Source organism: Physcomitrium patens, chromosome 19 (assembly GCF_059467195.1).
Source record: "Physcomitrium patens ecotype Gransden chromosome 19, ASM5946719v1, whole genome shotgun sequence".
Lineage (NCBI taxonomy): Eukaryota > Viridiplantae > Streptophyta > Bryopsida > Funariales > Funariaceae > Physcomitrium > Physcomitrium patens.
Window position 1 is genome coordinate 7,755,427 of NC_143428.1, and position 72,089 is coordinate 7,827,515.

Sequence of the window (72,089 nt, forward strand, 5' to 3'; positions counted from 1 at the left end):
TGACCCAAAGTCCATCCAATGGCAATTGGACTAGCGTCCACAGTAAGAATCACTGGTCTATTACACTTATAATCAACCTTCCTCATTATTGGAGATGACATCAATAATTGCTTCAATCTTTGTATTGCCTGAATATGCCTTTCTTCCCATTTAAATCGGTAGCCCTTGCGTAACAGTTCATATAATGGATCCGCTATGTGAGCATAATCAGGGATCCAGATTCGATAAAATATACATGCACCTAAAAACCTGCGAACCTTTGTTAAAGAATCACAATCCTCTTTCATCCTTCCAATTGCATCAATTTTAGTCGAATCTCGTTTTCTTCCGTAAGATCCACATAAATGTCCAACAATCACAACCTCTCGTACTCCAAATACGGACTTCATACCCGATAATGTAAGATGAACTTTTCCAAGCCGAGTTAAAATCTTTTCACAATCTTGTATATGATCAACAATATATTTGCGACACCCCCTCGTATCTAAAGTTTCATCCTTGTCTCCTTCTCTGCACCCTTTTATAGGAACATCATCCAGAAAAGGCATAGTCTTTTCTAAAATAAAATCTCTCAATACCTTATTCATCCCATTCATCATATGCACAACTGAGTTGGTCGCGCCTTGAGGAAGAGTGCACATTCTAACCAATCCAAGTAGTGTCCTCATTGTTGTCATATCTCTACTTCCTTCGGCAAGTTGAAATTGATCATAACCTGAATACAAGTCACCCATTGAATAGATCGCCCTTCCAGCAAACGCCTCAGCAAATTCATCCACAATAGGTCCAATTCCTGCATTCCTGACAGTTACTGCATTCACCGGTTACATATCTTGAATAAACTATAGTGACCCATTGTTCTTAAGTACCGTAAACCATCGACTAGAATACGGCGCAAACAAGGATTCTAATATTTTCATCTTTATTTTTCCTTTTAATAGCTCAACCAATTTAGGTAAATGTGCCCTCGATACTGGAATCGATCTTAGATTTCAAGGTACATGCGGTACAGTGAAGATAACCATAGGTGTTATAATATTTGGATCCACACACCCAATTTCATGAGATTCGAAAGCAAACGATTTACCTTGTTTAGCCAACATCTTTTAGAAGCAAGTAATTTCCTCCGGCAATAAAGAACCATCAGAACCAATCTTCAATTCTTCAAAAGTCTCTTAAGTAAACTGATGTCCAATACTCATTGGATCTCTTAAACTTGCTTCTTTTGAAGCTTCTCCCATTTGTTCTTTAGAATCTTTTGGTAATGGTCTAGCAACAAGCTTTACCTTCTTATCTGCCGTTTTATATCTCGTCTCTACAGTGACTTCTGATGCTTGAAAAGATTCAAGTATGGTATAAACCTCTCTCGAATGAATCTCAACAATCTTATCATTATCCCCTAACCCAATAGATGTAATCAATTCCAATGAATCTTCCAGTCGATTTTCTTCATAAATACCTGAAATCCTCTCATCATCTTGCAATGTACCTAACTTGCATAATTTTCCTTCAATATCATATAATCTTTTTCTTTCTTTTCTTTTAAAATCATCAACTTTCTTATACATAATATTTCCATTCTCCAATATATCAATAAAACTCCCATCAAAGGTACCTTCATCTCGCGAGAGTACCTCCTCTTTTGTACCTCCATAATCTCGCTTTACACTGGTATCTCCCCAAAATCCTTAAATCCTTCAACAATCTTTGGCAATGGTTTCTCTTTCAACCTATCTCGATTCCGTTCATGGTTAAGAGGTACTGTTAGAAATTGTACAGCTTTCCTCTCATCCTCGCTACGTACCCTTGCATAAGCAGAACCATTGTTAAATACTATTGTTTCTATCCATGTTGCCATAATATAAGGTTGTCCTAAAATCAACAGATAAGACGTTGTATCTTGAACAAAGAAATGTTGCTCCGTCGCAACATCCCCAATCCGAATTTTGACATCTGGACAAGCTCCATATAATTCGCCCCATGTGTTATTAGCTTCTTGTATTGCCCATTCATGTTCCATATCATTTGGCCATTTTTGCTTCTTATAAAGATTTTTAGATATGAGATTTATTTCAGAACCATGGTCAACTAAAGCAACAATTGGTTCATCTATATCTCCTACTTTCACCAATACCTCAGTAGTTGCCCTTGCCCAATGCTTTCGAGTATAATGGCTCAAAGTTTCTATTTCCTTGTCACTATAATCTTCGAAATGTACTCGTTGATTATACCCATTCTTTTCATTTGTTGGTTGCTTGTAACCAATATCAACCTCTTCTTCATCTCTATATATTCTTGCATCAATAGCATGACTCATTCTAGTTTCGCCCATTAATTGCCTCTTTCACTTAATGCTGTCAATGATAACATCATGAAACTCCTTCTTTGCAATTCCCAAAACTTCTTTCAATGTGAATTCCACCTTAGCATTTAATATACGTTCTTCCAACACCCCTTTCAAATTTGTTGCCGCTTCAATGTCAAAAAGTAGCTTATAAGCAATTGATTTGCCTTTATCTTTTGTCTCCCTTGTTTTTTCTTCCAATGATGCTGAGGTATCTTTTATAGGCAATTCTTGTGGAGCTGCCTCCCGAGCCTTGTCTCCTCGAGTTTGTCTCTTAGAAGAATTTCCATCTCTAGTATCATCAAAATTTCCTCGTCTCTTTTCTTCCATCAAAGCTTCGTGTTGGCTCTTAGCAATATATGCATGAACTAAAAGAGACTCAACAGGATTCTCCCAACCAGTTGCACCTTGTATTGTAGCTGCAGTCCTCAATAACGCTTCTTGAGGTAATTTCCCTTCTTGTATTGTAGAAATGGCAGAAGTCCAAAACTAATTAATTTACGTACTTCTACCAAGGTCCTCATCTACTTTAGCACCATAACTTACACTTTCTCGTGCTACTGTTTCATGCTCTTTTAAGTAATCTTGAACCAATGCTCTCATTCTTCCCTTGCCAAAATTGGTTTGAAGAAGATCCTCCCTATCTTTTAATACTATCTTCCCATCTTTTTAGCAAATAATTGCTTGCTGTATCATATTATTAAATTCAATGCAATAATTTCTAGTGTATGAAGCGTCATCACACCAAATGCATCTTTGTATATATCCTTGTTTTGAAACATTCTTCGAATTATTTGTAGAAGTATTCTCTTCAAGTCTTACCAATTTGATTTGAAGATCTCACATTCCTTGTATAATTTCTTCCAATCCCCATATTTTCTTTCTTTGATAAGGATGTCAAAGGTTGAACTGTAGGCATTGTTGGTGGTATTGTACGTACTAGAGCTTTGGGTGCTTGTACTGTTTTCAGAATATTGCTCCTATCCTTCCTCCTTTCTCTTTTTGTAAGCAATCCCGCTGCATCTTCAACGTTCTTCCACTTTGTTGTCAATCCTTCATCTTCTTCTTTGTCTTCAAGAAGGAGTTCTAATTTCCCTTACAATTCTCCATCAGTAGCTTGAACAAATAGATCAACTTTACTTGGCTCTAATGTCAATTTTTCTACCTTCGATAATTGAGAGTACTGCCTTTTAAATTCCATTAGTAGCTCTGTTGCTTGCAAATTCTTATTATGCCATTCAATATATTCTAGAAACAGCTTCTTAGTAACACGATCAGCATCTTCCAAGAAATATTTGTCTTTCAATGCATGTGAAAAAAACCTCCCATGAATTCCCATAACGATCCATAATCGATATAAGATGGTCTCTTATCTTCGGTATCGTGGCAAGTCCAAATAATTCAACCATTTTCTTCTCAGAAACCCGATTTAATTCCATTTCATGAACATAACATCTTAAATACCTTGAAATATTCCTTCCATCAAATTGATCAATTTTATTGACCACTGCTTGCAATGCTTTGGTTGCCAAAGCTTCCTTTCGATCATTGCTTTGCTGTTGCTGCATTGATAATGAGAAGGCTTGAAACATACTAGCAATAGACGGATCCATGTGCATACCTTGTCCTTTAGAAGAACCCCCACCAGAAACTCCTTCCAAAGATCCTTCAAAATTTTAATTTTCGTTTTTCATAAAATAAAAATAAAAATAAAATCAAAAGAAATCCAATACCTTCCACCTCAAGCTTTTACGTCGAATTCACCACTTGTATCGTATTACATGTTTTCTTACTCGAGAACGCGCTGGGCGTCTGGCTGTAGAAGGTAGTATGGAGATTCGTTAATATTCAAGCAGTCTATCGGTTTTTGACTGTTGGAATATAAACGACTACAAGAATATACCATAAATCTATACGGATGTCCTTCAATTACTCGCCAAAATCCTTTTTGTCCCAACCAATAAGTCTCTAGACGTTATAGAGAACCCCGAACAATCTAATCTGTTAATCTCCGATACTGCTTTATACTCATGACCTTGTATCCACTTGTCTTATTAGATTAACCCAAAAAATTTCATTCACTTTGCATACTCAATCCTATAGACACTCTTTTAATTTTTCAATCACAGACGTAACTTCAATTTCACAAAACAGTCAAGAATAATCACATCCACTTCATTAAAACCTCCGATTCATTAGTATAACATTGACTTCAGCAACGATTGCCTCAGTCTTCCCAAAACCCTATGAAGAAAAAAAACCCCAATTCTCTGTCTTTTTTCTCCCCCCCCCCCCTTCTTCGAAGCATGAAGTTAGCTCTCTCTCCTTAAAATCTTTATTCTCCCCTCTTTCAAACCCTAGCCTTTGAATTTCCTCAATCTTCTGTCTTGGATCCGGAATTAGCTCTCGTCGTCATAGCTTTCTCCTCCATTTTTTGCCTTTTAAAAGGTTTTTTTTTCAGAAACAAGACTCCCTGAAATGGCACAGAGAACAGGACAGCATGAAATGGAATCAAAACCCCCGTAATCGGGACCACATTGAGTCGCCCGACCAATTCAGGTCTCATATTGGATAAGAGGCCAGTAGTAAGACCTGGATGTTCTTGTAACTAGGTCAAATTGGTTCTTCGCATCAGGCCCACTCAGTCATCGATTTAGTCCTTTCAATTCTATTGACTCCCACTATTGGACTCGAACGGAGCATTTCGTTATTGGTAAGTATGCCCTGACCGACTGTGAAGGGGTCTCTGAACTGGCCCGTGAATATTGGCACTGAAATTGATCGTTGCTCCCAATATTTGAGATAACTGAACATTAATAAAAGTCCCCTTTCTTTATATTTTCATGGTATACTCATGTTGAAACACGACACCGGGTGGCTGATATATTCAATAAGTGGCCGAATCACCAAATGTTGGAGGCATTTATCTTATCCATATTAATCAATGGTTTGCAACCACCAGAATTAAAAATATTTATAAAGGAAGCTCAACCCGTTATGATGTCTGCATTCCTTAATAGAACCAAGGTTTGAGAGGAATGCCATTATGCTCAGTTTTTAACTACGAGAGCTACAATGATTCCAATTCAAGGGAGTTATCAAAATCCGACTTAAAACGGATCAATGGATGCTTATCCATGGATGGAAGATACAAGACCCAATTCCAGTGCCAATATTCAGGGGCCAATTAATGTCATCCCATTGTAAGCTATACCATCGAACGTGACAACAGCGTATGCTCCATATTTTCTATATCAACAATAAGCGACAGAGTTATCAATAATACCAGCCCCAAAAGATTCCACTAAAGCCTTATTGTTGAATCTGACAAAGAAAATGGAGGAAATGGCCATTAATATGGCCATGGATAACGAGAAGAGGCAAAAGCCTATCAATACTAGGACTAATGTATGGTACAGTAATTATAAAGGCCACACTCATTTGGTAATAGAATACCCTTCACCTTCACAAATGATGGATCAATGTACATTTTATGGAGGAAAATACTTAACAGCTAATTGTTGGAATTTGCAAAAGCAACAACAATTCAGTAATCAGACCATGATCCCACCAACTCACTAGGATGTCAATCAAGTTCAATCGAAAAATACATTTGGATGGAATGGAAAGTGATTTAATTGACAAAATTAAGCATTCAATAACTTTCAAAGTTTCAATTTTAATCAAGGATCTGCATCAAACCCCGAGCACTACAGGAAGGAGTAGCAGAGATATCAGCAATATCCTCCTTCGGTGTCATCCTATAGATTCTTTGGTAAATCGGGCGGAATGTATCCAAGCTATTTTTATCAGGAGTCAGCAAAAGAAAAAAAGACAAATTCAATATTTGAGTGAGCTTGATGCAAAGGACAAATTTGACCCAATTATATGGATATCCAATCTAGGTCCTATTATGGGCCTCTTATCCAGTATGAGACTTGAATCGGTTGGGCTACCCAATGAGGTCTTGATTGCAAAGGCTTGGATTTCATTTCAAGCTGTTTCGTTCTCTATGCCATTCCAGGAAATATCCTTTCTATTGAAAGATCCTCTTGAAGGCATGAATTTCAAGGAAAATCTGTCTGCTATTCCAATTTCAAGTCCAAGGCAGAAGAATATCTTACCTCAAGGTGTTAAACTCCAACCAATGAAAAGAAAGATGGCATTGGACATTATCTTAAATATGGAATCCTAAGACATATTAAAGGATCTGGATGTTATTCGACCTTCTATTTCTATGAAACAACTTCTAGCGGTTGTACCAAAGTACCGTTCTACATTGAATTCATTGTTAACACGGCATAGGCAATGTAATAAGGAAGTTTGTGAAGTCAGTTTGAATCCTGACCTAGGTGCACTAACCATCGATGTTTCGATTGATAGTGTCATGATCTCTGGTGTTCAGGTGGATGGTGGTTCTAGTGTCAATTTAATGAACGTTGATACAATAGATGCTTTAGATTTGGAACACTAAGTACCCACGACATTCGTATTAAGGATTGCAGATCATAGCCGGATTAAATCAATGGATATTTTACGGAGTGTTTAAACTAGAATTATTGGTATAGCATATGAAATCAACTATATCATCTTTCGGCTATAATGTTTAACTTTATTGTATCCAATTTTATTGAGACAATCCTAGTTTTATCATGCGAATGCCAAGAACGATTGGAATCAGGGTACTTTGACAATTGGCAAGGGAGGCGAGAAACTGGTATTACAAATGTGTCAAGTACGCTATCACAGGGAATCTCAATTACTAGCATCTGAATTGATGTCGGACGATGAGCTTAGTCCCAATGATGATGCAATCACACTAATTATGGAGGCGCCCATGGAGGCAACGCAACACCCTAGAGTTGTATATCAATGTGGAGGTCCGAGAGAGTACTTGATATTTCCAACAAATTCGAAAAGCTGTGATTATGTCAGTATTGATTGGATGACTTGATATGATGTGCACCATGTTAGTGCCCTGGACACAGGATTCAATACTTTACACATGTTGGACTTATCGACTGATTTTCAACCAGCGTAAGAATTGAAACAGAATATCACCGGTGTACCTTTATGTCAAACTATTAACTTGGCAACCACAGCAAAGCCTTGGACAATTAAGGTCTACAAAGATATTAAGGACCACAAGTTGACCTATTGGACAGAATTTTTCTTATATCATAAGTCCACTTTTGCTTGGTCTTATGATGATCTAAAAGGTATTCCCACTGAAGTTTGTGAATATCATATCTTTTTAGAGGAGAACGCTAAATCGATATGGCAAAGGCAACATTGCCTTAATCCTAAATAATCCCTCATGGTGAAGGAAGAATTGGACAAGCTTCGTGCAATTGGTTTTATTTAACCGGTATCGAATAGTGAGTAGGTTTCTCTAATCGTCATGGTGCCGATAAAGAATGGAAAAATTTGTATTTGTCAGGATTTCCAGAAACTTAATGCGGCCACTAAAAAAGATTACCTCCCATTACCTTTCACGGATAGTATGGATAACATGTTGTCATTATCACCTGGTAATAAAAGAATAGGAGTGGAGCATCAGTTAAAGTCATTCTGTGGTGTTATTTTGGGTTGGTTGGAGTATAATTTCTTGTGTTTCTTATATTTTTGAGCATAGCAGTTCTAGTTAAGAGTTTGAGAGAGAGAGCATCATGGCAATTGAAAGTACAAAGCGAGCTGCAAATGGGATTTAGAGGACAGTAAGAAGGTGATATCAGAGCAAAATCAAAGAATTGAAGAGCAAGAATCAACGATAAAAGAAATTGGAGAATCCAAGCTGGTATTGGAGCAAAAATGGGTTCATCAATATGAGTCTTGAACGAAAGAAAAAGAACACATCTTATGAATTGTGAAAGGATAATGGGATAAATTGATCCAGAATCACAAGACATAGGATTTAGAAAGAAAAAAACTCAAATGCCAATTGCAGGCGGAAGGAGACAAGGTAAAGTTATTGATGAAAGAGAAAGATACATTAAGTGATCAATCCAGATACAAAATAGAGAAGTTGAGGTTTAAAATCAAAGTTTTACAAGCTGAGGTGGTAAAATTGATAGATGAGTTAACAATGAGAAGTCAGTTCTTAAATATCAATTGAAGATGTTCTAGAATGGATGAGTTAGCAGCAGCATCAATTGGAACTTCGGGATGCCCAGATCTTGAAACTGGAGGCTCAAGTCCATGTATTGAATGAGTATAATAAAGATCTCTTAAACCTGTTGAGGAAGGAGCTGATGGACGGATAGGTGGAGGAGGAAAATTTGAATTTAGAACCAAAATCGGTGGAACCTACATTCGATAATGCAGCAAATGATTAATTAGGTGGGCCAGAAGAACTAGTAACTTTGTAGAGTTTTGTTAAGTAGTTTTTAGATAGGAATTAATTGTGTGTTTATGAGGACATTGTACATATAGGAGTGAGGCTATGTAGAATAGATATTAGTTTGTTTTTGTAAGATATTGATAAAATAGATTAATAGTCCATAGAATAGTCAGTTCAGGATGACAGATGGTTGATTTAGTTATTAAAAGCAATTTATTCTAAGATTACGATTAGGATCTGGAAATTAGTAGCAATTATATAAGAGTTGTAGAAGTTTGTTGGGGTACCAGACTGTGATAGTCATGAGCCGGAGTTAAGCTTAGTACTACCTCTTTGTTTTCTTTATTTATTTTGTTGTTGAAGAGTAATGAATAGTTTTTGAATACTAAGAAGTGAGTTTGTGGAATAAATCAGAGATTGATTTATGAGTTATTGATTATGTAATTGAAGTATTATGTGATTGAATTATATGAAAAGTTATTAGAAGATTGATTATAGATGGAAGATTATGATTGTTGTTTATTAAGAGTTGTGTGTATTTTGAACAAAGGAAGTCTATCATTAGAAAAATTGTGTGAATCCAGATTCGTTGGAATGAAGTCTATTATTCTTGGTGTTGGATGGAATTTATGAGTTTTGAGTAGTCTTTTAAGAGTGCATGGTTGCATATTGTTGTTATCAGTTGATGAAGGAGTATTGTTATTGGAAGGAAGCATTGTAGTGTTTCTTGGTATTTTAGTGGTTCGGAATACAGTTAATTATGTGACCCTAACAAGTAAAGCTCATGTGCTTAGTCTTTCCCTGTATTTGAATTCTCCTATATAGGTTTATTCTGAAAGGAACTTGTAGAATAAGTAAAACGACAATTACATTTTGGCGCCGCTGTTGAGAAATGACAATAGCATTGAGTGTTAGGAATTAACTGCTAGATGAGTAGCTGAAAAATAGATAGCAAATTCAACAGTATATAATGAAAGACTATGGTTATTAAGAATGAAAATATCATAATAAAGAAAACACACTAAGCGAAAGAAAGATAAGAGAGAGCGCAAGCAAGAGAATCGTTGCAGAATGAGCAAGAATATAAGTTAAAAAAGAAGTGTCAATAAAGTTGGATTAAGCCATGGTTGCATGCTTGTCGGCATATTTGAGCATACCCAGAAGTTGACCGATCTCTAATATTTCAGACATATATATCATTAAAAAAATTACCAAGAGCACTTGCAGAAAATTTTGTCAATAGTCCAGCGTATCTCTTGAGCTCGTTAACTACAAGTGGAGGAAACACAAAAGAATTGGATACTTCATTGGATACCTTCTCAATAGCAGAAATTATCGATTCCATAAAAATTGGTTTCGTAGAATGGCATAAATTGCTTGCCAATAAGGGCCAATTCAGCATATATCAAAATCCATCATTTTTACCTCTAATTCAATCAATAAACTTATTCATAGATAATCATAGTAAATTGAGGAGGTTTGAAAGTCTAAAAAAGACAATTGGAAAAGATAGTGGTATTTTTAATAAGAGATTAAGCAGTATATTTTTCTCTTCAATGACGACGAGTGGTCCAATAGTTCCAATAGCAGTACAAATGGATGACGTGGACAATCGCATAACCAGCATGGCTCATTTACCTACTTTTAGGGGCTTTTTGGGTATGGATCTTAATCAACGTTTCTCTCAATATCTGATAGCATGTGTAGCCAATAATAAAAGAATCGAAGATATTTGGTTATAATGATTGCCAACAACCTTAAAGGATACGGCATTTGAATGGTACAACCATCAACCAGTGGATCAATTTTTCAATTGGAAAGCATTAAAGAATACATTTTTAATCCATTTTTGCCCAATTGGTTTTGACGATCGACTTCGAGAAAGATTAATGACTAACAAAATGGATCCAAGAGAGGCAGTGGAATCATATTATGCTTGTGTGGTAGATATACTTCGTAATTGGCCAAATCACCAAACGCTAGAGGCTTTTGTATTCTCCATATTAATCAACGGATTGCACCCACCCAAACAAAAATGTTTATAAAAGAGGTTCAATCAAATATGGTAACTGCATCTCTTAATAGAGCCAAGATTTGAAAGGAATGCCATTATGCTCAGTTTTTAACTACGGGAGCTACAATGATTCTAATTCAAGGCAGTTATCAAAATTCGACTTAGAACGGATGAGTGGGTGCTTATCCATGGATGTTAGATACAAGGGCCAATTCCAGTTCCAATATTCAGGGGCCAGTTAACGTCACCCCATTGCAAGCTATGCCACCAAATGTGACAATAGCATATGTTCCATATTTCCCATATCAACAACAAGCGACAGAGTTATCAATAATATCAACCTCAAAAGATTCCAATGAAGTCTTGTTGTTGAATCTGACGAAGAAAATGGAAGAAATGGGCATCAATATGGCCAAGGATAAGGAGAAGAGGCAAAAGCCTATCAATACTAGGCCTAATGTATGATACAGTAATTGTAAGGGCCACGGTCATTTGATAATAGAATGCCCTTCACCCTCACAAATGATAGATCAATGTACAGTTTGCAAAAGAAAGTATTTAACAACTAATTGTTGGAATTTGTAAAGGCAACAATAATTCAGTAATCAGACCATGATCCCACCAACTCACTAGGATGTCAATCAAGTTTAATCAAGAAATACGTTTGGATGGAATGAAAAGCAATTTATTCGATAAAATCAAGCATTCAATAACTTTCAAAGTTCCAATTTTAATCAAGGGTCTGTATCAAACCCTTAGTACTAAGGAAAGGAGTAGCAGAGATATCAGCAATATGCTCCTCTAGCATCATCGAACCAAATTCCTTCCATTCCAACAGGAAAACCAGGATTATTTTTTAACCCTACATGGAACAAACCTAGTAGGTATATATCGGTGGAGACACCCAATATGCTTAAAGACCACTTCGTTGTTTTCGTTGCAAACAGATTGGTCATTATCTGAGTAAATGTCCCAATCCCTAAGCTAGTGACGATTATGCGCCAGTTTGTGGAAATTACAAGCAGTCCAGGCATACTTATCAATAATATAATGCTCCATTTAATTTCAATAATTGAGATCAGCAGATTCAAAACTAAGGAAAAATGAAAGAGATAAATCAAGGTCCTAAAGATTCTTCGATAAATCGAGTGGAATGTGTCGAAGCCGTTCTTATAAGGAGTCAGCAAAAAAAGAAAGGACAAATTCAGCATTTGGGTGAACTTGATGCAAAGGGCCAATTTGACCCAATTATAGGGCCATCTAATCCAAGTCCTGAAATGGGCTTCTTATCTAGTATGAGACTTGATTCAGTTGGACAACCTAATGAGGTCTCGATTATGAAGGCTTCGGTTTCGTTTCAAGTTGTTCCGTTCTCTATGCAGTTTCGAGAAATATCCTTTTCGTTGAAAGATTCTCTCAAAGGCATGAATTCCAAGTAAGCTCCATCTGTTGTTCTAATTTTGAGTCCAGGGCGGAAGAATATCTTACCTCAAGGAGTTAAATTCAAACCAATGAAAACAAAGAGGGCATTGGACATTATCCTAAATATGAAATCCTATGACATATTGAAGGATCTTGATACTATTTGACCTTCTATTTCTATAAAACAACTTCTAGCAGTCACACCAGAGTGTTGTTTTATATTGAATTCATCGTTAACACGATATAGGCAACGTAATAAGGAAGTTTGTGAAGTGAGTTTGAATCTTGATCTAGGTGCACTAACTATTGATGTTTTGATTGACGATGTTATGATCTCGGGAGTATTCAAACTAAAATTACTAGTATAGTATATGAAATCGACTATATCATCTTTCGGCTACAACGTTCAACTTTATTGTATTCAATTTAATTCGAACGACCCTTTCTTTATCAAACATAGGCCAAGAACGATTGGAGTTGAGGTACTTTGACAATTGGCAAGGGCAGAGACAAAATGTTATTACAAATGTACCCAGTACTCTATTACGGGGAATCTCAATTGTCAGCATCTAAATTGACGTTAGACGATGAGCTTAGCTCCGATGATGATGTAGTCGTATCAATTATGGAGGTGCTTATAGAGACAGTGCAATATCCTAAAGTGGTGTACCAATGTGGAGGTCTAGGAGAGTACTTGATATACCCGACAGATTCAAAAAGCTCTGATTATGTTAGTATTGATTGGTTGACGAAGTATGATGTGCATTATGTTAGTGCCCTACACACAAGATTTAGTACTTCATATATGTTGGACTTACTGATTGATTTTCAACTAGCACGGGAGTTGAAACAGAACATTGCCATTGCACCTTTATGTCAAACTATTAACTTGCCGACCATAGCAAAGCCTCATACAATTGAGATCTATGAAGGTATTAAGGACCAGGAGTTGACATATTGGACAGAATTTTTCTTGCATCATAAGTTCACTTTTGCTTGGACTTATGCTGATTTAAAGGATATTCCTATTGACATCTATGAGCATCGTATCATTTTAGAAGAAAATGCTAAACCGATATGACAAAGGCAACATTGCCTTAATCCTAAATATTTCATCATAGTGAAGGAGGATTTGGACAAGCTTCTTGCAGTTGGTTTTATTTATCCAATATTCAATAGTGAGTGAATTTCTCCGATCATGATGGTGCCAAAAAAGAACGGAAAAATTTGAATTTTTCAAGATTTCTGGAAACGTAATATGGCCACCAAGAAAGATCACTTCATAATACCTTTCATGGATAGTATGGATAAACTGTTGTCATTATCACCAGGTAGTAAAAAAATAGGAGTGGGGCACCAGTTAAAGTCATTCTATGGTATTGTTTTGAATTGATTGGAGTGCCATTTCTTGTGTTCCTTGTGTATTCAAGAGTAATAATTCCAGTTTAGAGTTAACAGTGAAGAGCCGGACACAAGTATCGATTGAAGATGTTCCAGAATAGATAAGTCAGCAATAGCACCAATTGGAACTTCGAGATGTCCAGATCTTGAAACTGGAAGCTCAAGTCTATGAATTGGGAGAGTATAATGAAGATCTCTTAAACCAGTTGAGGAAGGAGTCTATTGATGGACTGGAGGAGGAAGAAGAAGATTTGAATTTAGAACCAAATTTGGTGGAACCTACATTTGATAATGCAGCAAATGATTAATTGGGTGGGCTAGAGAAACTAGTAACTTTGTAGAGTTTTGTTAAGTAGTTTATAGATAGGTAACAATTGTGTGTTTGCGAGGATGCTGCACAGATAGGAATGGGGCTATGTAGAATAGATATTAGTTCGTTTTTGTAAGATAATAGTAAAATAGACTAATAGTCCATAGAATAGTCAGTTCATGAGGACAGATGGTAAAATCAGTTATTAAAAGATGTTATTATAGGATTACAGTTAGAATCTGAAAATCAATAAAAATTATATAGGAGTTGTAGAAGTTACTTTGAGAGGCTAGACTGTGATAGTCATGAGCCGGGATTAAGCTTAGTGCTACTTCTTTGTTTTCTTTGTTGTTGAAGAGTAATGGACAGTTTTTGAATACTAAGAAGTGAGTCTATGGAATAAATCAGAGGTTGATTTATGAGTTATTGATTATATAATTGGAATATTATGTGATTGAATTATATGAAAAGTTATTGGAAGATTGATTATGATTGGAAGGTTATGATTATTGTTTATTGAGAGTTGTATGTATTTTGGACAAAGGAAGTCTGTCATTATAGAAATTATGTGGATCCAGATTGGTTGGAGTGAAGTCTATTTTTCTTGTGTTGGATGGAAATTATTGTGTTTTGAGCAATCTTTTGACAATGCAGGGTTACACATTGTGGTTATGAGTTGATGAAGGAGTATTGTTCCTAGAAGGAAGCGTTGTAGTGTTTCTTGGTATTTTAGTGGTTCGGATTACAATTAATTGAGTGACCCTAACTTGTAAGCTCATGCACTTAGTCTTTTTTTGAGTTCGTATTCCCCTATATAGGTTTATTTTGAAAGGAATTTATAGAATAAGTAAAACAATAATTACAATATAGCTCAAAATACAACCACTAGTATTTTGAGTCACTTACTATTCTTTGGATTATAAGAATTGACTTCAACTTCCAATATCTCATTTGTTTCGACTTAGAATTCATCAAAAAATATACATAAAGTGTAGCCAAGAAAGTGTTCTCTTGAATCCAAATTACCGATTTTCTATTGCTTTCTGTGCACGTGTGTTATATCCAAAAGAGTGACAGCAGGTACCTAATTGACACCTCTACTTTGAATGCCTATATCTCCTTCATAAAAACTCCAAATGATTCAAAAATTTTACCAAAATCCTAATCAAAAACCTGAACTTGCCAATTTTAGCCTTTGATATTCAAATGTCTTCTAAATTTTGCCCTAAGCACTCATTTTAGTGGCCAAAGATCTGATTTTGATCTTGTCTCACAAACGGTGGACCTTTGGATACCAACCTAACATATCTTAAGGATTTTTTTTTTAGTCCAATTCTATCCTCAACTTAATCCTAATATCAACTATACTAATTATTTACCTCTTATAACTTGATTTTATCAATTTATGGCCTTTCTAAGGTAATAAAAAAAGTTTTTATATCTTAGAAGGTAAAAATTCTAATTAGATTTTATCTACTTACTATTAAGACAAGAAAATAGGCTTAGAGGCTTTCATAAAAGTCTTATTAAAATATGTTGAATTCTTTTTAAATTAATATAATAGAATATTAATTAAAAATTATTTTTAGTCATATTTTTACCATATCATTATATCCCAATATGACATTGGAATCTCTCAAAAATCTAAGATCCTTCAAATTTACAACAACATAAATTCCATCACAATGTAAAATAAAATAGACAATAATTTTTTAAAAAAATAGAATAGAATTAAATAAGAAGATGCAAAACCAAATTTTATTAAGAAAAAGGATCCAAAGCCATATCTAACCAGATATCAAAAGCCATATCTAACCAGGTATCCAAAAAACTTTGGCCGGTCTTATTTATACTTTGTTTAATCAACTTATAACTCTCTAAAATATTCTTAATGGTGGATCTCACTTAAGTAATTATCCTAAAATCTTTTTAGAATGTTCTATAGAAGGTCCTATATAGCCCATTAACTTAGCTTCAATTTTAAAAACTTTTATAAACTTATTAAACATGATTCCAACTATTTATTTTCATGCATCAACAATACAAATATCTTATCTATATCTTGTAATAGCTAATTTTCCTCTACTAATGTGAAATACCTTTGTTTACTTCCAAATGGTATCTTCAAATTGAAGATCTTTTAGTTCTTCTTCTTGTTAGATCCTAGATTTCAACCCTTGTAGAAATTGATCCATTATCTTTTCCTTTGAAATATTGTCAATTTGGATATGTAAGGACTTGAATTGAAAGATATAATCTATTACCAACTTGGATTGTGTAAGATTTACTAACTAATTGTGTGCTATCTTCTTTATTGTCGTGGAAAAAGATTACTTTTAAGAAAACATCGAGCTTTTGACTACTACTGATTGCTCTACTATTTTTTAGCAATATAATATTTCATAAACACAATCCTCTTTGTAAAATTGCTAGCCTTCATAACATCAATTACTCTTTCAATAAACATTCATAAAACAAAAATACAAAAGAGCAAAACCTCCTTGATTTTTTCATATTTCATATTTTTCTTCCAATAGGATTGTCACATCTTTCTAAAACCCTAAATCCTCCTTCAAAACTTAAATCCTAAATTGTACTTCTAAATCCTAAATTCTAAATCCTATTCTTTAATTCTAAATGCTACTCCCTAATCTTAAATTCTGAATCCTAAATCCTATTCCTAAATCCTAAATTCTAATTTTTATTTTTATATTTTTATATTTATTTAAATTTATATATCATTTTAAAAGAAAAAATTATAATAAATTAGATCGAAGATTCTAAAGAATTGATGCCATCTCACTTTTAGCTACTACCAACTTCTAGATTCTTCTTTTTTAGAAGAAGCTACATATTAATCTATCAAGAAGATGAATATACAAAAGGCATAGATGTTCCACATCATGCTACTATTAAAAAAGATTCCTTGCTTCCTTCCATAGGTGGTAAGTGCCCTTGTCACCCAACATAATCCCTTAATGCAAGTATTATAAGGCCAATCCTCTTGTTATCTTCAATTAATTAATTGAAGATTTTTGAAGAGTATTTTTTTTATTCTCTCTCCGTTGTACCACCATGAGATTTTGAGCCTGAAATCTCTAAGGTGCTACCTAGTCACCTTATCATCCATCCACCACCATAGGCTCCGATCCACCACTTGATGTCCAAAGCCTCAATTTGTTTTCTTATAAGCTTGTTGCTCAATCTCTTCTCTTTTTTTAAATTATTATTTTTCACAAATCACAATTTTTTTATGAAAATTTCTATACCTATTTATAGATCTATTAAAAATATATCTATTAAATTTTATATAAAATAGATATTTTAATAATTAATTATTTTAGAAATTTTTTTTTGTATGAACTTAGTTTTTATAACTATGGCACTTCTTGTTAATAGAATAATCTTCTAAATATTTCTTTATAAATATTTAAAATAATTATTTAATTAAAAACTAAAAATTAATATATTTTATAGTTCTTATCTACTTTTATATATTATGCCAAATACAACACGACATCCACTTTCTCCAATCGTACATATCTTTTAATATGTGCCATTAATCTTCTTCACTTTCTTCAAAATTTTTCAATATTGTCTTAAATTCTTCATCTTTTTTATTCTATTCTTTTTGTACTTATAAAGAGCTAGTATTATCTTTTTTGTTGAATCTTTTCTTTTGCTTAAAAACCTTCACTCTTTTGCTTGCCACTAGATTTTTGATGATTGTTCCATCTAATTCGCATAAAAAATAAATAGAATTATCATGGACTATGGTTACCACATAAGGTCCAAACCACTTCTTTGCAAACTTCTTTATTTTGCTATGTTGATGGATCAAACTACTATCATAAATTAAAACCTAATCTCCAACTTCTATGGGTTTAGATCTTAATTCATATGTCTTATCAAAAATTTCTTTGTTCTTCAATTGAATTGCCTTTAACCTCTCTATTGCTACTCCTAAAATTTTTGGTAGCCTCCTTAATTACTGAATTTGAAGTTTCAATAGGTTTTTCCTATCAATTCCTTCTTTTTAAGATAAAAAAGTCCATGTAGGATAAGAATCGTCCACTGGCATCATTGGTTTCTATCCTAGCATCAATTCAATCAACATGTAACTAGTCACCACACTATAAGTAGTCCTATTAGCTCATAATGCAAATAGAAGTAATTTCATCCATTACATTGATTTATCTTTATAAGTTTTTATCAATGTATTAATAATTAAAGAATGACCTCTTTTACTTTTATTTTTTGATTTTGGATTATAAAAAATAATCAATTTTAATTGAATTTCATATCTTTTAAAGAATTTCATTGCCTCTATTATATCTAATTCTCTTCTATCTCCTCTCATTTTTGTAATATTCTTCTATCAATTAAAGATATCTTCTAATATAAATCGACATATTCTTTTTATAGACTTGGTTCTTAAAGCTCTTCCTTCAACAAAATTTGATAGTTCTTTTTTTACTAAAATCAAATATTTCATGCTTCAAAGCCTAGATGGCATAGCTACCTAATCAATTACTCATTGAAAATGTTTAGAAGATGGATAGATAGATTAGAGTCCATCCGTATACTTAATTTTGAATTATAATTGGTAATCTATACATGAGCTTTAAAGTCTTCTATATCTTTGAATAGTCTTTTCTACTAATATTTTTCTTTGATTTTGGTATAAGTAGCCTAAATTCATCTATACACAGTCCAAAGTCATGACATTCTTCTAAAATCTTATTTTTAGTTATTAGATCTCCTACTACTTGCAATAAAAACTTATCACCTTTCTTTGGTCTCTTCCATAAAAATCCATCTTTAAGAAGATAGTCATAAGATTGATGCCAAATATCCTTAAAAGTCTTATTCATCCAACCTTCTTGCTTTTTTATTGTACTTAAATAAATTCTAATATCTTTAAGCCTCTCTCCATATAGATCCTCTCAAAAGATTTTAATTCTATCTTTGCAATTCATTTCTTCGATAATAAATGAATATCCATAGGTCTTTTTATCTCCATCTTTTTTATCTTCACGACCCATCATTTTTTTTTATCAATATATCAAGTTTTAGATAATATATATGCTACTATATTATCTTTGCTAGTTATATATTCCAAAATCGGATTTAACATCCAAATGTAAGCTATCCATTTCAACATAGCAATATTTGGAGTAGAACAATTACTTACTATGCCAAGTAAAGGCAAACAATGTATTTCTAAAATATATTGCCTTCAATCAAATAATTCCTCTCAATCTTTAAAGCTGTAAGTGCTCCCAAAAGTTCATGCTCAACTTGTTGATATGTCCTTTATCTATCCATAAGAATTAGTATTTATCAATTATTATTTGTCAATACTGGATTAGTATTTATTATCACTACTATTGGCCTTCCATATTGATAATCTACTTAACTAAGGATAGGAGTTGAATTTAAAATCTTTTTTATGTTTTCTATAGCTTCATCATGTTCCTCCTTCCAAAAAATATTTTATATTTTTTTAATAGCATGTATAGTGGCTTTAAAATGTGGAAAAAAAATAATGCACCCAAATATGATAAAATACACATTGTGAGCTAAAATAAACCTCTACTAATTGGAAGTTTATTCTAACTCATAATAAATGAATTAACTATGTGAATTTAAAAATAAAGCTATTATTTAAATTCTGATCTACTTATTACTTGTACTTCTTAAAACACCAAGTTATTAATCAAATCTTCTAACATTACTCACATTCACAATAATAATTCACTCTTTAACCTCATGCAAAATAATTCTTTCTTCTACTTCTAATTAAATAATTTGGTTTAATTTTTATTTTATTTTATTTTATTTTATTTTTATTATTATTAATATTATTATTATTAGGTTATTTTTATTACTTTTATTATTTTATTATTTTATAATTTTTTAAAATATATAAATTTTTACTTCTTAAATAATTGATAGTAAAAGTAATTAATTAAGTTATTATCCTTAATCTATAGTAACTATAAATTTTTTTAACTTTGGATTAAAAATTAAAATTTAAAAGTAAAATTAAAGTAAAAAAGTGAAAATAAAGTAAAAAGTAAAAAAAAATGTAAAGGTTAAAAAATTTTAAAAAAATAAAAGTAAAAGGAAGAAGATTAAAAGTTAAAAATTAAAGCCAAAAGTTAAATGTAAAAGTTACAAGTTATTATAAAATAAATAAATAAATAAATAAAAGAAAAAATAAAATAAAGAGAGGTATAAGCGGAAGCACCTTGACAATGCCCAAGGATTGAGGGAAGCACCCTCCTTTTACTCCAAACTTTTCCAAAAATCCAAATTAGCTCCAAATCTAGTGATTTTTATTATGTTGGAAATTTGACTTCAAAACGCTCTTGCTCCGAAATTTTTGTGGCCATCTAATGCGTGAGCTGCGAGAAATGCTTCTTCAAAATTGGATCATTGGACTTGCTGCTGCAGCCGACCCTCCTTCACTCAAAAATTCGTTAAAAATTAAAATAAGCTTTAAATTTCATAAAATATGTTCCAATAGAAGAATAATTTGAATATTCTTCTACTCCCAAAATTTCAAAATTATCCCATTAAGTGGCACTGATATATGCCTTTTCAAAGTTGGATTATTAAAACTACCAAGGCAACCACCCTTTGCACTCAAAAATTCACCAAAAATTCGGTTCAAATCCAAATTGAGCAAGTTTTAGCTCGTTGAAAAGCTAATAACAAGGGCTATTTGATGATATTTAAGATACCAAAATATTGGTAATAGATTCACGGTTCATTTTTTTATAGTAAAGCTTAAAAAAATCTATATTATATAGAAATTTGAAAAAAAATTGAACAATTGGATTAAGAGATATAAATTTCTAAAGTTTAAGATAAAAACATCCTTTACGAGAAGAAAATATTTTGAAGGGTTTTGTTATAATTTGAGCTTTTGTGCAAAATAAAGGAATTTTGGAAGATAAGATATCATATAAAAGCCAAAACTAAACTCTCTACAGCTAAGTACCCAGTGTATTTCTAGATTTTAAATCACACCATACAAGGATGGTGAATAGATTGGAAGTGCCTTCCAAATAATGATGTCATTCATAAAAAAAATCCACAATTGTGAGAAGTTTTTTGTCATATATTTCATAATTAATCCTGACTACTGAAAATTTCTAAGAATGAAAAGCTACAAGATGAAATTTAATACCTATTTCTATTTGAGATAATATGGCACCCAAAGCAAAGTCTGAATACCATAAAAAAGTCAATGCAATACTAGATTGATGTGAAAACAAAGGTTGTCTTTAAAGCTTCAAATATTGCTTCTACTTCTTAATTCCACTGAAATTTGTTTTTATAAGTCAAACATGTAAGTAGAACTATAATTCGAGAAAATTCCTTAAATGAAGATCTGATAGTAGTTGGTAAATTCTAAAAAATATTGGATTTTTTGTAGCATTTTTGAGATCTTTCAATCTATAATAGTTTGAAATTTCTTAAGATCCATCATAAGTCCATTATTTGAAATGATGTAACCTAAGAAGTCAACTTGAGTATTGTAGAATATACACTTTTTTATCTTCGCATGAAATCCTCCATCTCTTAATTTTTGTAACATATGATAAATATAAAGTTTATATTTTTTTATATTCTTATAATAGATTAAGATGTCATCTAGATAACGTACAACAAAATTATCCAAAAACTCTTGAAAAATATCACTCATAAGATGTTGAAAAGCTGTTGGTATATTTATAAGTTTAAAAAGTATGACATTATATTCAAAATATCCATATCTTGTTCAAAATGCAGTCTTTGATTCATCTCCTTCTTTGATATATATGAGATTGTATGCTCCTCATAGATCTATTTTTGTATAGATCTTAGCTTAATTCAACTCATCTAGAAGTTTAGATATTAAAATTAGTCAATATCTATTCTTGATGGTGATCTTGTTGAATCTTTGATAATCAACACATATCCATAATGATCTATCTTTTTCTTTATAAATTGAATTAGGGCTCCTATTAAAAATTTGGAATGGCGTATGAAATTCTTAGTTAGATTTTCTTCAATATACTCCTTGAGTTCAGTCAACTCATTTTGTGATAAATTGTAGATTGGTCCAAATAACAGTTGTGCTCCTTCTTAAAGATCAATTGAGAAGTCATAGGAACAATGTTCTACAAGAGTATCTGCATTCTTTTTTCAAATACACTTTAAAATTCTTGATATTGGCTTGGAATACCACTTGAAGTCTTTGTACCATTAGAAATGAGTGTGGTATAAATGACATAAGGTGATCATTCTTTTACAACATGCAAGAAAGCTTTTGCAGCTACAAACATAGATTTAATTGTATTAAACTTGTAATTTTTTACTTGATTAACTACACTCTTAGTTATACTTTTAGAAAAATCAAGAATACAAGAAATTCAATCTATTCAAGGATTGTATTTTTTTAACCAAAATAAGCCTAAAATAATTGAATTAAAAAGAAATCTAATAATATTAAATATTACAAAGCTATTATAACCATTGGTTATTACTTCTATAGGAAAGATTTCATAAGTAACATCTCCAAAAGATAATAAATGACTATCTATGACTTCTACATGAATATGTTTAATTTTCTTCACTAAAGATATGTTAAGTCTTTTAACAAATTCTTCATCTAAGCAATGCACTAAATTCCTAAATCTAATAAAATAGAGGCTTTGTAATATTTAGGTCCTAAAATAATATTTACTATAAAACAAGGAGAAGAATTTGAAGAGAGAATTGGACCTTTATTAGAAATTGTACAAGGTTTCAACCGCAAAGTTCCTATCATAGTTGGACAAATATATTTTCTAATATATTATCTTCTTTGAAATTCATAATCTTTATTCTATAATTGTGTCGTTTCTTTAGACAATATTGAGCAATGTGCTTAGATTTTTCACATTATACGCATAAACCTTCTTGATGATGATGAGTCTTTTCTTGCTCAATAAGAGATTTGAAATGTATCACATCAATTTGCATATTCTCTACTTTCGAATGTATGTCTTGAAGAGGCATTGGTATTGCCATTGAATTATAGTAATGTCGAGGCCTACTTATCTGACCCTTAGATCAAAATTTAAAAAGTTGATTGTCATACTTCACAATGAAATCAATGACTTAACTCAATGTTTGAGGATCAAATAAGTTGAGCATTAATTTCTTTATCTCATATTATAATCTATAGAGAAATTGGCTAATAAATGCAACATTATCCCACTTAATATCAATTACGAGGTGTTAAAATTGTGAAGCATATAATCTTACAAATCAATTGCCTTGTTGTAAATTATGGATCTTGTTAGTTGCAACACAAGTTGTATCATGTTTTCCATACATGGATCAAAATTCCATCAAAAAAGCCTCTAAATTATCTAGTAATAGATCTTATCATTCAAAAAAAGATAAAAAAAACTATAATAATGTTGAACTTAAAAGAAGTATAGTAATGAATCTAACTTGTGATCTTCAAGTTAAATAGCTTTGGCATTGAAATTCAATCATAAGTTATACTTAATTGATAAATCTTTGAAAGTTGGATGAAACAAGAAAACTATCTCAAAAAATTCAAGATCGTTCTAATCTATAGCAATATAAAGCTTCATCACAAAATATGACAAAACAGACTAGAACAAAATTCAATGAAACTAAACAAAATAGGATATGAAAGAAAAAATTGAGCAAATGGAAACAGAACAAAATAAAATTAAATAGAAAGATGTAAAATTAAATTTTACTAAAAAAAAAGGTCTGAATCCATACTTGACCAGATGCTCCAAAAGGCCTAAGTTAGTCTTATTTATATCTTATTCTACTACCTTGGACTTTCTAGAATGTTCTCAAGTAATCGGTTTGACTTAAATAACCACCTTAAATCTATTTTCCAAAAGATTTTATGGTGAATCCTATCTAAATAATTGTCCTAAAGTCTTTCTAGAATGTGTCACGGACATACATATAATTACCTATATGAATAGATAAAAGTATGTAAAAGTAGGTTAATTGTGTAATATCTTCTAGAGAAGCTTCTTAGAAGCTTCATAGACGCTACTTTGACTTTATAGGAGTCTATAGTTGACTTTTAGGTTAGAAACTTGGTCAACAAGTTAGCCATGTGCCACGCATGTTGGAAGCTTAAAGAACAAGCTAACTACGTGGTCCATCCATAAAAAACTTGCCTTGCAAGCAAAGGCATGTGGCCTAGAAAGTCAACATATATTGGAGGTCTTATAGAACATCGCCACGTGGCTTCTAGTTAGATAGTATATATAGAGGCAAGAGTGAAGCCCTCTTCACTCTTGTCAACTCCTTTCTTGCTTCTAGTCTAGTTTCAAGGGTCTCTAGTTTTCTTGTATTTTGGCAATAGCCATTCCAGTTTCTTTCTTAATATACATATTCCTATTTTGTCCTATTTCTTTTTGAGAAAAGTCTCACTTACTCTTTAGCTTTCATCGAGTTCTTGTCCCTGACAGATTGACAAGAGTACACTTACAATATCAGAGCTTTGTCTTTTCTTGATTAAGAGTGGATTACCCCTTTTTCTTGATAAGATATAAGCGCATTAGAAGTTGCGGATTACCCTCTTTTAAATTGATATTGTTCTTAGTATTTTCTTTGTTATCAATTCCTCTCTTCTATTTGTTTTGAGCGTTGTTAGACATCTTCTCTTTTCTAAGTGCTACTATGGCAGAGCTTGTTGAAATGAAGAGTGCAATGGCACAGATGCAAGAACAATTGAGGGAGTTAATGCTTGCGATGCATCAACTCAATTTACCACCACAAGGAGCAACAAGAATGGTAGGAAGTGAAGATATAGAGATGATTGGGGCTGCTTCAACATCTGCACCAAACCATGTCCCTTCTCCCAGAATGGAACACCCTTCGAGTGTTAGAGAACCGAGAGTTGCCTTGCCCGAGAAGTTTGATGGTACCAGATCCAAGTTTCGAGGATTCATCAATCAGGTCCAACTAGTGATTGAACTTCAACCCCAGAGCTATCCAACTCCAGGGTCACAAGTAAGATTCATTGGTACACTTCTTTCAGGTTCAGCATTGTCATGGTTTTCATCTTTTCTTGAACGACGAGATCCAATATTGGATAATCTGGAGGCTTTTTTGGCGGAGTTTCGATCCATGTTTGGAGAACATGATGCAATTCGTGTTGCAACCAACAAGATCCGTATTTTGCGACAAGGCAATCGATCAGTAACATTATATGCTTCGCAATTTCGACAACTTGCAACTGATATCAAGTGGGATGATGCCGCACTTGTGAGTCAATTTCTCTACGGATTACAATATGAGGTAAAGAAATTGATGCTTAATTTACCTGATCCTCAAACATTGAGTCAAGCAATTGACTTTGCTGTGAAGTGCGACAATCGACTTTTTGAATTTCGATCCGAGAGTCGCACAAGTAGGCCTCAACGTTACTACAATTCAATGGCAACACCGACGTCTCCTCAACACATACCTTCAGAAGTAGAGGATATGCAAATTGATGCGGTACGTTTCAAACCTCTTACTGAGCGAGAAAAGTCTCGTCGTCGACAAGAAGGATTGTGCTTATATTGTGGAGAACCTAAGCACACTGCTCAACATTGTCCAAAGAAGCGACGTAACTACAAAATGAGGAGTACGGCTGTCAAAGAAGACAGTATGTCGGAAAACGAGTACGTCCAGCTACAATAGGGACCGTGCGGCTGGAATCTTGTACAACTTCTAATGAAGGTCCTATCCTCTCCTCAGAACCATCTCCTTGTTTTATAATAGATGTGCGTTTAGGACCTAATAATTACAAAGCCTCTGCCTTGATAGATTCAGGAGCCTCAGCTTGTTTCTTAGATGAAGAATTTGCTAGATGTCATAGAATATCATTAATACAAAAAACTAAACCCGTACACGTAGAAGTCATAGATGGTCGTCCGTTGTCTTCTGGAGATGTAACTCACGAAACACTTCCTGTAGATGTAGTAATAAATGGTCATAGTAGTTGCATAATTTTTAATATAATTAGGTCTCCCTCTAATCCAGTAATTTTAGGTTTATCATGGTTAGAAAAGTATAATCCTCGAATAGATTGGATTTCTCGTAAACTTGATTTTCCTCGGAGCATTAGTAACAGTTCTATTAATCAAGTAAAAAACCATGAGTCTAGTATAGTAAAACTCACACCTATAGGTGCAAAAGCATTTATACACGCAGCAAAAGAAGGATCAACTTTTGCTATTTATGCTGCACCTATTTCTGAAAGCGTAAAGACTTCAAGTGGCATTCCAAGTCAATATCAGGATTATCAAGACGTTTTTGAGAAAAAGAATGCAGATATTCTTCCTGAGCATCGCCCATACGATTGTTCAATCGATCTCAAGGAAGGAACTCAGCCACCATTTGGACCAATTTACAGTTTATCGCAAGATGAGTTGGCTGAACTCAAGACATATATTGACGAGAATTTAGCGAAGAATTTCATACGCCATTCAAAATCTCCAGCAGGAGCTCCAATTTTATTTGTAAAGAAAAAAGATGGGTCTTTACGAATGTGTGTTGACTATCGAGGACTCAACAAGATCACAATCAAGAACAGGTATCCATTAGCTTTGATATCAGGACTCCTTGACCAGTTAAATCAAGCTAAGATCTATACAAAAATAGATCTAAGAGGAGCATATAATCTAGTACGGATCAAAGAAGGAGATGAATGGAAGACTGCGTTTCGAACCAGGTACGGGCATTTTGAATATAATGTCATGCCTTTTGGACTCACGAATGCACCAGCTGCTTTTCAACATCTCATGAATGATGTATTTCGTGAATTTTTAGACAATTTTGTCGTCTGCTACCTAGACGATATCCTGATTTATTCTAAGAATGTTGAAGAACATGAAATACATGTTCGTCAAGTATTACAAAAACTCAGAGATGCAGGATTGTACGCCAAGATGGAAAAGTGTGTATTTCACACTACTCAAGTTGACTTTTTAGGATACATCATTTCAAATGATGGTCTTATGATGGATTCTAAGAAAGTCCAAACAATCATGGATTGGAAGATTCCAAAGACTGTGAGAGATGTCCAATGTTTCTTGGGATTTGCCAATTACTATCGGATCTTCATCAAAGACTTGTCACGAGTTGCAGCTCCACTTACACGCTTGACTAGTAAAGATAAATTCCAATGGAATCAAGAAGCGGAAGCAGCATTTGAAGCCTTGAAGACATCGTTTGTCTCTGCACCAGTCTTATATCGTGTTGATTTTTCCAAGGCATTTTTTATGGAAACAGACGCATCGGATTTTGCCTTGGGTGCAGTTTTATCACAAATGGGAACAGATGACAAACTTCATCCGATAGCTTTTCATTCAAGAAAATTCTCAGTAGCCGAGATCAATTATGAGATCCACGATAAAGAACTTCTTGCAATCGTGGATTCCTTTCAAGAATGGCGTCATTATCTAGAAGGTGCTTCTAGTCCAGTCACTGTGTATACAGATCACAAGAACCTCGAGTATTTCATGTCAGCACGCGTGTTGAATCGTCGTCAAGCTCGTTGGAGTATGTCTTTATCAAGATTCGACTTCATTATCACTTATCGGCCAGGAAAACAACAAGGTTTGTCCGATGCCCTGTCTAGACGTTCTTATTTTGCACCAAAAGAAGGAGATGCAGCTTTTGAGCAACAAAGAACAGTCCTCTTGAAACCGGAGCAATTTCATCTCCGAGTAGTGAAATCAACATTGACTGTTGATTCAACTTTTCTCAAGCAAATCCAGTCCAGTATGTCCTCAGACCCTCTTGTTCATGATATCGAGAATAATTCTTTCAAGTCTCATGATTCTTCTAAGTTCGAGTTCAAGAATAATCTATTATATTTTGAAGGACGCCTATATGTTCCAGAAGGAAAAGCACGTTTGCGTGTTCTTCAAGCACGTCATGACTTTCCAGCAGCAGGGCACTTTGGATATAATAAGACTCTGGAACTCATATCAAGAGATTTTTGGTGGCCACAAATGTGGAAGTCAGTCAAAGACTTTGTACAATCATGTGATATTTGTTCAAGATCAAAAATTCCTCGACATCGACCTTACGGACTTCTTCAGCCATTACCTATACCAGAACAACCATGGTCTTCTGTTTCTATGGATTTCATCACAGATCTTCCAAACTCAAGATCTTATGATTCTATATTTGTGATAGTAGATCGTTTCACCAAGATGGCACATTTTATGCCATGTACAAAATCTATCACAGGTGAAGAAACAGCTAAGCTTTTCATTGATAATATCTATCGCTATCATGGATTACCTAAAGATATCATATCAGATAGGGGAACTCAATTTGTATCGAGATTCTGGAGGACTCTTTTCAAGATTTTAAAAGTGGACATAAAGCTATCTTCAGCTTTCCATCCTCAAATTGATGGACAAACAGAGCGCGTAAACCAAGTCTTGGAACAGTATTTAAGATGTACCATCAACTACCAACAAGATGATTGGACAAACCTTCTGCCATTGGCAGAGTTTGCTTATAATAATACGGTACATTCCTCCACGCAACAAACACCTTTCTTTGCCAATTATGGCTATCATCCACGACTTGATACTTTTGATTTTTCAAAAGTTGATAATCCTGCAGCAGAAGATATAGCAAATCGGTTGTCAGAGTTACATGCAATAATGAAGGCGTAGTTGAAGAAAGCTCAAGAACGACAAAAGATAAATGCAGATGTATATCGTAAAGAGCAACCACAACTCAACGTAGGTGATAAGGTATGGCTACTTCGTCGCAATATCAAGACCACTCGACCTTGTGACAAATTGGACTATCGTAGGCTTGGCCCCTTTTCTGTTTCTGAACAGATCAACCCAGTTGCATATCGGTTACATCTACCGGAGTCAATGAAGATCCATCCTGTATACCACGTGTCTCTTCTTGAACCATATAAGATAGTGGATATACAAGGAAGAAGACAAATGCCACCGCCTCCTATAGAAGTAGATAATAATGAAGAATTTGAGGTGGAAGAGATATTAGACTCAAGGCGGCGCCGAAATAAGCTGGAATATCTTGTTCATTGGTGCGGATATGATATTAGTGAGCGCACATGGGAGCCATCCAGGAATCTAGCAAATGCATCAGCTAAAGTCAAAGTTTTTCATCAACGACATCCATCAAAACCAAGATGAAAACCTCTCTTATAAAAGAGACAAGATTGAGGCAAGATAACATTCAATTTCCTATCCTTGTTTGTAACTTCTTTGCATTTTGTGACGCTAATTAGATGGAGAGCCAACAACCAGCGGATTCAACTCAAGAACCTTCGTTTGCTGACTTACCGGATGAGACATTGCGATTGTCACAACCTTCAAGACGACGCAACCGAAATGAAGACCCTCAAGAACGACATGTTCTTCCTTGAATAGATGGTGAGATACAACGCGTTTGGTATCACGACCTTGGAAGAGATTCTCGATGTTTGGTGATATTATTGGAGATAGGAACGACTCCTCATGGTGTTTCAAATGTATTATTTGAAGGAAGTTATGAAGGCCTCAACAGTGATCAAATAACAGGGTGGTCTTCTCGCCCTGGAATGGGACACTATCGATGGCTAAGAGGACCCATCAACTATCTTCGAAGAGAACAAAGATCAGAGTATGTAGCAAATACAATTTGCCGCATATTAGATTTTCTCAATATATAATCACCGCTCCTCGTGGAACTCGTCCCTAGAAGGGGGGGTAATGTCACGGACATACATATAATTACCTATATGAATAGATAAAAGTATGTAAAAGTAGGTTAATTGTGTAATATCTTCTAGAGAAGCTTCTTAGAAGCTTCATAGACGCTGCTTTGACTTTATAGGAGTCTATAGTTGACTTTTAGGTTAGAAACTTGGTCAACAAGTTAGCCATGTGCCACGCATGTTGGAAGCTTAAAGAACAAGCTAACTACGTGGTCCATCCATAAAAAACTTGCCTTGCAAGCAAAGGCATGTGGCCTAGAAAGTCAACATATATTGGAGGTCTTATAGAACATCGCCACGTGGCTTCTAGTTAGATAGTATATATAGAGGCAAGAGTGAAGCTCTCTTCACTCTTGTCAACTCCTTTCTTGCTTCTAGTCTAGTTTCAAGGGTCTCTAGTTTTCTTGTATTTTGGCAATAGCCATTCCAGTTTCTTTCTTAATATACATATTCCTATTTTGTCCTATTTCTTTTTGAAAAAAGTCTCACTTACTCTTTAGCTTTCATCGAGTTCTTGTCCCTGACAGAATGTTCCACAGTGGATCCTAACTAATCCACTAATTTAATCTTAATTCTAGAAACTTCCATGGTTCTAACTATCTATACAATTATCTTATCTATACCTTGTTACATTTGATCTTCTGCCATTAAACTTCTTAGGTAGGATAACTCTTAGTTCTCTAGTACCGGAAGGATGTTCTATTGTAGGAAAAGGAACATGATTTGGTACAAAAATTGAAGCACCTCCAATCATATCTATATCTTCACTTCCTACCACTTTTGTTGCTCCTTGTGGTGGTAAATTCAGTTGATGCATCGCAAGCATTAATTTTCTCAATTATTCTTACAATTGTGCCATTGCACTCTTCATTTCAATAAGCTCTATCATGATAATACTTAAAAAAAATATCTAATTTTGTTCAAGTTCTATAGAAGAGAGGATTGAACATCAAAGTAGATACTAAGAATAATATGAGTTTAAAAGAAGGTAATTTGTAACTTCTAATATGCTAATGTCTTATCAAAAAAAAAGATAATCCACTCTTAATCAAGAAAAGACAAAGTTCTAATATTATAAGTGTACTATTGTCAAACTTTTAGGAATAAGAATTTGATAAAAGTAAATAAAAAAAATATAAAAAAATAAAAAAACTATATGTATATTAAAAGAAAATTAGAATGGCTATTATCAAAAGTCAAGGAATCTACAAACGCTTGAACCTAGACTACAAGCAAGAGAAGAATTGACAAGAATGAAGAGGGCTTCACTCTTGCTTCTATATATACTATCCAACTAAGAGCTACATGGCAATGTTTTATAGGACCTCTAATATGTGTTGACATTGCAGAACACATGCCTTAGCTTACAAGGTAAGTTTTCTATATGCACGCCACATAGTTAGCTTATTCTTCAAGCTACCAACATGTGTGGTACATGGCTAATTTTTTGACTACGATTCGAACCAAAAAAAGTCAATTATAGACACTTATAAAGTCTAAGTAGTGTCTTTGAAGCTTTTAGAAAGCTTGTATAGAAGATATTATGGAATTAATCTACTTTTACTTACTTTTATTTAATCATATAGGTAATTATTGGTTTACATGTGTATGTCTATGACACCTATAAGTATACTTTTGGAGTCCAATTTGAATTTGATGAAACTCACAAATAAAGAGTTTGCTGAAGTTGACGGCCAAATGTAAGGTATTCTACATAAGGCAATAGTAGACTCACTTATATATGCAATAGTTGGCATAAGGGTGGATCTTGCATATGCAGTGAATATTATGAGTCAACACATGTTAAAACTTGGACCATTCTATTAAAAAACCATCAAAAATATCATGACATACTTAAAAAGCACTTTGAGTTTTAAATTGTAATTTCGAAGTGATAACATTACTTTGCATGGTTATTGTGATGTGCATTAGACTAGAGATACAAATGATAGAAGGTCAACAATAGGATATGTATACTTTATTAGAATAAAAATTATCTCATGGAATTGCAAGAAGCAACTCACAATTGCAAGATCAATAATAGAAGTCGAGTACATGGCAGTAAGCTATGGTGCAATGGAGGCAATATGGCTAAGACAACTTTTAGAGGACATTACAATAGTACAAATGGAAGCAATTTTAATAGTGTATGACAATTAAGGATGTCTTACATTTATAAAGAATCCAAAGCATCATTCAAAGACCAAATTTATTAAAATTTAATATCACTTCATAAGAGAGAAGATTGAAATAGAAGTAATTGATATGAGTATTATGCAATGGAATACATGCTTGCTGATTTGTTGACAAAAGTATTAATAAAAGATAGACATCACATGTTCATTAAGGCATATGATTAAAAGCCTTTAACAAATAGCAAAGTTGGAGTAATAAAATAAATAAATAAATGTGAAAATAAAATAAGTAACATTGTAGAGGATATTATTTTAGATAAGTTGCTATTGGTTAAAGAATTAGCTCTTGGTATATAAGAAGGCCAAGAGATAAGGTAGGTGAATGGAAAAAGGATCTTAAGGGTATAGAAAATATATTAAAAGCATATTCTTATAATAAATAAGATAGCAATGGATAGTCTCAATAGAATGCTAGATGGATGTATTCATCAAAGAATAGAAGTTGTCCATTAGAGCAACAACCACCACCTATAAATAACATATGTTGAAAGTGAGAGATATCTTACTCCACACTTTCTTTGTGAACAACCTTACTAGTGTTATGTCTCGGTGACTTCAAAGTTCTTTTTTTTCAATAGAAATCAATGGAAAAATTACAATTTCAAAGTCTTAAGTTGCAATATCATTGCTAAGTTGTTACACAAGTCTGCTATTATATAGTATTTGGCTTGATTGCTTTATCTATCTACATTCAAGTATCCATACAAACCAATTGTACACAATTAATTTCCTTCACAAAATAGGGTGTTCTAATATGATAGCATGGACTCAAATATAATTTTTCCATATTAGTACATAGAGAAGGATTAACTAAACTTCAAGTTCACATCTTTTCAAAATGGCACATTGTACATACAAAAAAATAGGAACTTTGAAGAGATATGGTTTAAAGTAATTGTAATTGTTCAAGTAAATTGTTGAACTTAGTACAAATGATGCAAGACTATCAATCTACCATAAAGTCAATGAGGCCCAATTGCATAAATTAACACATTAGTCAGGAGCATTGCATCTCAAAAATCAAATGTCTTCATCAAAAGATCTCGAAGCTGTCGGGGAAAACTATCACATCATACTACTGTATGATGATATAACACAAACACTAAAGAGACTCGCACGTTTGTCAGCTTTAAAATGCTAATTAGTTCTAGTGAAGAATAAATTTGCCAGTACATGCCAATCTGATTCGTGATGCCTAAACCGGGAGTAACTAGATACAATTTAACAATGAAAACATGGAACACATATTTTGACCGAAATATCCACTTTTCGGAATCAATGTACGCCTACAACAAACGGCCGACCCTACAATACACGAACCAAGTACCAACCAGACAACCATTACGCATGCATGTATTCCAGCTAACGCATTGTGCCAGCATACTTTTATTCACAGATTTTATTAAGATTCACGTGCAAAGATGAGGAGCAGATCCCTGCATAACTGAAACCCTCAGTCTCTTCTTCCCTGTGATGATTGCAGGAACACTAGCATAACCACCTGGTTTACTAATCCCGAAAATGTGTACAGCTATTAACATACACAAAAGAGCACATCTCTCATGAGGAAGAGATAGCCAACGTGGCAACATTGCCCTCAGCTTTCTGCAGACATCCCCAAAAACACTCGTCAGAGATCGATTCCTGATCAGCTGCCAAATTTTAAGAAAAAGACTTGATATGATTCACAAACCATTAGAATACGTATGGAAATGTTTAAAATTAGCTTGCAATGCGAAATTTAAATAAAAGTTGCGTCCACGAGGTTCTTCAAACTCTAGAAATTTTGTCAATTTACCTGTTCAACGTGGGGCAAGAACTTTCCGTTCATAATGATAACAACTCTATCCTCGCCTTCTTTGCCTTTCACCTTCTCTACAGAGCAGTAGTAACCAATGGCAGACATACTGCAGATCGCCAGTTGAAACATATATTAGTGGGATTATCCGTTTCCAGCAATTTTACAGGCTGTGACAGCATCAAGCCAGACACGTTGCAGTACAGCGTCATTACATTTGTGAACTTCTGACTGTATGTACATAGAAACCAACATTCGAACTATGCTCTTAAGATGAGATTTACTTACATGCCGTCACCAAACTCTTCATTGATGATATCCTTGATGCTTTCGCCGTAATGTACAGTCGCTTCGTGCAGCCTAAAAAAAGAAGACGCATATTAAAACCCTGCGCTGAATAAGCGATAAAACATTTCCAATATAAGCTAGACCTAACATTTAAAAAAACGAATCTATATATATATATATATATATTCACATTGTGGTATAAGAATGCCAATTTTATTAGAAACAGTTATTTTTCTACAATGCTTTGGCTATTTAAGCAGAAAAACAAAACAAAACAAAACAAGAAAACGCAAGTAGACTTCAAAATAAGAAGCGTTTAGAAGTGCAAGGTTTACCTGTAGATGGTAGGGTCTTGCACAACGGTGGGATCGAATGAGCGCATCGGGATCTCTTGCATCGCAGCGAGCAAGTCATCTGAAAGTGCAGGAACAGCTGCTTTCAAGGCAGAGGCAGTTTCTGGCTTCAAGTGGGCTTGTCGCCGGAAGAGCTGAGCAACGTAGGCGTTCGTCAACCCGGTCAATTTAGCGATCTCGGTGTACGTTTTCCCGCTTTCCTTCTTGACCTGCAGAAGTCTGGACACCAGCGCGGACTTGCTACTAAGGCTAGCCATTGCATAGGATTACGTACCTGCATTGCGCCATGAATTGCTTGTAAATCTCACGCAATATACCTCAGATAACACATTGAATTAACCCACTTATTTCTATTTTCCGATTAGACGATCACGAGACGAGAACGGGTTGCATAAGATTTTTCAGGTATATAAGCATTTAGTCATCACAACATGTAAACTACCAATCGCTTCAATTTCAATTCATAGCAGACCAATTTGGTAATACAGTCAAACGACCACTAAAGCATCTAACAATTCAAACAGTAAGACAATTCAGACTCACTCCAAACTTTATTCCTGCCGACATACTGTACTGCCAAGGAAAATTTCAACTTGCTAAAGTCAAAAAAAGACCTATGTCAAGTGACACACCTCGAGACGAAAGATTATATGAGTGAATGAACAGCTGGATCAGAGCCTGCCAGGACAAGTGATTTACATTCATAGTACAATAAACAGAAGGCAAGAAAATGTACAGATATTGAGGTGATGCCACAGCACAACGAGCTAAACAAACCAAACAGATCATGCAAGCGTCGCGCTCCTTTAAAAACCCTCGCAGAATCTAAACCCAGAAGCATCTAAGTGAGCACGAGAGAACACCCAGCAGCATCTAATGTACACGAATCCATTCTTAACACATCCTCGGAAACAACAAACTCAACGACGGCAAACCCACATGGAGAATTCCCAACTACTCACTGCATTCCAGCTAAGATGCAACTCCAATTCTAAGCTGAAAATCCCGAAGTACAAAAGCAATCCCAATTCACAAAGTCACCAGACAACAGAGAGCAACAGTTCCGAGAAATCCTGGTGAAAGAACGAGATGCGGCGCACAGATTAGCACCAAGACCGGCAGATTTAAACACTGCTAGGGACTTACCACCGAGCCAGATACGAACAAAATAAGATGAGGATCCGAGGAAGGTGATGCTGCAGCTTCGTGATGCAGCTACACGACTACGAGTGAGGCATGCGAAGTGGGGAGCGAGAACTCGGGGGCATGCAGCAGAAAGCTGAGCAGCAGATGCCGGCCAAGACCAGGAATGGGCAAGAGCAGGACACGCGGGGGTGATGGATGGCACGGGTGGTACAAGCAGAAGAAGTATCGAAAGTTAGCAAGGAATCGGAAGAAGCAGAAGAAGATGAAGGAGAGAAAAGGGGCAGTGAGTGAGTGAGTGAGTGAGTGAGTGAGAATAACCAGATGGCTGGCTTGTTGTGGTCGAGGCGCGGCACTTCTTTTCCCTGCCACTCGTACCTCTTCACAGTCTCCGAGAGTCACTCTTTCACTCTCCCTCCCTGCCCAACCCCATTTTTTTCCTTCCCTTCCCTTCTCTGTGCTGCTTCTGCTTCTTCTTCTTCTGCTGCTGCTGTTGCTGCTAAAGCACTGCATCTGATAATCCACGCTGCTGTTTCAGCATGTGTTTCTCTGTGTGAGTTTTGGTTTGTGTGAATGTTTGTGTGTGTGTGTTGTAGTTTGTCTTCGTTTACTGAGCACATAAGGAGCTAGTGAGGTTGAAATAGTGTGTTGTTTGGTAGCAAGATTGTGGGTTATCAACTTTTCTTCTTTTTTGTCAATGTCCCGCTCAACTTCATTAGTGACGTTGAAAGAGGAGATATTCTGTGGTTGTAGTTAAGATCTGAAACACTCGCAGCTTTCAAGTTTGACGCTGAGGGTTGCATCACCAATTTGTGGTGGTGGATTCAAAGGGAGATATTAATGGATATGAAAATGTCTCCTTTTTATTAGTATTTGTTTTCGAGGTCTTGTTGAATTTTTTCACATTTCTGCATGGTTGTGGTGGTGATGGAGATGAAATGGTGTGGTTTCTGCCTTGTACAGTGTTTATATATATATATATATATATGTTGCAACTGTCACCACAATTTCTGCGAAATTTGAGTCTAAATTTAGTCGAATTTTTGTTACTGCTACTTTCACCACAACCGTTTCATCATGGTTGTATAGTTGTATGTATATTTGAAATAATAACAAATATTTTGATTAGAATTTTTTTAAAAAAACTAGAAAACTAAAAGAATGTAAGTTGAGAGGGTGGTGAGTTGTGGTGGTAATAAAAACTTTGGTGACATTAACAACCCCCTAAGTACTCTTATGGAGAGAGAAATTCTTTGTTAAAGTTTGCGTAGAATAATGACAGAATAAGTTAGATGAGCTGATACCCAGAATAAATTTGAAAATCAAAGAAAAATACACAACTAAAGAAAAAAATATGTTGGGCCGAGAATAACACTCCATCAAATCCATGTTCTGTAGTAAGAAACATCATAACATGGATTTGACTCAATAAATTTTTTTATTGAGCTTGAATATTGAATTAGCGCACCTTTAAACTTTGTGATCAAGGTCTTGATTTTCTATTATGTTTGAACAGAACTAATGAATTTTTTCAAAGAGTTGTCTACTGTATGTTTGAATATATTTAAGCTAGCGAAACAATTTTAATAGTAAGACACTTTAAAAGAAAACGCTACCTGAGCAGTTATTATATAAACTGAGTTGTGTTGAAGCTTCAACACAACTCAATGCATGAATTGATAAAAAAATAAAAAAATAAATGCTCGTATAAATTTCCAGAGAAAGATGCATTTTTCGAAAGTCATGCAATGATATTCCATTTGTTTCAAGAGTCTCAGACATGTATCAATAGCTTTTTGTATTTTCAGTCCTTCAGGTACAGTATTAAACCTGTAAAATTGTCCAAGTCCAACTAGATTCTTTGAAAAGCGGATACTTTTACTAAGTTTGGGGATGCACATGTGAGTGTGTGTGCGTCTGTGAAAATCAAACAAACATTCACACAACAACAGATAGATTATTTTTTTATTATTATTATTAGTTTTCCTTGTCATTTTTCATTCTCATTTTCAGAGACAACCTAATACAGATATTTAAAACAACTTCAAACTTAAATTCCAGGTGGCAACGTCTCGGCGTGACAAATCATGAAGCACCTCAACCAAGTGCTCGGTGGCAAGGCACCCACCTGGCGTACATGGGTGGCATCTTCAGTCTCTGAATGAGTGTAAATATTTTATACTGTTTTGTTTTGTTTTGTTTTTTCTAAAAAGCCTGGAGCCTGATCTCCATGATCTCTGATCCTGTACCACGAAGGAAGTACATGTGAAGTATTTTTATTTCTCGGATTCTTACAAGACAGTTTTGTCCAGAATGTCTGGGTATGAGAGGGGTAGGCTGGGAAAAGGTTGTGGATACCCATACTTGGCGGGTTAAAGTCTGTGCAGGTATCCTTGCAGTTTGTACTGGAGCGATGGTAGATAGACCACCACCCCCCACAATTTCTGCCACCAGGCCCACAACATGGAGTGGAAACCAGCCACTTTTGATTACCTTCATGGGTAACTTCAGTGCTGCAAAAACATAAACAAATGAAAAAAAAAAGGGGAAAGAAAAGATGACATACAATTGTGAGAAAGTTCAAGCTGGAAGGGGGAGCAAGAGATAGTTCATGCATTTGAGGGTTGATATCACCCACTGGGTCAGTGAGGCAGGCAGGCAGGCAGGCAGGCAGGCAGGAGCATAACGAAGATGACGATGTCCTTTCACAGGCCGCTGCACTTTGTAAGTAGACAGGAGCAAGGATTCATGTGCTTTATAAGCTTTCAAAGCTTTCGGTACCTTTACTTCCTGACCGCATGAAAGCTGGGTTGAGAGATTGATTGGATGATATTGGTTGTGAGAAGAGCTTCGTGGAGAAATTATTGATTGATTGATGGATTGATTGATGCAGGAGTATTGTTCAACCAACCCACCGATTATGACATCGTGGATTCATGTTTCGCAGATGATGTAGAGTATGTGCAGGTAGATCCCAGGTGGGTGAGGACTGTTCATTGGAAACTTGGAACTGTCTTTGTGAGTGATCTGTGGTACATCTGTGGCTACATGGGGCTATTCCGAGTTAGATTCGCAGTTTAACAGACTCACTTCAAGTTCTGGTCTTGTGGAATATTCAGCATCGTCCATCACAAAGGTTGCTCTGGAAGTGGCGAAGAGGAGAGCAGAGAATAAAAAAAGAAAGAAAAACAGTGCTCTAAAACATGAATGTTAGATTGAAAAACCAACTAAGAAACGTTCGTGTAGGCACATAACAGCAGTCTACCTTTACGGATGCATGTCAATTCCTTTAATTATTAAAAGACTCTTATCAGAGACTGCATTAATAAAATAGATCTGTGTGTATGATTAAAAATCGCAATCACTTTTAGCATGGTACTGACGACTGACCAAATGAGTCCGCTAAAATTGAACATCCTTATGATACGGCATTCAGGATTGTCAGGGCACGGCTTAAGTGGTGCCAGTCGGAGTGGTTGATGTCGACAATATCAGCATATTACTCCTCCCTAGCGACCATCGTCTTATTACTGCCCTTAGAATGGGGTCTACTGTCCACCAGTTCCATATGCCGCGCTGTAATTTGAACTCCGCCGCAAGCCTCGGCCTAAGATCTCTACTATCAAGGCATCTCCTGGACTTGCACGTGCATTTCATGTCTAGTCTTAAGTCTCTGCCAATCCGGGCAATGAAATCAGTTCAGCAGTGTCAACGGCGAGGGGAAAGTCATCGGTGAGACAGAGTTGCTTGCGTCGTTGTTCAGGTCACGCTATGGAACGCATTGCCATGAGCTTCGCTGGATGTGAAGATAACTAAGCATGTCTGGAGCCAGTCGGTGAGATGCAGAACCGTCGTCAGGATTTGACAGGCTCCTGAATCTGGTTGAGGAGCTACCCAAGTATGGATTTACACGCAGAGTCACCAGCTCACTAGCAACGGTAGTACCAGCAGCAGACCCACCTTACGATAGTGCGCTCATGCCCCCAAATCGCTCCGCCGTGTGTTCTGCTCCTTTTTGATTTTATGACATACTTTCACTAAAAGAATTCTCCATAATTAGGATAGGTGTATGTGAACCATACAGAGGTCATACTGGCAAGCCCCGAACATCCTCGTTTTCAGATGATGCATACTCAGGTGAACTTCAAAAATAGATCCAATCTCGTCTGGTCACTAGCACGTTTGTCCTGTACTCATTTTGGACAAGTAGCGACGAAACCTTCAATCAAATCGAACAGAACAACTCCGAATCGCATTGCCATCAACTCCTCATGCATCTAGATTTTACTAGTCCAATAAGACAAAGTACTTTATCTCACTGTAGCCACAACATAGTGAAACCATCTTTTCCTTACTTTCGTATCTTATCACTGAGGTGTGATATCTGTCTAGTCCCTCGTATCCAGCTCAACAAGCTCTGAGAACCCATAAGCAGAAGAGATGCTGCAGAAGAGATGTTGCAGAAGAAAGTGGTGAGACAGTAGTAACCCACTTGTTCGGCACTTTGACGTTGCGGATTTGGGGACTTTATTTTATTTTATTTTAATCTCATACCGACGTCACACTGTAAATAAGTCACACAATTCACAGTGGAAAAAGAGTACCCGTCTAGAAGCTAATTTCAGAAACGACAAAAAGACGATGTCCTTACCCGGTAATCCTGTGACCCTGAGGGGGAGCACCACGGTGATAGGGGGTTTCCGGAACATGCTCGGGGTGTCACAAGTCAGAGTCGTTGACACGATGCATGACAGCATGACCGGTCCACGGCATTGCACTTGGGATAGTCACTGCTCCCATGACTGTGGCTGCATGAGGCATGAATGGCTTGGCCAGCTTGAATTCATTCGTCCGCTCATTTCTTCATTCATCCGCCCAAGACCCTTGAATGCCTCCCCCCTCTGTAAAATCATGAGTTTGTAATAATGGAGCCTCTGATTGGGAATTATATATTGATGATTTAATTGGACTTTTCTTCATGGTGATGACGTTTTTTTGGATTTGTTGTTTGTGCAGGTGTTAGCACTTCTTCATCATTCATTATCTTCTGGATTCAGTTTGATTACCCGTCCGAGGTCAATTGTTATTACTTCCGAAAATATTTGCAATTACTGATCCTATTCTCTCTCTCTCTCTCTCTCTCTCTCTCTATATATATATATATATATATTTCCTGCATGGTTGATTTTTTTTGAATTATTTCTGTCTACTATTGGAAAGTTATTAAGCGATTAAAATATTATTACATCCGTAACGCGATTTCAGTTTTACACAAACTTACCTTTATCGAGTTACATTTTTATATCACAAGTACCACCCACAGACAAAAGAAAATACCGATGTAGAACATTCAAATAAAAAACGAAAAAACTACCTTTATTCTCACAAAGCAAAAAATACTTTAAAGTGTCAAAAAGTATCTTTTGAAATAATTTCATATGGTGCAAGAGATCCGATTCTATAACATCGCGTCACAAAAATCTTATAATGAATGATAGGATTTTGTAGAGAATGGGAGGACATTATCCAGAATGTAAAGGAGAACTAGAGGGAGAGATTTAAACCTAGGAAAGGGAAAAAGGAGAAAAAGGGGGACTCAGAAGGGAGGGGAGAGGAGGGGTCCACCCCGATTAAAGGCAGCGGGCCGGATGGGACCCGCGGGGGCACATATCGTAAAATTTGTCCACAATCTGCCGAGGTGGTACCCGTGACTTTGCGGGAAGGCGAAATAACAAAAGGGACTCCCACTCTTCCACCCACCCCCCTGGGCCGCACGAAAACCGAGGGGCAGGGCAGGGCAGGGCAGGGCAGGGTTGGGTTAGGAGGGAGAGGAAGGAAGGAAGGCAAATTATGAAGGAGGACAGGTCGTCCGTTTCGGATACGGAACTGTCCTCCGGACTATCTAGTGTCCACTCTGTCTGCTGCGGGATTCCGTGCTCTCAAGCTGGCTCCTCATTCTCGGTCTTCCATTGTTCCTGCAGCAACGCGCATGTATCGGAGGGAAAGAAAAAGGCAAAAGGAAAAGTTAACATAGAGACGGAGAGTGAGAGAGCGAGCAAGAGGTTTGCAAGGCTAGCTCCAGCACACCCCCCCCCCCCCACCCTCCCCTCCCTCCTCTTCAGGTGCCTGCCTGCCTGTTTTTCTGTCTGTCTGGCTTGTTTACTTCTTCAGCGCACGGAGTCGGAATTCTGACAATCAGCTGCGTAGGTTTTTTGAACCAGAGAAGAGAGAGAGATAAAGAGAGAGAGAAAGCGAAAGAGAAAGAGGGAGAGCTTGGCCTCAGTCAGGGCTTGGGAGAAATAACTCACTAAGTTGGAAGTCGAGGAGGCTTGGTTGGACGTTTGTTCCGGGCAGCTGCAGAATATAAGTGGGCTTGATTTCTGGCTTTTAGATAGGAAATGGAAGGACCCTCGGTAGTTGAAACATAACTGCGCCTTCGCTGCTTCAAGGCGGACGCAAAACTGCAGAACTCACTGTCGATGTGCGGGCGTTGGTATCTGTAACTAGATTGAACGGGAGGAGAAGTCGTAGTTGAGGTTTCCAGGAGGTTGTGAAGTCCAGCGGCTCGGATGTGGTGATGTGTGTTTTTTTTTTTTTTTTTTTTTGGTCTGTTTTGATGTTTTGCGAAGTAATCCGTTTTGTTTCTTATGTGTAGCGAAAGCCGTGGAATACATAAGGGAGGGGAGGGTTTTGTGAGTATCTTAGGGCAGTAGCTCGCTTGTAGTCTTCTGGGGCTTCATTCATCTGGTATTCACCAGCCTCTTAAATGAGTACGATTCGACTGTAATCTTGGCCTCCTCTCGAGGATTGTAGATCAGAATGCGACAGAACTCTCCTTTTCTTTCAGTGCCAACTTCGAAGACTATTGCTGAATTCTGTATTCGGAGACCCTTTCAAAGTCATGTAGTAAATTTAGTGTTGCCACGGTTAAAGTCACAGCTTGATTTCCAGCAGACATCCTCACAGGAACGATAGTATGTCACAGGCTTCGTTGCTTGCCTACGATGCTGCTATAGATGGTTCTCTGAGCACTGCAGCGTAACTACAATCCGTGTTTTTCTCCAGTTAGTGGTGGATTCCGGCATGTATGGGTTCCAAATTATCTCAAGCTTCTAGGCCAGGATTTCTTTCCAAACATTCTTTATTTTACGCATGGACTTCTCATTTAATATAGAATTTACACTAAAGAAACTTCTCTTCTCCTTGAGTCTGCAGGGGTGCATTTGAATTGTGGATTTTAATTTTAAAAGTAGTGATTTTAATTTCTTGTCCCTACCTCTTCTTCGATGTACTGTTTCATGATTTGGTGTATTCGCTCTCGTTAAGCATGTGAATTAGCAATCTTACAAATATTTTGCACTTGTGAGCATGCAGTAAGAGATACGATATATTTGGTTCGTGTTCGAGAATGCGATATAATGTCAAGTGCTTAAAGGAGGAAGTGTCACTTCAGAAGAGGATGTGAGAGGATGGTGTACGGGTTTCTGGCTCTCAGCCTTAGAGTAATCCGAAGTAATCAGGTACCCGTCCTCACATTCGAAGGTCGATTCCCTTACTATCGTATTCTGTCTCAGCACATTAACCATTCCTATGATGTATCTGTGGAGGTGGTCTCTTCGTTGCTACTGCATATACTGGAGTGTTAACCGTTCGGTATCAGTCACGTGATTTTCAAGTTGAAGATGCAAGCTCGATGAATTATGCATTTGCAATCAATGTTTTCAGCCCGTTTGATTCTCGATTGTATGTGCGCTTTAGTATTCGATTAAATTCAATGCGTTATACAGGGATGGGGAGCGTGAATGAAGAGATTTCAGCCATATTTCAGAGCAGCCATGCAAGCTTGTCTCAAGGCTCGCTTGCAGGAGTTATGGCTCCTGTGACGAGCCCTGACATGTTTGCGTCTTTCTCCAGCCATGCCGCGCCACCTTCAAGTTTTCAGCAAGGCGGTGGCCTTGTGCGAACGTCAAGCATGTCGCAGACAGCGTTAGGAAACACTTTGCATAACAACCGACAGCATCCAAGCAGGGGAAACCCGTCATCCCAGAGATGGCCCTCAATGGCGGGGGACGAGAAGTGGATGTTAGATGCGAAGGGCGAGGTCCTCGAAATGCACGCATCAAACTCCTCGTTTGGTGCAGGTTTCGAGAGCTTCATGCCAATGATCAGCTCTGCCCCCCCTAACGGTGGTCTCCAACGCTACCATTCTGCTCCAAGTACATTCCTCCAAGCCCTCTCGGAGGATGCATTCACGCAACTCCCGCCTATTGGAAACTCCAACATGAGCGGCATGTTCTCTGAGGGTGGACTTGCTCCCATCACCGAGCAGATGGACGTGGAGCGTCCTAGTAGTGGTAACAGCATGAACGACTTTGAGCAGTTCCTATCCCCCGACAGTGATTTCAGTCGGAGAGCTGCCATGTCCGCCCTTGGCAAACCTGAGAATGGTTTGTTCTCACTTTCTTGTGTCGCACTGATTTAAATTTAGTTTATTGGTTTAAACTTGTTTCTTCTCTCCATCTTATTCTAGTGCGTCCGATGCAGTTTGATGTCCAAGAATACCCTTTTGTTTATGGGACACGGCAAATTATATCTTTTTATGTGGTGTCATGGTATTGGCCTATTTCAGAGTGAATCTGATTTTAGATCCTTGCGAGCTTTCCTGACATTTCTAGGTGCCTATAGACGATATTTAGAGTATCCTTCTTGACGGTGTAGATGATTGTATTGTGTGGAAATGATTTGCATTTCAGGTAGATTGAGTCTTATAGCTCTCGGGAGGGTTTTGACAAGGCTTCACACTCTGAAGCTGGTTGCGGTTTGGCTCATGAGGTCGATGTGTGGGGATGTGTACAGAAACTTATTCGAGTATTTTTCCTGTCTCAAAGAGTGCTGGTTTGGTGCGCCAGAAGAGTTTACCGGTTCCTGCATTGGCCCAACAGAACGTTCCACGACAAGATGCAATTGAGGAGCATAATTCAGAGGAGAGCCTCTCCGGAACGTCAGAGGACAATAGCCTTGTCAATGGCCTCAAGGCGTACTTACAAGACGATGGATTTGCTAGAGATGCTCTTACTTGGCCGGCAAGCCCTGGCACTTCAGGCGGGAAGAGACCAAGGAGATTCCCAGGAGAGAGCGAAACATCTAGCGGGTCTGCGGAGAATTCCAAATCCTTTCGATTGAACAGTCAGTCCAACGGTCTTATCCGTCACATGAGCTTACCAACACCTACAGATGGGCCGGCAAATCAAAACTCTGACGACCAGTACGTTCAGATGCGAGCTCGTGCGAAACGTGGATGCGCTACCCACCCCAGAAGCATTGCCGAACGTGTGCGTCGGACACGAATTAGTGAGCGCATGAAGAAACTTCAAGACCTTGTCCCGAACATGGAGAAGACGACCAACACATCAGACATGCTTGACGAAACCGTGGAGTATGTGAAATCCCTGCAAATGAAAGTGAAGGAATTAACGGAGACTATTGCACAGCTGAAAGCTGCCACACAGATGAGCCCATAATCAGACGAGTTCTTTTGTAACATACCATGAATTCTCTCAATTGAAGTGGTTCTAGCCTTATGAAACTTGTACATCCATCGGTATTTAGGCCTCTTCGTTTATAACGTCACCTCTTTGGTTGTAAATGAACAGATTGTTTGGGTTATTGGAAGCAAACTTTTTCCCATTGCGTCGATTTTGTAATTGTTCTTGATTGATTTTCTTGCTTCTTTACAAATCGCTATCAGGTGGTATTCATGTTGTGGGCAATCTTGAGTAATCGTGGATATCTCTGCGCTTCTTTTCGTTAGTATCAGCTTCGACGCTGAACATGAGAGTGTTCCATATCAGTGTGGTCAAGTAGGTCAAGGCATCGCGAAGATTCACTCACATGTCCAATGCATGCATCCTGTTAGAGTTACCGAGTACGAGAGCCTGGAAGGGACTAATCATAGAAATATTTATGACTTGCCCAAGATGCTGGCACTCTTCTGAGCAGGATTGGTTGTTGCCAGTTTAGCTCAGACTTACTATTACAGAAGAGAAATTAATGAGTGCCTTCCTAACCGCTTTTGAATGAAAAATATCGATGAGAAAGTGCAGCTGGTTCCTTTTCGCAGAGACCAGTAGATATTGCTTGTGCAAAGCATTTCACGTGCATTGTCGACAACAATTAGGTCCTGGGGGGAGGAGAGGGACAATTTAGATTGGAAGGAGCAAGCGAAGCAGAAGTGTGCTGGCAAATACTCCAATCGTGCTCAAGTTGCAGACGTTCCAAACTTCTCCTCTCCTTGTCATATTTCTTACATTGAACATATGCACATCTTGTTCACCGGAACATCGAACTCAGAAATGCTGTGTAGGAGAAGGCACAAATGCACTGAAGTGGGGACCTAGCAGGCTAGTTCTCCTGAAGTACGTGTTCCAGAAAAACCATCACATCTGTATGTGATGCTTATCAGCCGGTAACATTTAGAGTTTCAGCTTCTGTTCATTTCCAATTGTTTATTTTGGTGGTTTCAAGCCCAACTACGAGGAAGTTAGAAAGGAGGAGGAAGGAGGAACCAGTCTCAGACTGAAGTTCATTTTGTGTAGTAGGAGCGAGTACCACAACTGGAGGTTCTCCCTGGAAATCTCCAGGATACGTTTTGCTGATAAACCCAGGTACTTTGTTTTTGCAGTTGCTGCTTTGATAGAGGAAGTTGATTCTCTTCACTTAAGCACACACTATAACATGGATATCCTTGCAAGTTCATCTGGACAGGAAAAACTTCTGAGTTCTCTGATTGCTATGTCCAAGCAGCAGGTTGCAGCAGAAGCTTGACAGAATTCTTAGAACAGCAAGGTCATTGAGGAGAACAAGAAATTGAAGCACCCTCTGTCCTAACTCGAAGAAAACCGCCACCGATGCAGATGCTTTCCTGCGTTGCAGAACCTGCGAACGCCAGCACTTCCTTCGATCTCCAGCAGTCGCCTACCTTCGAAACCAGAGATCCTGCTGCACAACTTATTCTGTACAAATCATCAGTCCGTGGTTCGGAAGCTGTATAATGAAACGGGAATTCAGTGCATGGGGTCGACGAGGGCACACAGCTTCACTGAAACATCCACTAAAACGTTGATTGATTTTGTGTCTGATGCTTGTCGAAGAGAACAACTCTCCGACCGTTCACTGAGATGTTCATACATCCCACAAATAAAGGTTGTGTAGAATGTGGCAGAGTGTTTGGAGCAGATCCACATGCGAAGAAGAGGAGTCCACAGACACTGCAAGGCTCAAAAACATTTTGTTATGCTGTGCATACAAATTTTGCAACATGGCCTTAGATTTGTAGTGGATTTGAAGTGATGCATGTTGAGTCTTACATCGATGAAGCACACGGGGTTGTTGGCCAAATACAGAAGCAAATAAAAGAGGGAGAGACACATTCTAGGTGGCTTCAACTCATTCCATGTAGAATGTGTGAACCAAAAATGAGTGCGCGCCACCGAAAGATGAGGAAACTAATGGTTCAATTGATTCAACTGGGTCACTGGGTAGAAAGCAAAATGGAGCATTTGGAATTCATTGCAGCAAAACAATAGAAAAGAGGGTCATTCTTGTCTGTTAGTGTTGGTCATTTTGGTCATTTTATAAGCACGTTGAGTGCATTTCAAGTTATTGTTAGTTGGGTTGTTGCTCTCCATGTGTGAATGATTACTTTATTTTAGTTTTGGTTCTATTTATTTTTTGGTAACCATGTGATTTGTAAGTTAAGAGATACATGCATAAGTGTTAATATTGGTTGTGATGTAAACATGACGATTATCACAAGCAAAAGTGGAATGGGGTGACAAATTAATAGACCTAAGTACTTGGATATAGTCGATGAATAGAAACATAATTGATTCATGTAGCATTTAATTAATGTGAAATTTAACATTTTATATTTTTTTTAAAAATAAAATATGGTTTCAATTATGACCAAAGCTATAGCCTAAATCATAATTTACAGTGACATAATTGTGATTCGATTCTAAATCAGTTAAGATGTAAGAAAAAATGTTCTAGTAAATATAGTAATTAGTGTGTAATTTTGCATTAATTCTTTGTTTAAGAAGATTTAAAGATGTTTGAAATGAAAAAATGAAAAATATGAAAGATACAATGATTTGATGAATTATAAATAAATATAAGGAAGAAATAAAATTATTAATAAATTTAATAATAAAACTTTAAAAATAATTTAAAAATATTCTTAAAATCAATGTATTACTAAGTTTTATTTTTAAAATATATTATTTTAATTATGTCTATTGTACATAGAGAAGATATTATTGTTTATACAATAATGTCTTATAAATATCTGAGGCAAATGTTAGATTTTTTTAGTATTAAAATATTCTAAAATATTCATTCTTTATAAAATTTTAATTTTTTTAATAATAAATATTTTATAGTTTATTCAATATTTAATACTTAAATATTAAACACATTATGTAGAATGATAACTTTATTAAATAAAAAAAACTTAATGAATCCGATGAAAATTACTTAATTTGTCTTAAATTTATAACTACTATTAAGTTGGAATTCTAAATTGATAGTTGCTACATAAGTTATGTTTTTTTTACTGTCTAAGTGACAAGGTTAACAAAAATAAACTAAGCTTTTATATAAGTAGCAAGGATGATAAAAAAAAAAAAAAAACTAGGTCTTTATATGTTTTAAGTTAAATTATAAACTTAAAAAGCTAAAACTTCTCTATAATAGTTTGCACTTTACATTGAAAATTAAGAAAATAATGAGCATTGTGGATAGTAAAAAATAAATTTGAGAATTTTTTGGTAGATGTCAAAGAAAAATAATTTATGTAAATCTTATAATATATTTTTCGATGTAAGTTTTAAGAACTAATGACATTTATCTTTTAAAATATGAAATACAATTTAATTATATATTAAATATTTTTTCAAAATTAATGTTGGCATTATTTTATAATTGTAGGATGGACACTTATGATGTTTTATCATGCTTGCAAGAATAAATATTAGAAATCATTGGTGAAGATGCTTTTTTGACGTTGGAAAATTTCATATAAAATTAATATAATTCTTTTAGTTTTTTAAAAATATCTATAAATAATTTTTTTATGATAGAATAAAAATATAATAAAATATAGAATATATAAAGTGAATATTTAGTACAAGTTGCACAATTATTATAATTTTATCAAAATCTTTATTTATCTAATAAATAAATGAAATTCTAATAATAGCATTAGTATCATTATTAAAAGATTTTATTATTTTTTATATATTTTTTAATTGGTTATAATAAAGTCTAAAAATGTTAGATTCTTTGATTTTTTTTATTTTTTTACTAAAATTTTACAAATCATAATTACAAAAATAACGTTTATATACAAGTGTATGTTGTTAGATGTTATTATTTAATTTTGTATTATGTTTTTGTTTTGTATTTATATTGATAAATTAATTCTATAATATATTAATATTATAAAACTAATTTAGATATTTTTATGGATTATAAAATCTACATTTAGTAATTTAAAGGTGTCAACAACTATGCTTTTAATGGATCAAATATCAAATGATAGATACAAGGCTATTATAAAAAAGAATACTTTCTTTTATGTAGATATGATTTTATTAAAAATATAAAATACAAAATTATATCCAAATAAAACAAATACATGTACATACCAAGGTCATTATGTTTTTGGCTTTGTGTCTATTGGTCATACCAAACCTATGAGCCATGAGAGCCCCAATTTGCAAGTTACTACTATAAGTGCATGGGTAATGCGATTGACCAAGAGCAAGTGTGCTATGACATTTGCAACATGAATTCTCTCTCAACTTACCTTACTATTTGTGCCACTCTTCCAATATTGCTTCTTTGTCTAAATTTATAAGCATGCAATACATCTCATCTCTATGCAGCTCAATGACAACACATCACTCTTGGATTGAAAAGCTTTGTTAGCTATCTTCTCGGCTTTAGCCTCAAGAATAAGTTTTCTTTTATTGTCCAACATTTTGATAACATCAGTGGCCATGTCAACATTGGCTATGATTGTAGTGGCTTATATTGAAACCTTGACAAAAAGAAATCAACAAAGCAACATGGTATCCCAACTTATTAATTGTTTTTGAGCAAAGATGAAAAGACAATCTTTGGAGGTTGATTGCCAAGGTCATTCATTATTATGCAATATGGCAAGTCAACCAAGTTATTGGCAGCTCTCCAAGAATGGAGAGCAAACTCTAAAGCAACTAATATTAGTGAGTGTGTTGACATGGCAAGTTACTTCTTAACCAAGTTAAACCTACTTCTCAAATGCTTGCTAGCTTATTCGTATTTCTTAAAAAAAAAAAATTGAGCATATTAATCTAATTATTAAAATGATTACTATGATCTAAAGTTATTAATAAGAAAAAAATATTTGATATAAATTTAAACTTAACTCTTCACTTTTTACATTTTTGATAATTATTTATACAAACTATTATTTATTGTAGCTTAAAAATAGGAAATTATATACAAACATAGTACATTTCATTGGATAAAAGTCACAATTATTCATCTCCTGCCGTAACAACTTATCCAATTTTCTTTTATTTTTTTTAATATATATATAATTTTCTGCATGCTCTGCAAATCCACATAATTCAAACTATAAATCCACGCAACTGTCGGCACAGGACAATACAACAAACTTGATTAAAAACTTGTCTGATGAATTGTTTGTCCGATTACTTTGCACATTTTATGTGCCGATGACTTGGAGAATATACACAAGTATCTATATATATATATATGTATGTATGTATATACATATAGGGATAAATACAAAGATGACATTAGTTTTTGTTTGTAATCAAGACAGAACAGAAATCATTCCGTAGAATCATACCATTTATGTCAAACATGCACCAGAAAATCTTTGTACCACTGAATAGAAAGCGTCAACAGCATCCCATTTTAATAATGCAAACTGAACCCAACTGGCATTGCTTTTTTGCTAATCCATACAATCAATGGCGATGTGTGTGTTTGTGAGTTTCGGTGAAGTGAACGATGGCGTTGGGTTGGAGAAATCGGTGCAAGTAGAACTTGTGCAAGTGATTGGATAACTGGGTTCGGTGCCGAATCAAGCTCCGGTTGCTGGATTCATGTTGCAGCAATGTTGTCGTAGCGTGATGCGTGGTTTTGCCCAAGATTCCGTTGCTTCAGTTGTTGCTGAGAAATCGTTACAAATTTGGGTGGAGATGGTGACGAGGTCGTGGTGATGTACAAAATCGATCGTTATTCGTACGTGATTGGGTTGATGGGGGCGTGGATCTGGATCCCTGGTATTACATTTTCCGAGTGTGAGGCTCAAATGAATGGTGCAATGGGTCGCATTCTTGCTGAGCGAGGTTTTTTTTTAGCTCGGAAGGGTTTGCGCAACAGATTCACATTCTTGGTAGAGAGCTCCTGTGGTTGATTTTAATGTTGGTGTGGTTTCGAACGTTGTTACGAAAGCTCTCTGATTTTTTGTGTACTGGGGTCATAAGAAAAAAAACGAGTGAGGGGGAGGAAGATGGCGGGTGAGAGGAACTGGGCTAGCATGTGGGTAGCAGCTCTGCTGTTAGTGGGTGGCGTTGGAAGCGTGCTGGGTAACGAAGACGATTGTGCTGTTGAGCTTTATGACAAGATATTCCACCCGAGTCTGGCGCAGACGAATACTCCATATGCACTCGTGGAGTTTTTCGCGTCTTGGTAAGCTTACTCTTCGATCTGTAGACTGGGTTTCCTGAACCCTCACACTTTATTCTAAAGCACATGTATACATGAGAGTACACCTTCCGTGACACAGTTAATACTTGCATATGAATTCGACGCTTTAATGTGGTGTGCTTGGTGTCCCGAGGATTTGTCCACGTAGTACCAAGTCAGCATTGGAAAGCTTACTCAATCTTGTGTTCTTTTGTGCATTGTTGCAAAGGTATGGGATGGCTCATGTATCCCACTCAATGCCTGGCATTATCTGACGAGTTATTGTCTGGATTGGAGTTCTACTGAGGGGGTTAAATAGTGTTGGTTGTCATTACAGCCTAAAAGCGTTTTGAAATCATGTCTGTGTAGGTTACCGGAGTGCCAGCAGTTCAAGGTAGACTTCCTTGCTGAAATTTCTCAAAAGCATTTGATGTCATTCTGTCACGGCTCTTCACAAGATTTTCAGGATGTGTCAGTATATTAGTGCGCAAGGTGCAACGTAATTAAAACTAGGTTTAACGAACATCAAAATTGCAAGTTTCTTTGAAGAGAATGGTTTTAGCGGAACAAATGTCTATTCACAGAGTACTGGGCAAACTGCTGTTTCTAAGCCTAATTTGTGATAGTGCAGCCACATTACGAGCGTGTGGCATGCTTATTTAATGATCCGACTGGAATTCATGAGGGTGAGGTGTACGTCACCATGGTCAACTGCGCTCTAGAGGTGATATTTTGCCGACTTCCATTTTTCAATATTTTGTGAAAGTCACTGTATGTGTTAATGATGGAACAATAGTTGCTGCATTTTCAGCAGATGAAGCATATATGTCAATTATGGATCACCTAGTTGTGTGTAATTAGCCTTATCCTAACAATTCCTTCAATCTTTCAAGTTAGTATGTGATCCTCCCACATCATGATTGGCTTTTGTGCATGACTGATCACAAGATTTAGTCCTGTCATTGCTGTTAACATCTGTTGAATTATTGTAATTTCCTTACATCAATTGGAGCAGTCTAACAAGGGCCTCTGCGAGCGCTTTGATATTCAATCGTATCCGACATTATATTGGGGACCTCCTAGAGTCTTTGCGTCCGGCGATGGGGGTTTTAAGCAAACGTTAGGACTGGAATCTGTTGCTGGAGCGACTGTTAGCAGTGCTGAAAGTTTACTTGAATGGATAAACACGCGCATTAAGAAGTGAGCGTCTACTTTTGTTTTGTTTGTTTGTTTGTTTTTTTTTTTTTTTGGTCTTTCAGTTACCTCAAGTGCGTCGACCTTGTATGAACATTTGTCGATCGATTATCATTCGGATGAGGTTATACAATATGAGATGTAAGATAAGTTAAGTTTGCATCTTTATCAAGCATACCTTTTTGTGCATGATAAGCTTAGCCTTAAATTATAGTGTTGAAGTTGTGCTTTTAATCTGTGTTTTTGTACTGCTTTCCCTATTTCAACTACCTTTCTGTATCCATTTTAAGAAATTTCATTCCATCCTCTAATCATGTCGTCTTTTGGAAATAGAAAGTACTCACTGAATGACGTAAGACCGGGAACTCCAAACACCGAAACTGAAATATCAAAGCAGGAGTTCTCGGAGGAGCTTGGCATTTGGGAGGTCCAGCCACAAAACTACCACATAGCCATGAGAATCATCAAAGTAGTTTGCTTACATTATGATGTCTAGGCAGGATTGTTTAGATCTTTGGACAGTTTACCATACAGGAGTTGTCATTGTCGCCGAAAGAGTCGTAAAGTTTTCACCAAGTGAACGGATAGTGTATTATCTATTTACGTTTGGATTACGATTTCGCAGTTATTGCTTATGTTCAGAACTTGATGTGAGTTTGTAAATGCCATGTGTTCATGAAAAGATTCCTGGAATGCTGCATGATGTTGAAGAAGCCACCGCGTATGCTTTTTCATACATGTTGGATGAGAAGGTAAGCCACGAACTCCTCGTAGGAAGACGCTTTACGTTTTTCGTTTATTTCCATAATGTTATGTATTCAATCTTTCTGGTTGGTTTAGTAATTTGGCTTTAAGGTCTATGGTTGCATGTTGGCATAAGATATTCTGCTTGGCGGCTCATTCGAGTACAGCATGCATAAGATGGTCCTTGTTTATCTAAGTTCCCTTGGCACTCTTTGCATGACTCCTGCAGATGCTACGGTCATCCAGTCACTCCTCTTTTCTGGATTTTTTGCATCTCTTGGAAATGCATCATCCCTCACACAGGTGCTGTTCTTACTACTGTGTCGTCCTCTCAGAATGTGTGTGGGTACCATCAGTATTCAGTATGAGTAGAAAGCAGACGTTGGAGTGTTTCAATGATCAATTTAACCACCACATGCTTGGATTCGAAGTTGCTATTGTTGATTCTATTTTTGGGAATTTTAGCTACTGAAGAGTTAGGTTATCCGCATTGCACAACTCTGTTTAAGCAAGGAAACTTACGGTCGAAGGATGCAATATCAGGTGTCGGATTGGGAGTGCAAAATTGCTGCAGGATTCAACGAAATGGTGGCCTGCCAGCCAGTTTCAACCTACAAATGCATTGAGGAAGCAACAGTTGTGCGGTCCAGGCATACCTCGTCGCTTCTGGGTTTTTCCTTACACTTTCTTCATTTTGTTCATATTTTGACATCCAGAAACACATCGGTTGTCATTTGTGTGTTCCTCTGCCTTAATGCGTCTCATACTCTAATGTTCCGCTATCCTTAATTATCGAGATCAACTAGTCAAGAAATATGAGCATCAATTCTCATGAAATGGTTTCTCCAGAAAGCTTGCGATGGAAAAGGTCGCGGTTACAGGTGAACGACTTTCTACTTGAGGTTTAGTGGGTTCTCAACACCGTACTGCTAGCGTTGTTCTAATAATTACAAAACATCTGCAAAAATTAGCCAAGAGTGGTACTACCCTTGTCTCACATGTCATGCTCTTGTAGATCTTACGGCTATTTATTGTTAATGTAACAGCAGGACTCATCAAACAGCAGGACAGAGTATCGTAGTAAGAACGAAACAGTTTCTGGCGGTTACCTGTCATTTCAAGCACAAAGCTCATCTCAAGGCTCTTCGTTGGCTGCCCTCTCACTTATCTAACTTTTCCCTTTGCAGCTGCGGATTGTGGCTATTGCTTCATTCATTGACAGTTCGAGTACAAGAATTTGAGGCTACCTTTGCTAAGTTAGCAATAGAAGCATTTGTTGACGACTTCTACAAATGTGATCATTGTCGTGATCATTTTCGAAATGCAACCACCAGGTGTGTTTCTAATTCTTTGTAGATTGAGTGTAGCCCGTCTTCTCTGGTCTGATTCTCTCAAAAATATCTAGAAAGGATTCATGCCAGCACAGACGAATTACGTGCCAAGGTTTATTCATTGTCTGAGAAACTCAATATCTGACGGTCTGTTTGTTCTGGAATACGGTTTACTTTCTGTGTTCATCTGAAATAGCTGATTCAAATGTCCCTATCTGGACTGCTCTTTATGACTCCAAATTCTTTCCCTTTTCCCAAACCCTTATGTTGAGGTCAAGTTATTTACCTCGTTTACATGAGGCATGTATCTTCTGCACTGGGGTTGCATTGATACCATCAATCTTTTATAATATCTTTAGTTCACGATTCATTTTATGACATGGCTGTTTTCAGAAGTCAAGCTAGTTCACAAATAAGTAAGAGGGACCTGGTCCTATGGCTGTGGAGGATCCACAATATGGTAAGCTTCTTCTCATCTTTAAAGCAATGTATTTCCCTTACTAAGATGCTCAGACTGTTTTTTCAATTGCTACAATCAATGTATTGTGTTATTGGTGATTCAATCATTTTTCTTTATTTTTAGGAACGTTGCATGGACATAAATACTATCTTCGATATTGAGTTGTAAACATGGTTGGAATTCTTAACTAGGATGTCTTACCTACATTGCAGATCACTGAGGTTGTTGCATCAGAGGAACACAAAACGGAAGGAAATTCGTCGAAGTTGTGGCCAGCAGAGAATGACTGTCCCGCATGCCGCGACAAAACCAGCAGCTTGACTTTCGACTGGGACGAGGAGGCTGTGTACTATTACCTAATGGACTTTTATGGGCCTTCTCCTCAGAACCCTGGAAATGGGATGAAAGTACGCTCTGCATATGACTCAAGGCCCGTTGCGCCATACTGGGCTGCTGTGGGTATCGCTGTAGTTGGCAGTGGATTCGCTTGTGCGACATACTACTACTTGCGCACATTCTCATTACGATCTAAGTACCTGCTTACTTGACTTTTACTATCATTTTTTCCGTCTTTACTTAGACTTCGACAAGATTTTTTTCTTATTCTTTTCACACAAGAAGATGTGAATCTATTGCAAGTAATATTGTAGAGTGTATTTTGGTGCATGCTTGTGTCATCAGTTATCTTCTCATGGCATGTCTCGGTGGATAAAATTAAGGCTCGTCATCGAACACACATGGCACAAATAGGATTACGATAGGTAACTTAATAATTTTAAAATATAATTTTAATATTAACTTTTCTATGAAAATTTACTTCTTTTAATTAATTGATAAGTAAAAGTATACATGATTAAGAATTATAATTTTTTATAATCAACATATTCAGTTTACAACAATCTACAAAATCAAAGATCCAAAATTTATTTACAAAAATATTGGTATAACTTTAAAGAATTTTAAATATTAATATATATTATTAAAATTTCTTAATAAGATACTTTAAGATAAATAATTTGTTTTAGAATAGTTTGTAAACTAATCCAAATAGAAGTTGAATATTTTCTTAAAGATCAATTATATAATTCTAAGAATATTGTTAAAAAATATCATATATATATTTTTTTCCTTAAATAAATGTTAAAAATTCTTATATTATTTTAAAAATCTAACTGAAGCTTAAATTGAATGGGAGTTTGGAGTTGCACAAATAAAACAATGTTATACAAGGAACACATTGTTTTTGTAATTTAATAAATAATATTATTAATAAAAAATACATACATATAGTATTAATTTTTTTCTTTAAAAATCTTTTATTACACTTGTTTGCATCAATTCCATTGCCAAATAAAATTTTCCTCTTATTGGATCTAATGTAAGAAATTTATTACTTTTAATAGTATTATTTTTTTATTGCTATAAAAAAAATCAAAGAAGTAAGTATAGTTTGATTAAGATACCAACTCCTTTGCTAGAATACTCATTTTATGTAACATCTAGTCTTTTAGTAGTATAAAAGAATCTCAAACATTTGGATTTATAAGCTTTTCCAAAAACATTCTTTATTAATACATTCTAAAAGTTATAAACTTTTGATATCAAGTAATGATTCCAAAGAATTTTTCTTTCTATCTTTTATATAATACAAATATTTTAATTATTTTAATAGATTATTTCTAATTTAAATTCTTTACAATACATATTTCTAATTGCATTATTTAATTTTTTACATAAAATCATATTATTAACTTCTTCAAATATAGCAACAATAAAACTAATATGTCTATTAACTTCAAAGTTATTTGAATAATAATTTGAAAGAATGTTGTATGCTATATCATAATAATAATTTTAATCTACAATTAAATTTTAAATTATTTCTTTATTTTTCAATTAAAAGATAGCTATATAGGACTAATTATTTTTTTCAGAATATTTTATCAATACAAAAAATTTACTCATTATAAAATAGAATTTGATAAATAAAAGCTTCTATTTAGAATAATTATTAATATTAATTATAAAATTTTGAAATATTTTTATAACATGTCAAATATTTTTGTAAAGACCTATACATTGATTTCTATTTAATATATTTTTAGTTTTTAATCAAACCTTTATTTTGTCAATGGAGATTTGATATTGATCTAAAATGTTTTAATATCAATGTCTTTGATTTATAATGGTAATTCAATATCTTGAATAGGATTGTTGCATTATTGGAAAATATAAGATTTTTTTATCTAATAATCAATCAAAATCTACAAAATTATTTATATGTATTTTATAAATAATTCTATAAGATTGATTATAATGGATTATTTAAAATTATCTAAAATTTATTTTTCAATTAAACTTATAATATATCATAACAATAACATATTATATCTTTTTAATTTTTACAAATATAAAACCTTTGTAATAAAATTAAAAAAATATTAATATAATTTATAACGACTAAAAATATTTTACTTACTATTTTATTTTATGAATAGGAGTTTTATTTATTTATAATATCAAAATAATGTAATTAATATATCAAAGTCAAGGACTTGATAAAAACAAATAAAAAAATGAGACTTCTGTCAAAGAAAGATGAAAAAATAGAAATAAGTAAATATGTTTATTAAAAAAAAAATTGAAATAGCTATTGTCAAAAGACAAGAAAAACTAGAGAAACTTGAAACTAAACTAGAAGCAAAAAAGGAGTTAAAAAGAGTGAAGAAATCTTCACTCTTACCTCGATGTATACTATCTAATTAAGAGATATGTAGTGATGTTCTATAGGCCTTCCAATACATGTCCAATTTGCAAGACACATGTCTTAACTTACAAGGCAAGTTTCTTATATGTGCACTATATAGTTAGCTTATACCACAAGCTATCAATATATGTAATATGTGGCTAACTTATTGGCCAAGTGTTCAACCTATCAATCACCTAAAGATATGTATGAAGATGAAATCAAGTCTATGAAGCTTCTAAAAAACTATTCTATAAGATATTATTTAATTTATTTATTTTTACTTACTTCTACTTATTTATATTATTTAGATAATTATTAGAATAAATATATATGTCTATAATATTATCCCCCCTTCTAGGGACAAGTTCCACAAAGAGTGGTGATTACATATTGAGAAAGTCTAAGATACAAAAAATTATATTTGTCACATATTTTGATCTTTGTTCTCTTCAAAGGTAATTAATAGGTCCTCTTACCTATTGATAATGTCTTATTCTAGGATAGAAAGACCACCATGATATTTAATCATTATTGAGGCCTTTGTAACTTTTTTCAAATGAAATATTTATAACACCATCAAAAATTGTTTCTACCTCCAATAAAATGACCAAAAATTGGAAGTCTCTTTCAAGATTGTGATATCAAACATATTGTATCTTGCTATCTATTCAAGGAAGAATATGTCATTTTTGAAGGTCTTCATCTCTATTATGTTATCTTGAAAGTTATAACAATTATAATGTCTCATCTAGTAAATCAATAAACAATAGCTTTTGAATTGAATTTGCTAGATACTGGTTTTTAATCTTGTTAGCTCTACTAATATAAAAAAATTACAATGGAAATTGAAAGATAGAATATAATCTTCATTGAACATCTTTTCTTCCATTGAAAAAAATTACTTTATTCTTTATTTTGGTTTTAATAAATGATATTGATAAAAAACTTTGATCTTCTGTCTTATATTTGCATGATTCTTTGATGGCTCCTATGTGCATTCATTAATATTATATCCACAGAAATGAATAAGATATTCTAATCCAAATTAATATTACCTTGAGTCTAAGACTTCTTCCAACTTAAACTCTTGATTATTATTTATTTCTATAGAAGGCGGTGGTATTTTTCTTTTTTTCAAAATATTCATTATTTTATATGGTTCAAAAAGAGACATGTGAAATATTAGATGGATCTTTATAAATTAAGATATATGTAATTGATAAGAAACTTGATTGATTTGTTTATAATATATATAGAAGAAATGGATAAAGTTTATAATAATCCAATTTATCATTAAGGCAAATAATCTTAGTATTACAACAATGTAATCTTATCTTATTGCCAATATAGAATTGAGGTTGTTGTTTGCAATAAGCATCTTTATTGATCTTTTGTTATTCTTGAATTTCTTTTAATTATACCTTCATTGTTGTACATGGCTCTAATAAATAATTTGTCAAATCTTCTACTACATGATTATTGACTTTTGAGAAATCAAAAGCATTAAGTTGTAGATAATAATCATAATTAGTAAAAATAGTATTTTTTGAGTTAAAAAATAAACTATGTTATTATAAGCAAACTTGATCAATGGCAAAAGAGTTGTTCAATCATCTTGTTGGTAATTAATGGTATATTTCAAATAATATTCTAAAACTTGATTTAAACACTTTATTTGTCTATAAATTTAAAGATAAAAAGCCACAAATAATTTTATGTTGATCTTTAGAATTTTAAAAAGAAATCTCTAAAATCTTCATATAAATTGAATCTCCCTATCTGATATAATATCTTTGAGTAATCTATGATAGCAATAGATGTTATCAAGAAAAAACTTAGCTATTTTTTTACATGTGATAGACTTTGTACATGATACAAAATGTTCCATCTTGGTGAAACAATCTACTATCATAAATATAGAAACATAAGAATATAAGATTAAAAGATCTATAATAAAATTCATAGAAATAAATACTATCTTTAGAATTTTAAAAGATACTTTAGCTTCTTTTTTCCACACAAGTTTGTTTTTACATATTAAATAAGTAAGTAGAGCTACAACTTAAAAAAATTCTTGATGAAGATCCAATAATAATTAATAAATTTCAAAAAAGATTAAAAAACTGATATTATATTTGAACTTTCTTAAGATCCATCATAAGATAATTTTTTGAAATGATGGAACCTAAAAAGTCAACTTGAGTAATGTGAAATATATACTATTTTATCTTGATATATAATCTTACATCTTTAATATTTTATAACATATGACAAACATAAAGTTTACACTATTTTATACTTTTAGAATAAATTAAGATATCATTTAAATAAAATATGACAAAATTATGTAGAAATTTTTAAAAAACATCATTTATAAGTTGTTGAAAAATAATTAGAATATTTGTGTGTTTAAAAGGCATGACATTGTATTTCAAATGTATATATCTAGTTCAAAATATTTTCTTCTATTCATCTCCTTTTTTTGATGTATACTAGGTCATATGTTCTTTGTAAATCTATTTTAATATAGATCTTAGATTAATTCAGTTGATCAAGAAGTCTTGCTATTAAAGGTAGAAGGTACTTATTCTTGATGGTGATCTTATTGGATCTTTGATAATTTATATACATTGGTAATGATATATATATATATATATTTTAAATAAAATAAAAATTCTTGTTGGAGATTTCAAATAATATATAAAATTCTTAGTTAGATTCATATCAATGTATTCTTTGAGTTTAGCCAACTCATTTTGCAATTATCGATTGGTCCAAATGGCAATTGAACTCCTTCTTGAAGATCTATTGAACAATCATAAAGGCAATATTTTAGAAGAGTATTTATATATATATTTTTTCAAAAATATCTTTAAAATCTTGATATTTCTTTAAGACTTTAAATAAATATTAAATTTTTAAAGATATTTTTGAAAGACTTAAAATCTTTTCACTATTAAAAATATATGTGGTATAAATAATATAATAGAATCTTTTTTTTGTAGTATAAGAAAGTTCTTGTATCTAAAAATATAATTTTGATTGCACTAGATTTTTGACTTTCTATTAGATTAATAAAATTCTTAATTATGCTTTGAAAAATATCAAAACTACAAAAAATCCAATCTATTTAAGGATTATATTTTTTTAGCCATAACAAATCTAAAATGTTTGAATTAAAGAGAGATCTAATTATATTAAATAAAAAATATTATTATGACTATTAATTAATATTTTTTATAAAAAAATTACTTGAATAATATTTCCAAAAGATAATAGATGATTATTTATAACTTCTACATAAATAGATTTAATTTTTTTTATTAAAGATATGTTATATTTTGTAACAAATTCTTTATCTAAGAAATAAACTAAGGCTCTTAAATCTAATAAAATAGAGGCTTTGTGATATTTAGGTCCTAAACTAACATCTATTATAAAATAAAGAGAAGATTTTAAAGAGAGAATAAGACCTTCAATAGATATTGTATAAGGTTTCAGCTACATAGTTCCTATTATAATTAGACAAACTTATTTTCTGATATTTTGTCTTCTTTAACAACCATACTCGTCATTTTGTGGTTGTGTTGCTTCTTTCGACAATGTTGAGCAGTGTGTTTAGTTTCTCTATAATATAAGCACAATCTTTTGTGACAACAATTAGTTGTTTCTTGTTTAGTAAGAAGTTTGAAATATACCATATTAATTTGTATATCCTCTACTCTCAAATATATGTGTTGAAAAGATATTGGTATTGCCATTGAATTGTAATAATGTTGAGGCTTATTTGTGCAACTCTCAAATCAAAATTCAAAAAATTGGTTGTGATAATTCATAGCAAAATCAAGTATTTGAAAATTAGATATATTAAATATCAATTTTTTTACTTCATATTGGAATTTATAGAAAAATTAGCTAATAAATGAAGCATTATTCTACTTAATATCAGTTGCAAGTTCTTAAAATTGTGAAGCATAAAATATTATAGATCAATTAATTTATTCCAAAATATAGATCTTGTTGGTTGCAATACAAATTTCATCATGTTTTTATACATGGATTAAAATTCTACCAAAAAAGCCTCTAAATTATCCATTATTAGATCATATTATTTAAAAAAAAATAAAATCCATCATAATACAAAATCTTTAAGTAATATTCTAATAAATTTGACTTCTAAATTTAGAATTGGATAATATTAGGATTGAAGTTTAATTATCACTTGTACTTTATTAATAAATCCTTGAAACTTTGTTCTTGTTCAATCAAACTTTTTAAGTAAGATAATTCTTGATTCTTTAATGCTTAAATAATATTCTACTATAAAAAAAATAACATGATTTCATATAGATATTGAAGCAACTCCAATTATTTCTATATCTTTATTTTTTTCCAATCTTGTTGCTTTTGTCATGGACATATACATGTAAACCAATAATTACATATATGATTAAATATAAGTAGATAAAAGTAGATAAAAGTAAGTTAATTCCATAATATCTTCTATAAGAGCTTTTTAGAAGCTTCCTAGAAGCTTCAAAAATATTTCTTTGACTTTATAGGTGTCTATAATTGACTTTTTAGGTTAAAAACGTGATCAATAAGTTAGCCATGTGCCACACATATTGGTAGTTTGAAGAACAAGCTAACTATGTAGTGTATACATAAAAAACTTGCCTTGTAAGCTAAAGCATGTGTCCTGCAAAGTCAACATATACTAGAGGTCCTATAGAACATCGCTACATAACTCTTAATTAGATAATATATATAGAGGCAAGAGTGAAGCCCTCTTTACTCTTGTCAATTCTTTTCTTGCTTCTACTCTAGATTTGAGAGTCTGTAGATTCCTTGTCTTTTAGCAATAGCCATTCTAGTTTCTTTTTAATATACATACTACTTTATTTCTATTTTTTTACTTTTCTTTTGACTTAGATTTCTCAGGTTTATACATCTTCTTCCAATTCATGTCCTTGATAATTTTTTGTAGTTACAAATTGAGTTGATGAATCGCAAGGATTAATTCCTTCAATTGCTCTTACATTTATGCAATTAATTTTTTTTATTTTAAGAAGCTCTATTATTATTATATAATAAAAAAAAAGAATCTAATATTTCTTAAGTTAAGTAAAAGAGAAAATAAGAGAATAAAAGAAATTCTAAGAGCAGTATCAATTTAAAAGTGGATAATTTCTAATTTTTAATATGCATAAGTTTTATTAAGAAAAAATAATAATTTATACTTAATTAAGTAAAGACCATATTTTTTTAATATTATATAAGTTATTTATTTTAAAATCTAATGTATTATAATAGAATAAAAATATATTTAAAAAATCTAATAAAATCTATATTTGATAAGAGATATTTAATATTAATGTTAAAAATAATTATTATATATAAAACTTTAATTTAGCCATCTTTACTTTATTTCAATACAAATTAAATAACTATTACATCAATATTTTAAAAATTTGACAATCAAGTATGCTTAATATGGCATTTATTTTTAATATACTTGTATAAAGAAAACTTATGCTAATAAAAAAATTATATTATTCTATATTTTATTTTAAATAAAAAATTAAATAAAAATTATTATACTATTAATTTTAATAAAAAAATATTTTTTATTAGACATATACACGTCCATACATATATGTATGTATGCATCTATAAATAAAAAATTAAAATATTTATTTTAAAGTTTAATATAAAAATATGAAAAATATAAAAAATATAAAAATAATTTGTATAGTCAACTTGTCATTTGATTACATTACTTCAAGTTTTTTTGCTATATCTAAAATACGATTAATGAATGTAGTTGCATACAATTTTTTTTATTATAATCAATATAAAATTACATATTATTTTTTATAACTCTAAAATTTAATAGAAACCATTTTAAAATAAAAATATATAATTTATTTATTTAACTCATAATATCATCATAATTTGATTCAAAATATAATTATTAAAAATAAAATCAATTATCACATGTACTCCTTGAATTCAACCAACTTAAGGAGTACATTGTATATATCTTTCATTGTACCATGCCATGAATTGATGACAAATTATTTCCAACATTGGAATTAATAGCATTTCTTGTACTTTCAAAATCCACAAGTTTAAAAATTTTATAGTATTTGAAATTATATAGTCAAATTAATTTTTGTCAAAATGTGATGATACCCAATATTATGGTCCAATGCTCATTAAATATTCTACAGCTTCAAATATAGCTCAAACTTTTGAAAGTTCAATATTGAAATCTAAAATAGTTAGTGCCTCTACTGTTGCTCTAAGAAATTATACAAGCATTGGATTCTTAAATTATACTTGGAAGTTCTCAGCTAAATAATGTATACAAAATATGTATTTGCATGTTAGAAATATAATGTCATTTATATCAATAAAAAAAACTTTTTTTTAATCAATCAAAAATGTAAACTTTCGAAGTTTGTTGTTTAATAGATGAGATGTAAGAATTTCTATCTTTTGTTTCTATAAGAGTCATAACTAATTTTTATCAATTGCCATAAATAATTATCTTTTTGCATTAACTTTTTGTAGCAATAAAGAATATTCTATAATTTTTTTCTTTCAAATGGATGATGTCTATACTAATGACAATTCAATAATATTGTAAGCCTTGTTAATTTCTATTATAGATAATAAAAAATTGAAGAAAGCAATTGCCTTTATTGACTTCTAATTTTGTAAATTTTTTAAAATTTTTTATTGTGATTTGGTGACAATATGCTTTTAAATTAATGAAGCTATCTTTATAAGAGGTAATTAGTACAATAATAGCTTTTTTCCTTCTACACCATATCATCAAGTATAATATTATAATATCTTCATTACATCAAATATTCTTTCAAATATCTATAGCTTTGTATTATGGTACGTTGTTGAGATAGAGAGAATTTTCCTTAAAAAAGTGCTAAGCTTTTGGCTATCACTAAATGCTTAACAAAGCCTCAAGATTAAAAAAAATACCAAGTCTACATATAAAGTTGTTCATATAGGAGCAATTACATCAATACATAAGCCCTAAGTACCAAAGATCACCAAAAATGTGATAAAAATATTATAAAACCTTATATATCCTTAAGGTGAAATTTTCTCAAACCTCAACAACTCATATCTCACAATTGTATCCTCCAAAAAAATCCAAATTTTACATAAAATACTGATTATTTTAAACAACTATGAAAATAAATTTCAACTACAAATACATTATGAATCTTGAGATATTGCCAAAAGCTTTACAGTAGCTTCAAACCCTTATTTACATACACTTGTGTGCAAATTTCTTTATATTTTACAAACTAAGTATTCAAATATCATAAGATTTTGATATATAGATTTTCAACTTAATAACATACATTTTTAGAAATTTTGATCTAAAAATTCATATAAAAACTCAAGATATGGCTCCAACCATTATTATCAATAGAATGATTAATTTACTACCTCTGAATTACATGTGCTGTTTTCAATGTTCTATATCTTCTTTATACAAACTCCAAATATAAAAATATTTTCACAAAAGATATAAATCTTTAAATCATCTTTATGGCCGTACTTTTTTAACTCCAAAAACTATCATAAAACTTCTTATATCTTCAAAATAGCAACAATGTATCTTAAAAAGATACCTTAATTTCAAATGGCTATAACTTTATGATCTTAACTCCAAATCTTCTAAAATTTGTATAAAAATTTTAGTCCAAATTCTAAACCTTACAAATCTTCTTTTTTATTCTCAAACGCCCCTTCTAAAGTTACCAAAATCCTTATTATGGTCATAGATAACCTAGTAAATGCCTATTGGGTATGGCCTTCGAGCAATAGGGATGAAGATCTTTAAATTTTATCTTCATTCATCCATACCTTACTTTCATCCCTCTAAATAAGTTTCTTAGAGGTTTGGATCTTCATCTTAGAGTCCAAATCTTCTCCATAAGTTTTATATTAAATATCTAAATTTTATATAATTTAAATATTATAATCAATATAAGTACCTCAAAATAAATTTTCTTACATCAACATTCTTTAAATTAATCTACTAACTACTCTAATGTACATCAACACTTATAGATATTTTATCTATTTTAGTTAATTTTTACATACTATAAACAATTACAATACAATGTCTTTTAATTTTTTCTTGACATTGCCTATCATCCAACTTGCATTAGCATGTCCATTGTCTAAGTCATTAGCATCAATATATATGTATATATATATATGTATATATATATATATATATATATATATATGTATATATATATATATATATATATATATATATATATGTATATATATATATATATATATTTAGTGAAAAATATATGAATAAAAAATTCACTTGTACCTACTAATTGAGATTATGATGTATGTAATCTCAATTTGCAAGTATTGTTGCATAATTTTATAGTGTGTCTTATTGGTTTGGACTTTATAATCGATGTTTGATAATACTTGCTAATTATATTATGAAAAATATATTTTTTCAATTTATGAATAGTATTAAAAATAACACTCACCATGATAGAAGTTAGTATTTGAAAGTATGATTTTAACTCAAAAAGTTCCTAAAAAGATAAACTTCTCAGAAATCCAGATTTTGTTAATCGTGCACAAAATTCAAAAGTAGGCTACAATTTCTGAATAGGTTGCCAAACTTTCTATGTTACTTTGTATGATAAAAGTGCATTAAATAGTAAAAAATGTGAAAAAAAATAAAATCTAGATTAGAATAAATGTAGTCAAACACATTCAACTATAGCTTTTTGTGTGATTGAAGGCATAAGTATAGTTGTAAAATCAACTTTTCTTCTTATTCTATAAATATAAATACTTCTTGTGATGTTGAATCTAGCTTTTAAGTCACAAATATCTGGCAGTACCATGAACAAAGCCACAAGCACAAAAAGTTAAAAGATTGATTCAAGGCCTTAATCAATCACCTCTCTTGCATAGAAGTTAAAATATAATTAGTGTTGTCATCAAAAATATTACAATCTCACAATTCTACTCTATTTGAGCCATAGCCAATTTATCCATAGTTTGAAATGTGAATCTTAATTAGGCAAGAGACATGTCTTAATAGGGGTTTGTTGTCTCAAGTAAGTGGTGTACATAAGTCAGAATTGCAAAATGACAATACCACAATTGCAAGCTTCCAAGAACCTACTAGACTACATTTCAAACAGCAAAGCAAAAAATTATAATTAGCATGAATTAAAAATTAAAAATAGGCATAATTCGTAAATTAAAAAATATACTAAAATTATAGAGTTTCTCTAAATCTAAAAGTAGATTGTTTTCGTATGCATTATCATCATTAGATTCAATTCTACTTTTCATTTACAACTTCTTCAATTCATTAAATTCATTTCAAGAACAAGATTTGTAATACTCTATGGTATTGAAAATATACAAATATGCTAAAGACAATGTTAAAACATAGATTTCTCAAATCTAATAATTTATTCAATACTTGAGAAAAAATTGAATATAAATTAATTTAAATTATTTCTCCTAAAATATACATTAAAAGAAAAGTTTAGTAGGATCTTTTTAGCAACAAATGCTAAAGCAATAGGCTTATAGTGAGTAAAAGAAATTGACGGGCTTTACAAAGAATTTAAATCTAAAAAGGTCTATTTATTTAAAATAACATTTATATGTGGCCTATAATTTATTCTTTTATAATGAGGTTGAAAACACTACTAGCTTTAATTTCCACCATAGGGCTTTAGATTCAATCCACCAAATTATAATTGGTTATTAAATAAACATGTATAGATAAGATTATAAATCTACATTGTTCCAATTATACTACATTGACATCTTGTATTAATACAAAAGATTGCCAAGTAATCATTTTCATAATATTCTATTAAGTCTTTTTTTATTTTTGTTAATCCATAGTACTTATGCTTGAGAATCTTTGATATTTGTTGTTATTTGAAGCACACTATAATATAAAAAGATTCATCATGTCAAACAAATTTAATAATTATTTGTTTGCATTATACATCAAGTGCTACTTTTATACATCTTTAGACTAAAAGAAGAGGGGAGGTGCTAAAGAAAAATTAGTTGCTAGAGACTAAAAGATGATTGCATAATGGTCAAAGAGAATTTTAATAGTAATAGTCCTTTTGTATACACACCAACTTAAAAAAAATTGAGCAAGAAATGATTGAAATGGTTGTAGGAGACATTGAGTACCTCAAACTCTGATATACATTTGATCAAATTTTTTAAGAATAGAATAACAACCACAACATAGCACGATACTTAAACTCCTATAAAAAATTGATGTATTCAAAAAAGAAGCAATCCATAGAAGAAACACAAAACAAGAATGAGAATTTGTTGTTGTATTATGTGAAGTCTCACTTGAGAATGCATTGAGCATGTAGCTATAGAAAATAATAGAAAAATTGAAACAACAAGATCCTAATAATTCTAATAGAATCCTAAATAAATTCTTATTAAACCTTAATAATACTAATCTAAGGTATGAAAAGACTCTAGAATGGAACTCAAGGATAAGATTTTGAGCAAGTTTGGATCATGATGTTTGAGCTTTTGTGTACATTTGCAAGTCATGTTAGCATAGCAGAGCATACAACACAACATTTCTTAAGCTATTGCAATAAATTTTATTATCTATAGCATATTAAGAATAGGTAACTATAGATCTTATTATGTGTTTGCTGTAGACATCTTACAATCATACCATAGTTGCTATTTTTATTGACTAATTCTTAAAGAAACTTCACTTAGTTATGGTGTACTTCAATATTGATGCTCCAACATTTGCATTGTCACAAATTTAGAATACTGACTAGAAATCTAAAAAAGAAGCTTAAGAAGCATCGGCAAGAACTAGATTAATTACATGTGTACAAGAATAATACTAGAGAGGTGAGATAGGGCTCCAAGAGGTGTGTTGTCAAGACTGAGGATCCCCTCAATCTCGGCTCTTATATATACTACAAGCTAGGAAGCTTCTCAAGTAGCTTCCACAAACTAATAAGCTTCCCAAGCAGCTTCTATGAGTTAGGAAGCTGCTCAAGTAGCTTCCATAAAGTAAGAAGCTTCTCAAGCAGCTTTCATGACCTAGGAAACTTCTCAAGCAACTTCCATGAGCTTGAAAACTTCTCAAGTAGCTTCTAAAAACTACAAAGCTTTTCTAGAACCTTCTAAAATCTTCTACAACTTCCTAGTATATGTCCTTGAGATCACCCCTTTCTTTAGCTTCGAGATCTTTGAGAAGCACTCCTATTACAAGTTAGTACCAACGTAAGAAGTTGAATTTTTTTTACATAGTGTCTACAATATATTCCAATTGTTGTTCGTGTGACAAGTAGTTCAATGGTCCTTGTAACCAACGCTAGTGTCCTACGCCTTCGATTTCTGACCAGGTATGAACTTTCGTGTCTTTGTTGTAAAAATACCCTACAAACACTCCTTCGAGAAGATCACTAGCGACCTGTTACTAGATATCTCCCGTCGTCTTCATGGTACATGTGGTTCTTCATCTCGGGGTCGTCTTTGTGAAATATTCGATTGAGAGGACATAATTGGTATGGTATCTATCTCTTGGCTATCCATATCAAATCAAAAAAATAAGTACTAAACATGGAAGAATGGGCTCAAGTTATAGATTTATAGTCTCTAACTATGTCTTTTAGAGGTTCCTTCTCTCCCTTCTTTGTAAGGCCAAGGATTAAGAAGGTTCAAGGAGAAGGGACTTCACTGAAAAACTTTCATCGAAAGGGCTTAGGTTTTTGAGGATAGCATCAATGAAACTTTTATACCTTTTGCGATGCATTGATAAGATTTTTCACTCGTTTCCATGTGCGCTCATTGATATCACAATTGCTCCAATGTACTAAGTACTCCAATTTCTCCCACTTATGCCACAAATCTAGTATCTCTTCCACCTTATATTTCTCATGGTTCTCAATTTTAATACTAGGTAGCAGACATTATACTCTTCCAAGAAAAGACGACTCTCGATAAGGTTCCAACAAAGAAATATGAAAGACTGGGTGTACCTTCATATCAGTCGATAACCCCCAGACGATACACCACTGGATTGATTTGCTTGTGGATGACAAATGGTCCCAATCTCTAGTAGTCCAACTTATCACATGGCTTCTTGGTTTTGATATTCTGTCGAAGTAGCCATACTTTATCTCCAATTTTGAAAGTAGGTGCCTGATTTTGAAATTTGTCTACGGATGCCTTGTAAGCTTCTTGGGTGGTTTTTAATTGAAGCTTCAACATAGTTTGAAGCTCTGATAGTTGTTTCACAAATCCTTCAACTGCCTAATTGTTATTGATTGACGAACTCAACAAATCAAGATTTGGATGATATCCATAGTTGGAAAAGAATGGTGTTTGTTGAGTCGATGCATGAAGGATGTTGTTATATACAAACTCAGCTAATAATAGATATATAGTCCAAACATGCTGATAGTTGATGTTACATTATAAATACTGCTCCAAAATTTGATTCACCCATTTTTTTTGGCCGTTAGTTTGAGGATGAAAAGCCAAAGAAAGCTTGATATCAATCTTCAATACCTCAAAGAAAAATCTCCAGAACTTTAATACGAATTGGGCTCCTCGATCCAACATGATATCATCTCGTAAACCATGATATCGATACACACTATCAAAGAAGAGCCTTGCTGTATCTTTGCTTGACGATGTTTTCTTACAAGGGACAAAGTGTGCCATCTTTGTAAGCCAATCTAAGACAACAAAGATGCTGTCAAATGAATTTGATGGCGACAGGTCTATAATAAAGTCCATCGAAAATAAAGACCATGGCTGATATAGAATAGGCAATGGTTGAATAAGATCATAAGGACGATGCCGAGGGTTCTTAGATCTTGAACAAATGTCATAAGAGAAGATAAAATCCTTGACATCCTTCCATATTTGGGGCCACCAAAAATCTCGAGAAATAAGTTTTAAGGTCTTATTGAATTCAAAATGTCCCGCAGCTAGAAAGTCATGTCAAGATTAGAGAACTCGGAGTCGTGCTGGTCCCTTTGGAATATACAACCGCTCCTCAAATTATAAAAGCTCTCCTTCCACCTTGAACTTATCATTATTGATACATTATGTAATATCGAGGGCTATAAAATCTCCAATAGTTACAGTATGTACCTAGTTGAGGAAGTTAATATCAATTGACACTATAGCAGAGCAAGGCTTAAATTGTTCCAACTTCAACAATATTGTACATTGTTGATTAAACGTTGCTTCTCCAGCCTTTGGTACTAGATACGATCTCCTTGATAATGCATCCAATAGTCTTTATTGCTTCCTGGGTCAATAAGTAATAACAAAGTCAAACCTGGATAGTAACATATTCCATCGAGCTTGATGACAATTCAGAACTCAAGCTGACATGAAATACTATAAATTCTTATAATCCGTATATACAGTCACCAGATGTGCAACTCCTTTGAAAAAATGATGCCATTCTTGGAAAGAATCTACTATTACAAGAAGTTCTTTATCATGGATCTCATAGTTGATCTCAACAACAAAAAACTTTCGAGAGTAGAATGCAACCTGATGAAGCTTCTCCTCTGTGCCTATCTACGAAAGTACAGCTCCCATAGCAAAATTTGAAGCATTGGTCTCCAAATAGAAGACCTTTACAAAGTCCGGTGTCGTATTATATGAAGTCTTGTTTGAGAATGCACTGAGCACTTGGCTGTGGAAGGTAAAAGAAAATTGCAACAAAAGGTCCTAACAATCCAATAGGATTATAGAAAATTTACAATTAAACGTTAACAATCATAATCAAATATTAGGCAAGCTCAATTAAATTTTATTGAAGTTATAAAAAAAACACAAGAAAATCCTAAAGAAATATAAAAGAATATTAAAAAAAACTTAGTCAAACCTTAACAAAAATCTAATAGAACCTTAAATTCTAACCAAATTCTAATTCTAATCCAACCTTAATCAAATCCTAGACAAACCCTAAATCCTAAACTAAATCCTAATCAAACCTTAATTCCTAATCAAACCCTAATCTAAACCCTAAATCCTAAATCCTAAACCAAATCCTAATTCAAATCCTCAATCCTAAATCAAACCCTATCCAAATTCTAAACCCTAAACTAAATTCTAATCTAAATCCTAAATCCTAAATAAAATCCTAAATCCTAAATCAAACCCTAATCCAAATCTTAAACCCTAAACCAAACTCTAAACCCTAAATCAAACCCTAATCGAAATCCTAAATTCCAAATCAAATCTTAACCAAATTCTAAACCAAATCCTAGTAATTCCTACAATAGATTTAAACCCCAATAACTAATGAATGAACCATTGATCTTAACTCAAATTTTACACAATTCTAAAAAAATAAGTTAGAAACAAGCAAAAAAAAAA

General features: G+C 33.6%; 3 protein-coding genes and 1 long non-coding RNA gene across 26 annotated transcripts; 3 read left to right on the forward strand and 1 right to left on the reverse strand.

Moving 5' to 3' along the window:
• Window positions 1-33,164: 33,164 nt before the first annotated feature.
• On the reverse strand, window positions 33,165-36,025 carry LOC112272723 (cyanate hydratase). 12 transcript variants are annotated; one of them, XM_024500769.3, is made up of 6 exons: window positions 35,396-35,689; window positions 34,882-34,927; window positions 34,232-34,523; window positions 33,897-33,968; window positions 33,609-33,717; window positions 33,165-33,415 (listed from the first exon to the last, which is right to left on the reverse strand). In XM_024500769.3, the coding sequence occupies exons 3-6, from the start codon at window positions 34,504-34,506 to the stop codon at window positions 33,371-33,373; spliced, it is 501 nt and encodes a 166-aa protein (XP_024356537.1). In that variant the 5' UTR covers window positions 34,507-34,523; window positions 34,882-34,927; window positions 35,396-35,689; the 3' UTR covers window positions 33,165-33,370. The 12 variants fall into 12 exon arrangements, with proteins under 12 accessions (XP_024356537.1, XP_073385076.1, XP_024356538.1 ...); XM_073528975.2 differs by having other exon boundaries at window positions 34,864-34,927; XM_024500770.3 differs by lacking the exon at window positions 35,396-35,689 and adding an exon at window positions 35,309-35,337.
• A 1,969-nt stretch (window positions 36,026-37,994) lies between these two features.
• Window positions 37,995-39,435, forward strand: LOC149987377 (uncharacterized). The gene is made up of 2 exons (XR_016498722.1): window positions 37,995-38,116; window positions 38,286-39,435. It is a non-coding gene; the product is annotated as an uncharacterized LOC149987377 (long non-coding RNA).
• A 1,896-nt stretch (window positions 39,436-41,331) lies between these two features.
• LOC112272692 (uncharacterized) lies at window positions 41,332-45,082 on the forward strand. 6 transcript variants are annotated; one of them, XM_090244583.1, is made up of 4 exons: window positions 41,332-41,463; window positions 42,767-42,912; window positions 43,180-43,839; window positions 44,249-45,082. In XM_090244583.1, exons 3-4 carry the CDS (start codon window positions 43,182-43,184, stop codon window positions 44,911-44,913), a joined length of 1,323 nt encoding a protein of 440 aa, XP_090100709.1. In that variant the 5' UTR covers window positions 41,332-41,463; window positions 42,767-42,912; window positions 43,180-43,181; the 3' UTR covers window positions 44,914-45,082. The 6 variants fall into 6 exon arrangements, with proteins under 6 accessions (XP_090100709.1, XP_090100708.1, XP_090100707.1 ...); XM_090244582.1 differs by having other exon boundaries at window positions 41,428-41,514; XM_090244581.1 differs by lacking the exon at window positions 41,332-41,463 and adding an exon at window positions 41,549-42,477.
• Window positions 45,083-50,397: 5,315 nt separating this feature from the next.
• LOC112272716 (sulfhydryl oxidase 1) lies at window positions 50,398-55,550 on the forward strand. 7 transcript variants are annotated; one of them, XR_016498542.1, is made up of 14 exons: window positions 50,398-50,751; window positions 50,956-51,160; window positions 51,527-51,551; window positions 51,789-51,881; window positions 52,173-52,357; window positions 52,685-52,778; window positions 53,035-53,103; window positions 53,325-53,398; window positions 53,639-53,765; window positions 53,945-53,976; window positions 54,142-54,175; window positions 54,283-54,429; window positions 54,820-54,886; window positions 55,099-55,550. XR_016498542.1 is itself a non-coding variant. In XM_024500752.3 (13 exons), exons 1-13 carry the CDS (start codon window positions 50,688-50,690, stop codon window positions 55,432-55,434), a joined length of 1,701 nt encoding a protein of 566 aa, XP_024356520.1. In that variant the 5' UTR covers window positions 50,398-50,687; the 3' UTR covers window positions 55,435-55,550. The 7 variants fall into 7 exon arrangements, 6 of the variants coding, with proteins under 6 accessions (XP_024356520.1, XP_024356521.1, XP_024356523.1 ...); XM_024500752.3 differs by having other exon boundaries at window positions 52,685-52,820; window positions 54,142-54,429; XM_024500753.3 differs by having other exon boundaries at window positions 52,685-52,820; window positions 54,145-54,429.
• Window positions 55,551-72,089: the final 16,539 nt, after the last annotated feature.

Coding starts and splice junctions, on each gene's coding strand:
- LOC112272716 (XM_024500752.3), top strand. CDS start 50,688: ATGTACAAAATCGATCGTTATTCGTACGTGATTGGGTTGATGGGGGCG. Junction 52,821..53,034: donor TAGCCATGAGAATCATCAAA/GTAGTTTGCTTA, acceptor GTTCATGAAAAG/ATTCCTGGAATGCTGCATGA. Junction 54,430..54,819: donor TTTCGAAATGCAACCACCAG/GTGTGTTTCTAA, acceptor GGCTGTTTTCAG/AAGTCAAGCTAGTTCACAAA.
- LOC112272692 (XM_090244583.1), top strand. CDS start 43,182: ATGGGGAGCGTGAATGAAGAGATTTCAGCCATATTTCAGAGCAGCCAT. Junction 43,840..44,248: donor CCTTGGCAAACCTGAGAATG/GTTTGTTCTCAC, acceptor GGATGTGTACAG/AAACTTATTCGAGTATTTTT.
- LOC112272723 (XM_073528976.2), bottom strand. CDS start 34,506: ATGGCTAGCCTTAGTAGCAAGTCCGCGCTGGTGTCCAGACTTCTGCAG. Junction 33,718..33,896: donor GAAGAGTTTGGTGACGGCAT/GTAAGTAAATCT, acceptor GGCGATCTGCAG/TATGTCTGCCATTGGTTACT. Junction 33,416..33,608: donor TCTTGCCCCACGTTGAACAG/GTAAATTGACAA, acceptor GGATGTCTGCAG/AAAGCTGAGGGCAATGTTGC.